Raw genomic sequence first — 66,986 nt, forward strand, 5'->3', positions numbered from 1 at the left:
ATTCACATAGTACAACTAAGTTTTGGCCTTGTTTTCCCCAAAAATTGGATGATATNATTTTTCAAATTGTATGTCAATGTATTCTTTTGTATGATGGATATATCAATTATGTGTGATGTAGTTTGACTTTTCTATATATGTTATATATACAACAGTAATTAACTGTTGTACATTTACTATTTAGTTGTTATTTGTTCTATTTAAATATAGTTATAGTAAGTCAAAAGTTGTTTCGAGAGTGCTGTTACTACCTGAAATGGTAAGTCAAAAGTTGTTCCGAACATGCTGTCCACACCATGAGACTTGTAATAGTTATCAATGGGTAAAATATCATAACCTGTATGGTAATCGATCATTTACCTCTGGGGACAGATGTTTAATTCCAGTTGCTCCAATGCCCTCTAGACAAACCAGTACTTGGTAAGATATAGATTGACATCACCAAACAGCCTAAAATTCAATGTCCATTTTTTCCCCCGTATATTTGCTAATGGAGATTGACAACAACAAAGCCAACAGAAATCATAATCTAAAATGAATTTATCTAGATACAGTAGCCTTAATTTTTATTATCATATATAGTTCATACGCAAGCAAAACCTACAGAAATTATTTTGTTTATTTCTCAAGCCTTGCTTACGCAGGATAGGTGTACTGGTGAAGCTGGACTAATGTGGGATCGTTCCCGTTTTATCTTCAGATTTATAAAATTTCAAATAGCTTAAAATATGGTTAACATTAATCGTTGTTCATTGGTTAATTTTGTGACGTATATATTACCAAAGGCACTGTTGTTTATTGCAGTGAATAACACCTACAAGCAAACATTGCGACCGTCTAAATCATTTAGCATTTGTTAAACACTCAGTTTATAGGAAACGTTTTCTCAAGTTAATAACAACCCACCTCCGTATGTCCTACGTCGACATATTTCCAGAGGGCGCTCTTGAGACTGGAGGTGTATATTTCTGTTTATTACCTTCATTCTCACGTTCAAGATCATCATAAAAACTAGAAAACAACAGCCCACCCACGCTCCCGCTTAACTCTGATCTGATTCTCATCCAGTATCGATTTCAGTTACAACTTAATCGATATTTCGAAGGTTAATTTTCTGATTATTTTTTTGCGCAAAATGAAACGGAATTTTTGAGATTTATATATCATTGGCACGCTACATCATTAACATGGCACCTCACGATCAGTCTCCCCTTGTAATGAAACCAATATAAATTTTATCTTTAGCGTTTAAATTCTAATAAAAATGCACATCATAAACAGCTTCAAAAATAATGTAGCCAATTAAGGTCACAGGAGTGTATTGCTAAGCGGAAATAAGAACTACATCCTTAGTTGAAAACCCAATGTAGGGAGAAGTTTTTCAAGAACGATAACTCTTACATGCAATTACTATGCGTGTATGGTTTTATTATAAAATGTCCTTTTTTAATCGTTTATAGATAATTAATTTTACACAATTTCAGCATTTATGAAATTCATATACATTAATGCAATACTAATCTATGTCAGTATCATTTTTATTGACATTATTTGCAAAATATTGTGTGTTTCATTTCAAAATTCACTCTTTTTTTACATAAATTTCCATTTAAAATCCTTAAAATTCTGATAACCTATATTTTTTGTGGCAGAAAGTTTTCTTTACTTCAAAGCAATATAACTTTAAAATTTGAAGAAATTCTACTGAGAAATGGCGACACAATCCTATTACCTTAAGAGTGCATTTTACACTGTAACCACACAAACAAGTTACATCATGGACAGGTTTGAATTGTAACAGAGAAACAATTGTGTCTTCTCTATTGTGTAAAGACACTAAAATGTGAAATTGTGGACCAAATTCACATGTGTTATTTAGCAAGTTTAGCGTTTTCTTTAGAGTCACCCAACTAACATGCAATATGATAGACAGCGACAACTGTNTTTTACATAAATTTCCATTTAAAATCCTTAAAATTCTGATAACCTATATTTTTTTGTGGCAGAAAGTTTTCTTTACTTCAAAGCAATATAACTTTAAAATTTGAAGAATTTCTACTGAGAAATGGAGACACAATCCAGTACCTTAAGAGTGCATTTTACACTGTAACCACACAAAAAAGTTACATCATGGACAGGTTTGAATTGTAACAGAGAAACAATTGTGTCTTCTCTATTGTGTAAAGACACTAAAATGTGAAATTGTGGACCAAATCCACATGTGTTATTTAGCAAGTTTAGCGTTTTCTTAAGTGTCACCCAACTAACATGCAATATGATAGACAGAGACAACTGTATTTGAGCAAGTTTATGTTATACACAGAGTGTTACCCAATTGAAATGTCAAATCATACACTGTGGCCACTTGTAATAGAACCAAATGAAATGTCGAGCCACGCACATGTAATAGAGCTAATATTAGATTGTGTTCTAGTGTAACAGCACAGAAACGTCACACCTTGAAAATATTACATAACCTGTCAACCAGTTCANTTTCTACTGAGAAATGGAGACACAATCCAGTACCTTAAGAGTGCATTTTACACTGTAACCACACAAAAAAGTTACATCATGGACAGGTTTGAATTGTAACAGAGAAACAATTGTGTCTTCTCTATTGTGTAAAGACACTAAAATGTGAAATTGTGGACCAAATCCACATGTGTTATTTAGCAAGTTTAGCGTTTTCTTAAGTGTCACCCAACTAACATGCAATATGATAGACAGAGACAACTGTATTTGAGCAAGTTTATGTTATACACAGAGTGTTACCCAATTGAAATGTCAAATCATACACTGTGGCCACTTGTAATAGAACCAAATGAAATGTCGAGCCACGCACATGTAATAGAGCTAATATTAGATTGTGTTCTAGTGTAACAGCACAGAAACGTCACACCTTGAAAATATTACATAACCTGTCAACCAGTTCAATATAATTATGAAACAAAAAAATGAATAAATCTGACTTGCTACAAACGGGTCTCTAATACTTGCACACACAAAAAATCGATTTAATTACATGTCATGTACTCTTTTGACATTTTGCAACGTGATTTTCTTAATGTCATTCGTCAAGTGTTTCCGCCCACAGATCACGTGGGTAACAAGAAGTTATACATGTCTCGTGCTCGTGTTATTTGCTTCGGCAAAGGAAGATCCTTACATTTCCCTTATAACAAACCAAGAATTGTTCTGAACATGTGAGTAAAGGTATATTGTATAACAATACCGTCAATGATATACGACCAGTACATAGTCATTAATTAAATAAAAAAATATCATAACACGTATGGTTATTGCTCTTCTAAAGCTAGGGGGTGGGGGTGGGGGACAGAACATCAGTTCTGGTTGCTTTAATGCCCCATACACGGTAACAATGGAATAAACACTAAAACAGTGCAAGGGACAACCACATCACTCACCTAGCTAATAAGATATTCTGGTTGAAATCAACAGGTGCCACAAAACTCACATTATATATAACAAAACCCACATGTAAATCAAACATGATTTTTTTTTAAAACAGTCATCAAAATCCGGATAAAAAGAAAAAACACCTTGGAGTAGGATGACTATAAAATTGAAATTTAGAGAACATGTGAACGGGTATGTCTCCACAGCAATAGTACCCTTGGATAGTTTTTTCCGGGACTATTCAGTAAGAAACAAGGATATGTTCGTCCACACCTAGAACATTCCACATACAAATGGTCACCCATATATTCTAAAGAAATTCCAAACCGTCATAGAAAGTTTTATACGTAGAGCAACAAGATTTTTTCTTTTCCTAAAAGGATCCTCACACAATAAAAGACCGCGGATACCTGACCTACAAATCCTTAAATATAGAATATTAGGAAGCTGTGATATTTCGTAATTGTAAAAAAATGTCCACGACTTTGACATTTGGAGAAAGAAAAGATAACAAAAGTGGCTACATTCACCTCCGCCAGAGGAAACTAAAAAAACAGAAACTGACTAGGCTAAACCTGACCAAGAACTACAGCAGCAGGGTCGTGGACGACAATTGGGACACGCTCTTAACTGTTGTTGCTATAAAACCCGTCCTAACAATCGATGACGTACCAGCGTGTGATTCACAATCGAAGAGCACCAGCGGCTTTTCAACAGGCTTCTCAAAAAGCTGGACCAACACGTCGACACAACAGGATAGCTAACGGGATACTTGGTCTAATGTAGTCTTATTAACTTATTTTTCCGTTAGATGTGTTTGAGTGCAGTTGTACTAATTACATTGTAATATATAAATTTAATAATGGTAAACCCGTCCACATTTCTTTTATATCACGTTTTTGTAAGTGGATAAATTCAGAAACATTATCAACAGAAAATTTAATCTAAAATGCTTTTATAAGATACAGTGACCAATTTTATAACTGGTACACAAGCTAAAATCTTATGCAATTCTTTCGTTTATTTGTCAAATCTTTTCAACGACAAGTGTATTATTGCTTAACGAATATGGTAACGTTTACATTCATCTTCCGATTTCTACAAGGTTCAATTAATTAAAAAAAGAAATTAAAAATCGTTCATAGTTGAAATCGGTCACTCCGGTCAATACTGAAAAACTCGAGTTATTGTCGTGGATGACAGTTTAATTCCCAATGAGGCCGTCTGTTTCGTTTAGAACGTGTCTTTCAGTCTGTTTTAAGAGAACAATTTCAAGTTCATAACAACCCACCTCTCTGTCTCCTACGCAGACAGATTGCCTGAAGGTACAGACACTGATGAAGGTGTATATTTCTATTTATTATCATCATTCTCAAGTCCATAGTCAGCATAAATAGAGGAAGCTTAAGATCACCCACGCTCGTGCCGAAATCTCATGCGATCAGAATTAAATATCGATTTCAGCAACAAGTTAACTCGATATCTATAAGGTTATTTTTCGGATTAATTTTCCACAAAAAAAACCCCGGATTTTTTTGAGATTCATTTATCATTAGCACTTTATAGCGAGACCTCACTGAAAAGTCATATAATTGAGAGTGTCCAACGGTAATTGAAAAATAAAATTGTCTACGTTGTATTTATCACTATATTGTATCGGTACAATCGTATGTGTATGTCTCGCGCTCATCTTTCATGAAACAAGATGGTAGACTCTGCTGGTGGATGTCTTGGTCCTCGATGTTGCCGTAACCATGGTAGTCACAAATATACATTTGTATAGCTCTTTATGGTAATAACACGGTCCATACCTTACACATTTGAATTTCATTCTAATTGAGGAGTTTTAAGTACATCCCCTTCTTTTTCAACAGCAGTTTAGACCGATTTGGATCCACGCACCTGTCAACACACCTCCAACAACCGAGGTGGAATATAAAACGATCTTGGGTGGGTGTTGCGGTATCTGTGCTGTAGCATTTAAGTGAAGTGGCACTATAAATGATGCCGTTGGAAGCAGGTCCCGAGGATATGGTATAGGTGACTCCTCCCCCTTCCCTTTCTGGTCCCTAGCATTACCGACGAATTCTACATGAAGAAGGACGGGTGGCGCAGTGGATAGCGCACTTGCCTTTCACCAAGGGGGCCGGGGTTCGATTCTCCGATCGGAGGTAAAGAGGTTGGGGTCACCTGCCCGATCACGTGGGTTTTCTCCGGGTACTCCGGTTTATTACCACACTAAGATCCCCCACGCAATCCGGGCCAACAAGAGTGATTAATATAAGATGAAATAAATAACTTGTTTCATAATTGTTGTAAAATAAATAAAGATTATATTTGTTTTAACATTTTTTTATGTAGAAGGATGAAACTGTTGTATGGTGCCATGTAATTCATAGTTTGCATGCTTTATCTATTACAATAAGGTATAGGAACAACCATATCTTACGTGAATCCTTAAGACGTTACCTCACTGAAAAGTCACTTCATGGACAATATCAACTTGTAATGGAGACATTTCAAGGTATACCTTATAGCATTGCCTGACTAAACGTCACATCGTAAACGTTGTAATTGAGCAAATTTATAATCTATTTTACGGCGCAAACTCACTGAAATATGACATTGTGGACAGTATAAATATACCATAAGTGATCTTGTCAATTTAGGGCCAACTGTATCGTGTTCTTGTATTGACAAGTTATGGACTTTTATCAAAATGTGATTTAACCAATTAAGAATATCTTTTTCAGTGCAAACTCATTTAAATTCATTTATATGCATATTGAGATACTTATCATCTTACTTAATGGTGATTTGTTGGCCTGTTTTGTTTATCAAGTATTATCCATATGTTGTAAAGCGCTTTAAAGTAATTTTACAAATTATATATATATTTTTTTATTTTATTTTTATTCAAATATGACATTGTGGATACAATATATACAATGATGATCGTGTCAATTAAGAGTCAACTGTAAAGTGTTATCATACTGAAATCTCCAATTATTGACTGTATCAAAATGTAACTAAGCCAATTTGTAATCTATTTTACAGCGCAAACTCGCTTAGATATGACACTGCGGACAGTATATGTAATTATGATCGCGTTTATTTAGGGTTAACTGGAATGTGTCAAGATGTAATTGTACCAATGTACCGTCTACTTTATAGAGTAACTCCACTGAAGTGTGACAGCTTGTACAACGAAGCCAATCTAGAGACCCGTTTATAGAGTATCTTTACTGAAGTATCATACCATGGACAGTATCCACATGTAATGGAGACCAATCTGGAGTCTGGATTACGGTGCAACAGGACTCAGTGTCACACCATGGACACATCACACGACGTGTCATTAAGTTCGTTATCATCCGGAACAGAGAAATATAATAATCTGATCGATATGTGGGTTGAAATTGTAACGATTATAAATCTGGCCTGATACTTCCGTGTCTCTATGCTGTACAAATGATATTCATTGGAGTTAGTCATTGATCCACAATAGATAACCATACATTTGAAATCGATTCCTAAACAAACGGCGTCTACTCTTTTGACATTTTGTTTCCATTTTTGTTACATGATCTTCTAACAATGAGAAATGCCGTTCGTCAAGTCACGTGTTCTCGCCCACATGTGACGTTGGTATCTACGAGTTATACATGTCTCTGTTTACCAACAATTAAACCAATTAATCTACATGCACTAGAGCTCCAAGCATGACGTCATTACGTTCGTCACGAAGGTCGTGGGTGATGCTGTCCGATTTGTAGTTTCCGCATTATTTTCTATATTTACTCAATCACGTTCAAACTTCATATATGGCTTCCTTGTCTCATTTACTGCTTTAATCGTGATTACTTTTTTTTACTTTTAAATGGCAAGGCTCAAGATCACTGGTGCTATTAATAAAAAGTCAGGTCTTAAGGCCAAAGGTCAAAGTGCTATTACTATATACGTCATGTCGTTTTAGAATTGACGTTTGTGACACACGGTTGGCTTTGTAAAACATGTGTTTTCAGAGCTGTCGGAATGGAAATAGACATAATTATGTAAAGCCCATTTATTTGACATTCATATGGTCACGATTTGCAGATGACAAGTGAAACTGATTTTAACAATGATCGCGTTGAACGTGCAGATAACGGTTAAGAAGTGAACGAAAAATAACGCTACCAGTATAAGTACCGTAGCACATATTTATTAAGTACAAAATAATACAATAATCCGTATTTTTTATTTGATTGAAGCCCGAGAATAAAAAGCGCGCTCAGATAATACTACATTGTATTATGACTTGATGTCATTTGCCCTTTAGTCATGCATTGACATTGGTGTTGTTACCCTCAGTTATCACACTGTTCACGCATTCCAATAAATCAATTTGAAAAATCACATACAAGACTAAATTTCGCTCATTACATTTTCCACACAGGCTAAAATATCTATACATGTTCTGTTTCAACTGTAATTTGTAATTGTGCAACCTGCTTTTCGTCAAAATGTATACAGCTGACACACAATACACAATGGCTATTTTGCCCCCATCCTCGATATTCCAGGGGTTAGGCTCACTTACGCTCTCTGTTCCCAGGGGTTAGGCTCACTTACGCTCTCTGTGCCCCCGGAATTGTCATGGCAACATCGAAGGCTCAGTGTGCGTTACCTTGTAGATGAGACCGGAAGACTAGTTTTTTTGCATTTTTTCTATGACATATTCCAGGGGTGTAGAGAGCGAAAGTGAGTGTAACCCCTGGATATCGAGGATGCGTTTCCATAAGCTATGCTTGCATTCTATGGGGACAGTGGCTATTGCTTCCTGCTCCAGATGTTCCATGAACAAATTGGCCACAATGGGAGACACTGGACTTTCTATAGCAGTGCCGAAGTTTTAAAATAAGGAGAAAACATGAGAAGGACAATCAAGGATAGCATCCCGTTTATATACGGTTATATTTGCGCATGTCCTAGCCACCGGACGTGCACTTTTTTTTACACCCAACAATTTTGTTGATTTATATCCTTTTTCGGCCTACCAAGTATTCTTTTACGCGTGAAATTACATGAACATCGCCAGCAACTTCGACGGTTCTCATCAAGCAGCGTTTTCCACCCGAACTCAGTCGTGATCGGCGTGTGAATCCATTTCCTCAATGTGTCGTTCGCGCGAACAATTGCGCCATTTTTGAATGTTGTTTACGTTACCATCCAGTATGTTACGTGTACGGGGCGAGCGAGGCCAGTGTCATACGGATTGCCATGTACACAATAGGCCTTAACTCAACCCTTACTGACATAACATTATAATTATAAAGTGCCCACCAAGTCAACTGACCGTCCGACACCAACATAATTGACGTTGTGTGTAGTTTGTATGTGCCGTCAAACAAGTGAACCTACGAAGTAGGACTCAGAATATGGCTTTTACTAGGTACATATTGATCATATTAGTGTTGTTTCCTATGTACTGGGGAGAGGACCCAACCATCTGCGATCCTAAAATGAATTGCCAGATCGCCGACGTCTCGTTAAGGCTGATAGTAAGCCACCAGTCGGCCCCTATCTCCGTGATAACCCCTAGAACATCAGTACCAGCATGCCTCTCCAATCTAACCCAGAGAGAGCATTTAACATCAATCTACTACTGGCTCAAGGCATAAAACACATGTTAGGGTCGGCCCACATCACAGACTCCCGCAGATATCTACGACTGTTATTGTTGATATGCCGACACATTGGACCAAACCCTGGTCCCTACAAGCCAAAGTACCCATGTCAAGTATGTGATTTATAAGCTGTTAAATGGGGCCAAGAGGACTGGTGTGTGACAATTGTGATCATTGGTATTACTCCTCCTGTATGGAAATGTCTAATAACGAGTATAATGTGTTTGCCAACAAATCAACAGTGTGGTCATGTATTCAGTCAATGAACCACTCAACAGTCTACAGGTCCATCATCACCAACCTAAATGACAACTCATTTAACAGCCTTAATAGTAATAGTGTGCTTAACATGACATCTCCAACATCTAGAAATTTCAATTTTCAATCACCGATAGCTACCCCATCACCAAAGGCTACAAAAAACATTAAGGCCCTCCCAATATAAAAAGTCTTCGTACAATGGTCGTTAATTTCCAGAGTATAAAAAACGAAGAACCGTACGTGCAGGTAATGATTGACAATTGTGATCCCGACATTATCATCGGCACAGAGACTTAAGCTTAGCTCCACAACGAGGTGAGTTCTTCAGAGGTTATACCAAGGACATACTCGACCTCTCAAAGGGACAGAACAACAGACTGTCATGGAGGTGTTCTAACTGCCGTCAAGGAGAATCGCATAAGCTCCCTCGTCTTCACCAGCAAATCATCTGAACTCATAAGTGTTAAAATAACTACATCAAAGAGGCAATCCCTCATTGTCACTTCATATTATAGACCTCCAGATAAAATAACAAAACCACATACCGAGGAAGTGGTCAACGAAGTTAGGTAATTCAGATATCAACACCCTAACAGTCAGTTCTGGCTAGGAGGTGACTTCAACCTACATGACATCAACTGGTCAACCCTCACAGTGCAGGGGAACCAGTACCCAAGGGATATGAACAACATTTACTTGAACATGACTACATGTAACACATGTTCGATAGAGCAAATTGTGAATATTCTAACGCGTAAAGATCTCATCCTGGACCTGTTTTTGACCAGCAATCCATCACTAGTGGTGAAATGTAAGACCATTCCAGGAGTCGGCGATCATGATTTTCCGTCTTTGCGTATTGCAGAGTTATCTTCTCCTGAGAGCAGGTATTGAATGTTACGTCATTTTTTTGTGAGAGTAACGTCATCAATTTTTGAGAAAACGACGTAATTTTCTCACACGAACCAATGACGTAACAATCAATACCTGCTCTCAAGAGAAGATAACTTTGCAATACGCAAAGACGGAATAGTACTGATCGATTCAAAGACCCCCAATTGTCGCATCAAACCACCAAGGCGCACCATTTATTTTTGGGACAAGCAGATACCCAGGGACTACATCATGATGCAGCAGGGTTTGTAGAGACCTTCCTTTTGACCGTTTTCCCTAGTGTCAAGGAGATGTGAACATTCTTCCGCCACGGTTTCGCAACCATCCAGAGGAGTAACATCCCAAACAATCTGTCAGGATCATGCTTCAGGAACCCCTGGAGGAATATAGAGACAAAGAGACTACTGCGTCCAGCCTACAAGAAAATGTCGGCTACGAAACGGGAGAGAGATCAGACCCGATACAAGACCATCAAGGCAGAAGCACAGCGCAAAATCCGCAATGCTTATTACAAGTACATCGCGGACATCATCAGTCCGGCCGGTCAGCAAAATCCCCCAAAACTCTGGGGCTTAATCAAAAGCCGGAGGCTGGTGTCGACAGGAGCGGCTCCACTCCGGAACTCTGATGGACTGCTGTATAGTGATTCCAAGACCAAGGCCGAGATAATAAATGCTCAGTGCCAGTCGGTATTCACAGAGAAGGACACCACCAACCTACCATACTTGAGAGACAGCACCACACCATCCATGCCAGATATACAAATTACCAGCCGAGGAGATGAGAAGCTGCTGAAAGGACTCAAGCCTCACAAAGCTACTGGACCAGACAGTATACCCACGAGACTCCTGGAGGAAATAGCCACTGAACTTGATCCAGCCCTCGGGAGAATCTACCAGTGTTCCCTGGACAGCTCGACTGTGTCGGACGACTAGAAGATGGCCCACGTGGTCCCTATCTTTAGGAAAACGGATTGTTCAAATGCTGCCAATTATAGGCCAGTCTCCCTGACAGCAGTTTGTTCCAAACTGATTAAACACGTCCTCCGTGATTCAGTCATGCAACACCGTACCTTGACCAACTTAACATACTGAGTGATGAACAACACGGTTTTCGGAGGAAGAGATCCTGTGAAACCCAACTCATGCAGACCATACATGAGCTTGCCAAAGGCTTAGATGGAGGAAAATAGATGGACATGGTTTTACTTGATTTCCTCAAAGCGTTTGACAAGGTACCCCCCATCAGAGATTGCTACAGAAGCTACACCATTATGGGATCCGGAACAACACCCTCGGATGGTTCAAAGACTTATTTAACAACAGGAAACAACTCGTTACTATCGAAGTAAACAACTCGTCCGAGGCCGAGGTACGGTCTGGAGTCCCTTAGGGGACGGTGGTTGGGCCGTTCCTATTCCTGCTGTACATTAACGACTTGTTAAACCATGTGAAATCGGAAGTGCAGCTCTTTGCAGATGACTGCATAGTCTATCGCATCATCAACATCATCAAGGACAGCAGGACCTACAGCGGTTACAGCAATGGGAAGATGTGTGGCAGATGACATTCAAACCCGAGAAATGCATCGCCATGCATATTACCAGGAAGAAGAAGCAATTAAAAATCCCATACTTATTCCATGGACACCAGCTGCAGGTTGCAAAATCCACCAAATACCTGGGAGTAAAGCTGAGCAGTGACTTGTCGTGGAGTGAGCACGTTAACACCTGTGTTTCCAAAGCGTTGAGGTCAGTTGTATCCTGCGACGGAATATCCGCTCTTGCCCCGAACAAGTCAATGCAAGTTCATTTACCACGCTTGTACGGCCCACTCTGGAATATACCACCACAGTATGGGACCCTCACCAAAGTCTTGAGGGAGTCCAGATACGCGCGGCGGATTCGGCAGCAGCGAGGTTTGTCAGCGGCGACTACAGATCAAGGGATCCTGGGAGCATGTCCGCCATCCTACAGAAACTGGGCTGGGATACACTGGAGCAGAGGAGAGCGAGAGCGAGACTAGTCATGTTCCACAATATCATCAACAAAAAGGTGGATGTGGACATCGGACAACACCTCAAGCCTACCAACTCCAGAACAAGAGGTACACGTACCAACTATAGGCAGATCCCAGCAAAGCTTGATCTATACCAACAGAGTTTCCTACCAAGATATATTACCCTATGGAATAGCCTACCTAATAACATATACATGTAGGAGGTATAGGAACTCCCGATTTTCAGGTCCCTTATTACCAACATGGATCTGCTGAAAAAAAGCCGTGAGGTCCTGGGCTGCTGATTTATATATTATATATTAAAATTACAAAAATATTAAAGTTTTTAAATGGTGGTTTGGGCATGCTTGCAGCATGTCACTGGAATAACACACTCCACACGGAGTTAATTAAGTCCTAGTTAGGAAGATGATGATGATGATTATAAAAGATATATCCGAAAACTATCCAGAGGATATATCGATCCTCTGGATGGTTTTCGGGTGTACATGGCATAGCAATTCACAGTACACCCTAAGGATAAAACACCTAAAGAAAACGTCGCAGAATTCGTATACAAAATCGGATGCAAAAACTGCGACGCATCGGGAGTTCCAAATTTCCAGGGGAGGGGGGTTCCATGTGGGGAAATTTGAGGGAAATGGTGAAGACACGTGATTTTTAAAGAAAATTCTCAATGTAGGGGGGTTTCTTGAAGCCCAAAAAAAACTCTGGATCCGCCACTGCATACCACACATAAATCATGTGATTGACTGAGACAACTCAATGTACAATGAACTGGACAGAAAGAGCAAATGCGCAGTCTGTTCAAGCAGGGACGTATAGTATATACTGTCCCTGGTTCAAGCGACAGATAAAGGAAGACATCTGGATACGCCGCAGTGGGCCAGTTCTAAATAGAGATGAGGGGGCTCAATTTAAAGACTCTCGCACAAAGCGTAGCTTAATCGAGTCACATCGGTATATATATGACAACTTATTGTACAGACGCTTACAGCGTAGCCGAATCGACATCGCGATTTGTGGACAACTCGTACATATATTTTAACCTTACGTGTATACACTGTACGTACATTGTACACAGGGTCACGTTACAAATGTCTGAAATACACATTATGCTATACTGATACGGGTCACAACACACATAAACATACCCGTATCAGTATAGCATATGTGTATTTCAGACATTTGTAACGTNTTTAACCTTACGTGTATGCGTACATTGTACGTACGCTTCACTGGTCATTTGTCTGATGAATATGACAAAGTACATACCTTAATTAAGTAGACTAGTCATCGAAAGGTCACACATAAACATTTTCTTGGTTGTGCTTCATGAATAGTTTCACAAAATTGATATTTTTAATCAAATTAATCAATATACAATTACTATAATTATGTATATGTACAATTTGTGTATACATTGTACATTGTATCACGGCCACGGACTTAGATAATCTAATTCAGTGGTATCACGTACATAATTAATACAGAAGCCAATATTTTGTTCCTTGTCTTGGTGTTAAATCTGCTGCAGGGTGTGCCTGTCTCAAGTGAAGTAATATATATATATATATATATAATCTATTTTTATATCTCCAAATATAGTATTTCTATAAATAAACATGAGCTACTTTCATTTTTAAACTCTGCGCATGCCTAGATCGAACATCCGTTTGACCTCTTATTATTAAGTCGTAAACGATGGTGAGATATCGATTGCAGGCAGCTTGTCAAAATGATTTGAATCAACTATGAAGAGAATAGTTCTTTTTCGTAATGGATCAGCTTTGGACGGAAAGGTTTGCTTATTTCACATATATGCTGTTTTAGCTATAAACGAACATGCCAAACTCATCAGGCCAGGCGCCGGCCCATATATACATGTACATGCAGTTTTCAATAACGTGGATATTGTCGTGACTGATCAGACTCTTAAATGTCAAAGAATGATGCAGAGTGTCTCAGTTTTGATTTAATAAGATACAAGATGCATGTACACGCTGACATGAGCTGAACATACAAAAAAAAAACATATTGTAAGCTTAGTGATTGCAAATAATGTACAATATACACCATCCATCATGCACACGTGTATATAAACTTGTGTATGTATAAATGTTTTTGTTTGTCCTGCATCTGTATACATGTCAATGAAAAAAGTTTTGCTTCTCAAAACAATTCAGTAATGAACACTTGTCTAATAACATATATACAATGTGTATAAACAAACAGAATTTAGAGGAGATGTTATAGGTTGCCTAACAAGCGTCAGCTGTAGGGAATTTCCCATTAGCTCATGATCATCAGAGGTATCATCGGACTGGAGAGCCAAGGGTCGCAGGTTTGAGCCCCAGTGACAGCTAGCACTATCTTTATCACCATTCCTCGTCCTACTACACATGTACCCTGTAGTGGTTAAATGTCTGTTTAATCCTCGACATGAGCTTGAAGTGTTGTAAGGTTAGACAAAATATGATAGGTTGAAACCCTTGCATGGGGATGATCATGGTTACAATATATGTGATATGGTAATTTGTAACCACTTGCACTCGGCACTTCGGTTCTCACTTTGGGTTGTCAGTACGTATACATGTTTAATGTAAGTTTGATTACAGCAGCAGATACACAACATGTATGGTAACTTAAATGAATGACAATAAACATTGTAAAACAGTACAAAAAAAATGTATTAGTTCATGCAGTACTATATATATATGAGACATTCCGTAGCAAATTGAGATTTTTCACATTTACCAGGCCTGATTTCCACATGCACATGTTCCACGTTTTTGATATCTCTCATTGACTCACTTTATGTGATAGTGCATCTTGTGCAAGAATAGGTCCTCTACATCAGCGTTCCTTGTCCGCGATGCTCTCAGCTTAATTGCTGCCTTCGTCTGTATTCAGCCGAGGGAACTATTGGTTATATAATAGCTATATTTTCAATTATAGTATATCAGTTTTATCTTCTTGTAATATGATGTATATGCACATGTAACTGTTCTGTTTCACTGTGTCTTGAAAAAGGAGCGGAACGTTCCGAAATTTTGACAACCTAAACTTGTCCACACTGTTGGAATTACTTCTTTGCCCTATATATATCATCTGAATACTAAGTTGTGACACTATCAGGTGAATCCCTCTATAGGACGCCAACAACCCAGGTACTCATGTACTGTGGAACTATCATTTACCCAGAGTCGGAATGGTGTCTTCTCAGTGCAGCCTATCTTGCCTTCCGTACTAGTATTTGATATGATGATCAGAATTGAGACCTCATCTGTTTGATTAAGTGGTTTTATGTCCACTTCACCATCAAGTAGATCAGTTATATTGTATATCCAGCAGACAAGGATAGGAAAACGAGTGATCCCTATGAAGGGATAAATATAGCATATATTGAAGGAATTGAAAAAAATAATAGGAGCTGTCCATGCTATTTGAATTCTGTTAAGTTTTTGTGTAATTTTAAGGGACGACTCCAGTGCCTAATGTTACCTTATCCTTACTCTGGTTTGCCTGAAATCACAAGTTGCATATTCATATAGCAGCATGGCATTTGACATGACCAGGGAGAAAAATGAAAAGAAAAACTAACCTTTGAATTGTGAATTGCCACCGGCGTCAATTTGGGATCAACATGGAGTTGTAAGGGCTCACCCTTCATAAGAGGCAATGGTTGATGCTCACAGACATTGAAGGTTGTGGAACCATAATAGTCAAGAAGCCAATCTCTGAGAGCCCCTTTGTTCTCTTCTGTGGCCCGTAGTCCTGGGGGTAGCGTAGTCGGCAGTGTTGGGGGTTCCGTTTGACGCCTGAGGCAAGAATAAGTTTTCTCCTCAGAGTCCTCAACTGAGGCGGTGACATCTGTAGGCACATTAGGGAAGTCTGTGTGAATGACCCCGAGAGATATTCTATCTAAACGTTTAATGAAAAAAGTCTGTACCTAATTATGAAGAAATCCAGTACCTAATTATGAAGAAAGCCTTCACATTTTATGCATATCTGTGTGACTCATGATTGAATTTAGAAATTGGTGGACAATCCTTTGTTGAGTGTACAATACATATATCTGTTAAAACCTGTCAAGATGGAGATTCAAGCATTATGCTGCTTATGAATTAACCCTTTCACCCCTAGGTAGCTTTAGTAGACTTTACCATACATTTATCTGGATAAGTCCATTGTGGTCCACAGTGGTGGAAGGATTAAAAAGAATTTTATTTAAAGCAACTGTTTTTTATTTTCAGCTTGTTGCTGTGACCCACGGTACAACATTGGAGGACATTTTAGTTGAAGCCAGCAAAAAGCTTGGATCTGATGCCAAAGTTATCTACAGTCCTCAAGGAGGAATCCTAGACGATGTACTTTTGATTAGGTTAGTGGTCTTACAGTAGTTATAACTTTGTTGAACATTAAAGTTATCAAAAATAAATGTTTATATTGTGTGGGAAATGTTGGTACCGAAAATGTTTAGAATGGTTATTTCAAATTGAGTTATAAACATAAAAGGGCAATTTTAAATTTCAGTGATCTGTCAATTAGATGTATGTCCCATGCTTTTAATTTTATAAGCTGAGTTGCATAATTCTGTGTCACTGTACCACCTGTCACTCTACAGCTGTCCCTGTGTCACTGTAAAACTGTACCTTTGTCACTGTACAACTGTACCTGTGTCACTGTAAAACTGTACCTTTGTCACTGTACAACTGTACCTGTGTCACTGTACCTGTGTCATTGTAAAACTACCTGTGTCACTGTAAAACTCTACCTGTGTCACTGTACAACTGTCCCTGTGTCACTGTACAACTGTCCCTGTGTCACTGTACAACTGTCCCTGTGTCACTGTACAAATGTACCTGTGTCACTGTACAAATGTCCCTATGTCACTGTACAACTGTACCTGTGTCACTGTACAACTGTACCTGTGTCACTGTACAATTGTCCAAGATGTGCTGTTAGTTGATAGTTAATTGTTGGATTTTTGTATGTTTCTGTTTTATTTTGTTTTGTTGCAATTGACAATAACTTTACACTACATACAGTTGTGGGAATGGCACAACATTACACGATGTGCGGTGTGTGCATGGTGTGTGCATGATATGTGAACGATAAAAAATTGGACTATCATTGCTTGCTCACAAATGTGCGCACGATGGATGCATGTTTTGCGATAAAAATCATGGTTGGTGTAAATTGAGGAATGGTTCAACAATAGATACAGTTTGGTGTTTAAACACATAAACTTGATTTTTAAGTATGTTCCTATATTAAAGCTATATCTATAAACTTATGTTTGTGTCTATACTTTCTTAAATTTAGAAATGGTGTTTCAGTGTTCTTTAAACGACCTTACTTAATCGACCCATTTTAAATTACACACAAGCCCGGATACAGGTTAACATATAGCCACTTTGTACAGGTATCTGGACCGTAGTTTTCCTCACCTGGGGCACTTACGTAACTCGCCGGGGTGTGAAAATCAAATGTGAAGGGGAGCTATTGACCAAACCAAATGCAAAAAACAAATACTAAACATCCAGTTGTGTTTTCATAACGGTACGGTACGGTATCACAAATCAGCTCTATGTGTCAGGCACAGGCCAGGTAAAACTCCAGTCACTCATCAAATTGTTATTTACCTGTTCTATTAAATTGGAGTCAAACCCATTCTTGCCAGTATAACGGTCACTGTAATACTGTGTAACACGCATTGTAATATTGCACATTATCTTAGTTATTGTGGTGAGAAATTACACTGATATATACAGTGTACTTTATCCTGCCGTTTTTTTTTTTCATTCCGTATTATTGATCAACAAATTGTACCAAATCGCTAAGTTGTGTTGAGAAAAGAGCACAACAGGGCGAACGATTGTTAAATCGCCCAGTTGTGCACACCACGTGTAGACGATGTGCAGACAATGTGTGAATGATGTATGCATGATGTGCGCACCCTAGTTTAGGTGCGATGTGCGGTCCCACAACTGTCTAAAGGTGTCACTTTTATTTCCTTTTTGTGGATATCAAACGAATGTTTCTTAAAAGAGAGACTTCTTTTCTTTACATAGGTATGAAATTGTCAACTTAATATGAGCTTTTATATACCTTTTTATGTAATGTTATGCTAAAATATATGTAAAATATTATTTTTTGATCTTTTCTTTAAATGTCAGCTCTTTGAAAGGGAAAAAATCCTTTAATTAATTTATTTTATTTATTTTGCAGAGACGATGACGTGTTTTATGTATCTGCTGGAGAACCTTTCAAGAGTAAGAACTCAGAACCTTTACACCTTCAATGGCTTTTTTAATCAGATTATGTTGTTCATCACCAGTTGAAGTTTTTGCAAAATCAAAATTGTTTGGGTGGATGAATCTTGAAGAAATACATGTGTTTTGGGTGACATTACCAACTGTAGCTTTTGGTTGTTAAACATGCAAATTTTAATGTCAGTACAAGACAAGAAATCATTTCTCTGAATGTCCAATCACATTTTTGTTTTAAATTCTTCTCTTTTTCATTTGTTCTCCTTAAACATGTACTGTACTTCAGTTTGTTTATCATGTCAAGTATTGCTATTCGTTATTATTGTTCTCAATATTAAATTGAATTCAAATGATTTTTTTAACCATATTAGAAGCAAGTACGACACCTGGATCTGAGCCTGCTACAGACAGTACCAAAAAATGTATAAAGGGTCATGAAAGGAACATGTCTTCTGGCACTACCTCTGCTTGTCATTCCTCTGAATGGGTGACACTCAACGTCGGTGGAAAGATATTCACCACCACACGGTAAGATTTTGGTAATCTTTTTTGTTTGTGTACGGAGTAAAACTTTGATAAAAGATGTTTCACTCTGGTAAAATACTAGCCACTTCCTACCGACTTGGTTAAGGAGAATTTCTCTTTAGCTCATTCGGAAGCGTCTAAGCCAAAAGTACCGGTTTTGACTCCTAGCGAAGACATTGAAAAAAACTAACAACCACTGTTAGATTGCCACCCAGGTAGGGACCCAGGAGATATGACAAAATACTTTTGATACTTACGAAATAATCGCTATGACCCCTGGAAAACTCCGAACAAGTTCTTTCCTGGAGGGGGAGTATATGTCACCCTGGTAAAATACCAGTCACTTCCTACTGACTCGGCTAGGGAGAATTTCTCTTTAGTTCATTTGGTAGAGCGTAAGACTAGTAAACCACAGGTTCCGGGTTCGACTCCTAGCGGAGGCATTGATAACCTCTGTTACACATTATTTCCAAACTATTGAATCTTATTGAACTATTATGGTTACTTGTTTTGGCTGATTGGTCTATGCAGTGATGTATTCCTTCAACATGTAAATGTTCCATGATTATTATGTTGGACTATTAAGATCTATGCCTTATGAGTCTCCTGCTGATTGTTGATTTTTTTAATTGTAGAAGTACGCTGACACAGCAGGACTCGACGAGTATGTTAGCACGAATGTTCGGAGACGAAAAAAGTAAGTGGGCATTTGTATCGATTTTTGTGATTTCAACAACAATGCAACTTTGCACACCAGATAGATATTGCGATTATTTTTGTATCCATACAGTGTTTCCTGTGATGGGGCCACATGTCACACTGATATCCATACAGTGTTTCCTGTGATGGGGCCACATGTCGCACTGATATCCATACAGTGTTTCCTGTGATGGGGCCACATGTCACACTGATATCCATACAGTGTTTCCTGTGATGGGGCCACATGTCGCACCGATATCCATACAGTGTTCCCTGTGATGGGGCCACATGTCACACTGATATCCATACAGTGTTCCCTGTGATGGGGCCACATGTCGCACTGTTATCCATACAGTGTTTCCTGTGATGGGGCCACATGTTGCACTGATATCTGTACAGTGTTTCCTGTGATGGGGCCACATGTCACATTGATATCCATAATGTTTCCTGTGATGGGGCCACATGTCGCACTGATATCCATACAGTGTTCCCTGTGATGGGGCCACATGTCGCACGGTTATCCATACAGTGTTTCCTGTGATGGGGCCACCTGTCACATTGATATCCATACAGTGTTCCCTGTGATGGGGCCACATGTCGCACCGATATCCATACAGTGTTTCCTGTGATGGGGCCACAGGTCGCACTGATATCCATACAGTGTTTCCTGTGATGGGGCCAAATGTCAGATGGATAGCCATACAGGGTTGCCTGTGATGGGGCCACATGTCGCACTGATATCCATACAGTGTTTCCTGTGATGGGGCCACATGTCACATTGATAGTATGCATGCTAATTGGTCACAAGTGTGTAGGTTTGATGTGGTGAGATTTGTTTGTATCATTGAGCGAGACATTTTACCCTCAAGTTGCTTGTCTGACATTGCCTGGAGTGTAACTTGGGCTGGGTTAGTTTTCAAGTAGTATGGCACCATAAATGAACCAATGGAAAAACCTACCATAATGAGCAGAACACCTATATATGGGGTGCCACCACCATCACACACACATACACTCACATATATGGAGGTACGGTAAAGCCCCGTTGTAATGCCACTTCTTAAACTGCCAAACCTGCATACCTACATTAATTTCCTCAGAATGGATTTCCCTAACGTTAATGCACCCGTTGCAAGGCCAAAACCACATACCGCCATCTGCCATCATATTCCCAAAACAAATGGTTAAAATCACACTTTGACCTCTTTAACCGACAATTTGAGTCGATTACAGATATATCCCGATATCAGGAATGTTACGTATGTGTGTGCATTGTATTGTTACACGTGACTGCTGACTGACCAGATTATCAGCTGTATGTTTTGCACGCTCAACAATTTGATACATTAAATAACATTTTTTCTTTTTTAAATATAGGTTCAGTTGGTGTGTGAACACGTGTGGGTTAAAAACTGTAAACCCGATATACAGCCAAACTCATTATACCGACAAAATCGCGATATAACGAGGTTTTACTATACTAAATGGGATCAAGAGGTACAATGTACTTCATTAACGCTGCTCCCACTGTCTGCTAACTGTATTGAATATCTGTCTTCCCTTGATTGTTAATCGCTTAATTTCCTGTAGATCATATTAGGAACTCTACAAATGTTGTTTGATATAATTAATGATAAAAAATAGATATTGACTACAACATATCTGGACCCAATGACCAAATATTTACCTGGTACATCTCTGATTGTTCTTGTAGTAATTGACTCTACATCAGTCTTGTTTTTCTGTGTTTAATATGAACAGAAATACAATTGCAAACATGTATCAAAATTTACTCTTTGCTAGCTAGTTGATCAGGCGATAAATTTAGTAGATAGTGTTAATTACAGGGAAATTGGACGTGAATTAGTTTGATGATATGTGTATCAGTGTTTCTCTGGTCACCATTGTAGCATATCTAACAACTCTTTACAGCTGTGACGTGGCACAGTAGTGTTGACGAAAGCGGGGCATACCTTATAGACCGCAGTCCACGCTACTTTGAACCCATACTTAACTACCTCCGACATGGCCAGCTGGTCCTGGACAAGGACATCAATCCACAAGGTAGGTATTGGGAGCTGGTCCTGGACAAGGACATCAATCCACAAGGTAGGTATTGGGACCTGGTCCTGGACAAGGACATCAATCCACAAGGTAGGTATTGGGACCTGGTCCTGGACAAGGACATCAATCTGTATTTGGAGCTGATCCTGGACAAGGACATCAATCCACAAGGTAGGTATTGGGAGCTTGTCCTGGATAAGGACATCAATCCACAAGGTAGGTATTGGGAGCTGGTCCTGGACAAGGACATCAATCCACAAGGTAGGTATTGGGACCTGGTCCTGGACAAGGACATCAATCCACAAGGTAGGTATTGGGGTATTGGGACTTAACCTCTTATACTGTATAGTTGCTATGATATTCCCAAGGGTTTCAATTTTGCTAATTTGGCGAATGCATCAAAATTCATGAAATTTTGAACCTTGTGAAATTTTGGATTGTGGCCAGAACATCCATGTTCACATGCCTGTGATGCCAGCTGATCATGAGTTTAGGCTACTATATATAGGTCTAAAGATAGCATTGAAAAAAGTTTAATAGACATATTATGTGAGAAATCCTTGCCAATTTCCCCCCAAAAAAGTCATCATGTGTCGGTAAATATCGAGATCTTTGCCTACATTCGCGACAGTATGGTGCTGTAAATATATTCAATTTCACATGTACAGTTATTGTTGTAACCCCAAGTTTTCTCGTTTGAAGTCATAGGCGGCTACCCCAGATTGGAATAAACTAAAAAAATAATTTTATATCTTGAAGTTCACAAAGCTCATATATATACAACAACCCAGCAAACGACATACACTTGAATCTATTGAAAACAACTTGACTACCTGGTATATGTACTAGTAGGTGTGGTGACACCCATGATAGCCTCTATCAATGTCGGCTCAGTGGTTGCTGATAATAACTAGCATTCCAAACTATTTGCGAGGTGCTCTGAAATAGATTTACAGAAATTGTGATTCGCAAGTTTAACCGCCACAAATGAGTTACGGAAATAAATCATGAAATTTTACACCAACGAAATTAAACAACTATACAGTAAATATAAGCCCAGGGGACATAATCCTTAGAATTCAGTACTTTTTTGGATTTTATGTCCAAGCAACAGCTAAAATTATATAGAAAATAGCTAAGGTCATTATTGTAACAGCTATAAGGTCATATGAAAACATTTTGAGTTATATGACAACAGCTAAGGTCATTATTGTAACAGCTATAAGGTCATATGAAAACAGTTTGAGTTATATGACAATAGCTATAAGGTCATTATTGTAACAGCTAAGGTCATATGAAAACAGTTTGAGTTATATGACAACAGCTAATTAGGTCATTATGACAAAATAAAATGTCATATGACTGCAATGTCCACAGATTGGGGCAGACCATTGCTGGTAATGAAACATTTGTCAAATCACTTTGAAGTTGTGCTGTGTTTCCTGTATCAGTGTTGGCCACTACTATTTATTGTTGTCACGTTAATTTGTTACAGGAGTCCTAGAGGAGGCTCGGTTCTTTGGTTTACCCACCCTGATGGACACACTAGAAGATATCATAGAGGTAAGATTTCCCATTTTATGATACTACAGTATATGTACACTGCAATATGCATGCCCAGGGGGCCAATGCATAGACTCAACGTAGGGGATGGGCTTCTTATAGAGCAATGGAACAGCATTTGTAAGCATTTCTACTGAACTATATATGATATGGCTGGGCCTAACAGGCATCGGCTTATTGCCGGATAAAAACTGTACTAAATGTTGTACCTGTATGGGGTCCTCACTCAAATTCAATGTTTACCTGTATTCCCTGACCTGGCTACTGTAGTTAATCTAATTTTAAGCTTGATTTCATGCAATCTCAACAGCACAAATCACACAGAAGTCTAAATTTCACAGCTTACTTGTGCAAACTGTAAATAAGATACATCTAAAAAAAATACCTATATACATGTACTGAGCAGAGTTTTTACTTGCTGATTCACCCTACGGAACCAGGATATTTTTTTCTATAGTATATTTAAATCTTTTTTTTTGTCAAGAACATTTTAAAAGTTGCTATAATGTACTCAATATACTTTTGGTTTTTAAGTTATTTTCACTGTCGAGGGAACAGTTATTCTGGAATTATTTCACCAGGCATGCATGTTCTTAATTGATCTGTAGAAAATTAAGCCCACCTTCCAAGATTTTTCTCCCAACTGTTTTCAACATTATTAAGAAACCTTTTGATTTATCTTTAGAAAAACCAGGTGCCTGACGATCGTACACCAATCACACGGAGAGAATTGGTACTCCGTCTCCTAGCAACACCCACCAACAAAGAGCTCCGGTGTCAGGTGAGCTATCAAAACCTTTGATATATATCACAAATATCAACAATTTTCATATTTAGCTTTTTAGGTCACCTGAGCTTTGCTCACGTGACCTATTCTAATCGCTTTTCGTCCGTCGTCCGTCGTGCGTAAACTTTTACATTTTCAACTTCTTCTCAAGAACCAGTGGATGGATTTTTTTCAAACTTGGTCAGAATCATCCTTGGTAGATGAGGCTTCAAAATTGTAAAATTGGGATTCCTACCCCAACCCCTGGGGCCAGGGCGGGGCCCCAAAGGGAAAATTAACCAATATTTCAAAAATCTTCTTCTCCAGACTCAGAGGTACTACAGTGATTTTCTCTACGTGGAAAGAAAGATCATCAGGGGCTTTACTTAAATTGTAAATTTCAGGACCCCCGAGCTATCCGTTCTCCCTTAGGGAGGGGGTAAAGTTTAATATAGTTTATAAGGGGAAATAACACTTTTCGGTATATATTTTATCCATTTTCAGCAGAAAATTACTCAAACTTAGTCAGAATCATCTTGGGTGAATGAGAGTATTACTTTGTAAAATTCGGATTCCTGCCCCATCCCCAGGGGCTAGGGCGGGGCCCCAAAGGGAACATTTACCAATATTTTCAAATTCTTATCCATTGATGACATGACAAGTATTGTATTTCACTTAGTTTACATGCAGATTTCCACATCACATCTTAACAATAAAATAAAGCTACCAGTACCTATGATATAACTCAGGTGACCGCTAAGGCCCTTGGGCCTCTTGTTTGTGATGCTTTTCTGATAGCAGAAATAACCATGACCAGTCAATGACCATGACTATTCCTATATTCACAGCATATGGCTGACACGAGGGGCCCGTATTCATGAAACCATTCTCATGCTCAAGCATGGATTTTGTGCTCAAGCCAAATTTCATGTTTAGTTATTAAAAAAAAGTATTTTGTCAATGATTTGTAAAAACATTGAACAGACTTATAAAGCTGATTTAAACCGGTTACAAGAATGTAGGTTTGAGCACAGAATCTGTGCTTGAGCATGAGAATGGTTTCATGAATACGGGCCCGGTTGAGTTATGCTCCACTGACCTTAAAACGTCAATATTAAGGACTAATAGAATCTTCCCCTACCTTGAGGGCGTGACAGAGAAATCTCCAACCCGAGGGGTGATGTTTTTTTGGTTAGACAACAACAAAAAATCACCCCGAGGGTTGGAGATTTCTCTATTACACCCTCAAGGTAGGGGATGATTTTTTTTCTCCCATCCTATTACTTTAGTAAAAAAACTCCACCGACAGTAGTCTGCCATGTTTGTAAACAAAAACACATGTGGGGTATGCATATTGTCATTCACTTTTGATGACATCCCAATTACCGGTGACACAATTTATGACGTCACTATTGAACACGTGCTAATCGGCACGAGGCTATCTCCCCCTAAGGGTTGACAAGCTGATCTTTCCCGGCTAAAACGGGAGACACACCTGTGAAGGGTGGGAGAATATCAAGTCACCTTAGGATAATTATAATTTTGTTTTAAATTTCGTTTTTCAAAAATACAAAGGCATACATTTTATAACATTATTGTTTCTATACTAAATTCTACTTTTCTTCATTCTTATCCAGTGTAAAAAAATGTGAACTCCTGTGATGTAATAGTTATGTTTATATTATGTTATTGTAATGTAATATTCCTCTTGATGTAATATTCTGTTAATATAATGTTCATGCTAAAGTAACATTCCTGTAAAGAAATTTACCAATATTTAGAGAATATTTCTCTAAATAAAAAAGTTCATCTGCAGTATAAATGATTTTGCAGATAACCTGTTTTAATAATTCCATTGTACTGTGTATTCAAGGGTATGAACTTCACTGGTGCCAACCTCACCAAGCTAGATCTACGATACATCAATTTCAAATATGCTATTCTCAAGAACGCCAATCTTGCTGGAGCCAACCTTTCCTATTGTAACTTTGAGAGGGCTGACCTGCATAAGACTGTACTGGACGTGAGTAGACGAGGTCAAATACAGGCCAGGGCTCTTATCTATGAAACTCTTCTAAATACTCAAACTCAGATTTTGTGCTCAAGCCCAATTTCTTACCCCGGTGATAGATTAATAAAATATTACATTTTGTCAATGATCTGGAAGAAATTTGGAGAGGCTTTTGGCCAAATACCATATTCAATATTTAAACTTGGCTTTTTCTATGCCCGTAAAATTTGACGGAAGCATTATCAGGTATGGGGTTGTCCATCCGTCCGGCGTAAACTTTTTGTGCGGCGATCTCCTCCTACATTTTTTGACCGATCTCTTTGAAACTTGGTATACATTATAATCATGAAATGAAGTTGTGTCTTCCTTAAACAAATTTTGATTCGACAATTTTTCCAAAAGTTATTGCCTTTTGTTCATTTCAGTATTTGATTTTCTGTCCGGAGATCTCCTCCTACATTTTTTGATGGATTTCTTTGAAACTTAGTAGGCTAAATAATCATGAAATGAAGTTGTGTCTTCCTCAAAAGAATTTTGATTGGACAATTTTTCCAAAGTTATTGCCCTTTGTTCATTTCAGTATTTGATTTTATGTCCTGAGATTTTCTTCTATTTTTTTTATAGCATGTCAGCTAACCACTCTTAGAATGATGCAGATCTTATTTCAATGTAAGAAAGTATATAACACTATATTGCATTCGACGGGCGTATATTGTTCCGCCCCACGGTACTTTTGTTAACCATGTGATATGATTTTAAGCCAGTTACAAAAAAGTTGGTTTGAGCACAGAATCCATGCTTGAGCACGAGAACAGTTTATGAATACAGGTCCTAGTTTAAGTCATACCATGGCTGGGGTCTACTATTCTACACGCCCTATACGCCAGGGGCTAGTATAGATTTTATATCAGTGCTAGTGGAAGTTTTCAATGTTTACAATGAAAATGTAGGTGGGCTAGAATTTTTAGGTAACCTGAGCTTTAGCTAAAGTGACCTATTGCTATCCGTCTTCGTCCGTCGTCGTGCGTCATCCGTTAACATTTTACATTTTCAACTTAAGCTGAAATACTTACAAAGGGATTTCATTAATTTTTCATGGGAAGGTTACTAACATCTCCCTGACCAAGTGTTGTTATTTTTCGGGTCGATCAGAAATCCAATATGGCCGCCAATGCCGCCATTTTGAAAAACAACTTCAAACTTAATGTCAAGTTCTACTGGGCTGATTGAACTGAAACTTGGAAGGAATGAGCGACTTTTAGACCTGACAAAGTGTTGTTATTTTTCGGGTCAATAAGAAATCCAATATGGCTGCCACGTCCGCTATTTTGAAAATAACCTCAAACTTAAAAACAAGTTCTAATAGGCTGATTAAACTGAAACTCGGTCTAGGAAAGATCAGCTCATGGTCCTGACAATCTTAAGTTAACGTTATACTTAACTATTTTTTTCTCAAATTGGTACATATTTCAACAACAAAAATAAATACTGTAGGACTCAGGTGACCATTAAGGCCCATGGGCCTCTTGTTTTCAAAACCTGCCCGCAGGCTAGTGTTCTAAATGCTAGGAATTGTACACCCCTGCATAGCTGGAACAAAAGGTTGGCTTTTAAGTTAGAGTCCAAGAACATGATAAGGTAATACAGCCAATTGTTTGTAGGATTCTTCATGATTTTCCTGATGAAAAAAAAACCTTCATGGTATTTTTGTTACACCCCCCTTATCTACATGTACTTACAGTCTGCAAATCTGTTGGGAGTGAAGATGCTGTGTGCCAATATGGAAGGAGCCTCCCTGAGAGGATGCAACTTCGAGGATCCTGCTGGCAGCCGAGCCAATTTAGAAGGTACATTTTATAAAGTTAACGACTTTTTATGAGGCAAATATACAATAACATATCGGAGTAGTGTAATATTTTCACTGACCCTATTATTAAAGATTATTGTAAGCATTAATTCAGTAAAAGTTTTATTATGTGACAATATTTTCTAAAAAGAATAAACAAACAAATAGATAAAGACTGAAATTCTTGGTAATAAAACCAAATGACCGAAGGAATTGACATTTCGATTGGACATTGCTAGTGACAGAAAAGGAAAAATCCAGTATGTTCTATGTATGGAAACACCTGGACCTATCACAGGTGTACGATGTAAAAATAATGAAAATGTCTGCTTAGCAGATGAGCAGTTAACCGATAAGAGACATATGTATATTTCTGTTATTATCCTGTGCTATTTGTTTGAGGAAAATGAGATATTAAGTGGAATGTGTTATTAACAGAAATCTTTTTTTTCCCTGAAAATAAAGCTTGCTTAGAATAAAATTGAAGCATAAATACATGTTGGAAATCCTATTTTGAATACTCCATGTTAATGCACTCTTTTCATTACATGATAAATCTGGGTAAGTGAAGACACCTCTTTTACTAATAGCTGTTAGTGTTATATATAGCGGTAAAAACTTCCGCCCTTTTCTGATAAAATCCATGTTCTCCCTGCAGTGTTAATTTCGTCCTGCTCATGTTATTTCTATATATCGCATGTTGTGTACTAACATTCACTGTCATGATAAACTCTCCCTTATTGGGGATGGCGAAAAAATGCGAATGTTAAACTGCGACGAAAATGTTCCCGTATACAGTGCATTGCCTTTCACTCCACTTCAGTGTGAAAATGGACCCAAAGTGCAATTAGAAGAAAACACCTCCCTCACTAGTTTTATAGGTTTCAGCCTTTTACTACCTGGTACCAAAATGAATATCACACAAAATATATTTTATTTAGAACATATTTCCTACTTTCATTATCTGAAATTAACCCTTTCACCCCTATGTAACTTTAGTAGACTCTACCATGCACTGATCTGGATGAGTCCATTATGGTCTACAGTGGTGAAAGGTTTAGCTTTTAAATGAACAATTGTTATTTTTGCAACGCTGATGTTATTGCACATTTTTTCCAGGGGCATTAATGAAGAATGTGAATTTGGAAGGAAGTCAGTTAGCTGGAGTGAATCTGAGAGTGGCAAATCTGAAGAACGCCAACCTTCAGAATTGTGATCTACGCGGGGCCGTGCTCGCCGGAGCTGACCTTGAAGTAAGGGACATTTTATTAGCTCAAATGACGCAGTGCCTCATCCTAGAAATTGAGGTCAAAGGTTTTCAGTTGAGGCTTGAGAGATAATAATCAGTGTCATTGATCATAGTTTTGATATCAGGAATATTGTTTTATTAAGAGATGAACCAGCTTGTATTTGTGGTTTCAAGATTATAATAGCTGTAATATTCCTTGAATGGGAATGATGACAGTCGGAATAAAAAGATTTCGGACTTGCCCGGAAATTAGGAAAACAACTCTGCCTGGACATGTAAATACTGTGAAATCACTGATTTTCATGGGTTATTCTTTTACATTAATTTCCTTGGTAATCTTCATCCATGAATTAATTGGTTTAAGATATAATTACAAGTTTGATAAAAAGCAACTCTCTATTTGAGTGGGTACTCGTAATCCACGACTTTATGTACCGGTACCCAAGAAATGATAAAAAATATTTGATTTCACAGTAGTTCGCAGTATACCCTTGGTATGTAGGTTTAGATTAAATGATGAAATCGGAGTTGAATGGGTCAGTAACTTGTGCTATAAAGATGTGTTGGGTTTGACGTGCACCAAGTCATGATCAGGCTCATGGTTTTCGAGGCACATGTAGTTGTACGAAACAGGTTTTGTCTCAATAAAATATTGATAGAGATTTTTTTTAACCCTTTCACCACTGTAGACCATAAAGGACTCATCCAGATTAATGCATGGAAGAGATTAACCCTTTCACCCCTATGGAACTTTAGTAGACTCTACCATGCATTGATCTGGATGATTCCATTATGGTCTACAGTGATGAAAGGGTTAATAAAGTTACATAGGGGTGAAAGGTTTAACTTGTAGCAGTCCTTGATGAATTAGTGTTGCATAATTAGTTAATTGTTGATAATCCACTGTCATATGTTTGAATGGGAAATAATATAATAAAGTTGAATAGACTCCTTCTTAGCTTTGCAACACCACTATCCTTTAAACTCTAGTAAGTCATAAATTCTGATGTTTGTCTTTCAGAACTGTGATTTGTCTGGCTGTGACCTGCAGGAGGCTAATTTAAGGGGAGCTAACCTAAAGGGTGCGGCCTTCGAACTGATGTTAAACCCTCTCCACATGGCCCAAGCAGTTAGATAGGAGATATCTATGGACTCTGTCTCAGACTGTCAAATTAAGGAAATCATTCCGTCTCGCTCTGTTGAGTATAGGGTTTAATTCCAACTACCTGTTGAATTCAGACTCGGGTAGTATGTGGATTCAGACTGCAGTCTAGTGGATTTTGACTGGAATAGAATGTGGACTCTGAGGGCCTGATGGATTCTGACTTAAACAGAACTTTAATTCTGACTGCCTTTCAGACTCTGACTCAGATAGTATTTGGATTTTGACTTGTATAGAATTTGAAATTTGACTGCATCGTGGATTCTCGACTCGGTTAGAATGTGGATTCTAACTCGGACAGAATGTAGATTCCAGCCCAGCCCATCAGATGCTTTCCTTTCATTACAGATTTTCAAATGCAGAAAGAAATATAAGGAATTTACCAAAAGCTTTCCAGTAGAATGTAAAAGTCGTTGGTTAAAGGCAATGGTTACTATTTATAGTTAATTATTCTTTGTGAATATTTGAACTTTTGTTTTTGATTGTTTTCTTTCTACTTTTGTTCAAGTTCTAATTTATTCAAACTCTTAACATTATTTGATTTTCTGTATACGTGCCTGTAAAGGCCACCTTCCAATAGGTGGATGTTGTGAAAAGTGAAAAAGTTTGCTGTATTTTGCTATTATTTGCAAAGGAGTATTATATGTGGGTTAATCTGCTTATACCTGGTACATGTAGTATGTGAAACTTGTCACATCTGCAAAAAGTGTGCTAGTCAAGAAAATACTACATGTACATTCATGTATGTGAAGACTTTGAAATGATGTGATTCATTTTAACGGGAATGATGCCAGTAGGAAATTGTATGCTTGTCATTACTTAAAACTCCTTAAGCATTCAAGTTTTGGCACAAGTTCCAAGACTGGTGTAATGCAGTTGTGTCCAAGACACCCGGACCTCAATTGATCTGAGTGGACATTCAAAAATATTATGTGTGGTCCCACTTTACAAATTTGTGAATTAAAATGATGTACTTAACAGTACAATGTTCGAAAGATTTTGTGGCTGCAGTTTGAGGTGCCAATTTGAAATTATTTTTGTGACAACAATTTCCTAAGGACCCATTTAAAACAAATAGTAGGATTAGTAGGAATAAAGTGTTGTTAACTATTAAAGGGGCTGAGGTGGCCAAGCGGTTAAGGCATCTGACATTCTGCTACCACTAGCCCTCCACCACTGGGTCGCGGGGTCATGGGTTTGAGACCTCTGGCCGCAGGTTGGTGGGTTTTTCCCGGGAACTTCGACTTTCTTCCACCACCAAAACCTGGCATGTCCTTAAATTACCATAGATGTTAATAGGATGTAAAACATAAACAAAAACAAAAAAATAACTATGAAAGGGACTTTGATGTAAAATTTAAATCTGTAATCAAAACAGGTAATGTACATAGGCTTCAGAATGCTCACATACATTGTCTAGTCTCACTGATTTGGAGTTCAGCTCCAGGTCTTTATTCTTAACCTTTCACCCCTATGTAACTTTAGTAGACTTTAAATTACCATGCATTTATCTGGATGAGTCCATTATGGTCTACAGTAAGTGGTGAAAGGGTTAATTTTTGATATTTGAACTTGATCTGTAGAATTCCCTCCATCTTGCTCTGTATTCGAATTCTTTGTTTAGAACAGATTAAATGAGTGTATTAACACGACTGTTTTGTCATATATTTGTTATTACAAATACAGAATGTACTTTGCAGAAAATGCTGCCTCTATGTAGCATAGTTTGTAAAAATAATTACCTACCAACCTTATTGTTTTGAGCTGAAAGTAGGAAACCAACAATATATTTTCAGCCCTAGTACTTAAGTACTGATAGTCCCAATAATTATTTAAATATGTACTCGTTACAAAATGATATTTAATTGAAGGCGAAATCATGCTGATTTCTTTTGTAGTATGTGGAATATTGTAGGCAAAATAATGCTCAGTCTTTATACATGTAGTATGTGGAATAATGTACAGGAAATTGTGCTCAGTATATCCAATAGTATGTGAAATAAGTAAGCAATATCATGCTGTCTTTTATAGTACGTGGAATAATGAACATGTGTATAGATCATTTGTAATTTGCAAGTTACGTATGTTGTGGTACTTGATGTTGCATTTATAGATTTCTCATAAATATTTATTGCGAATCGTTTAGAGAAGGGATATATAACGGTTGTGTTGTTATTCCTCATTTAAACAAGGAATAAGTAACATTTGTTTTAATTCCTTGCCTGAATTAAAATCTTTGTGACTGATTACTATTTGTAGCATTATATAAAGACGCAAAAATAAAATTCTCAAAAACTGCATCAAATTGTTCTTTCAATTTCTTTCTCAAACAACAGTAGGAGTTTCTCAGGTATCTCTTTCAGGATCTCTGTCCCACGTACACAGAGACCTCCCCTTAATTTCGTTTTAGATGTCCCACGTTTACAGTTACCTCCCCTTAATTTCGTTTTAGATGTCCCACGTTTACAGTTACCTCCCCTTAATTTCGTTTTAGATGTAACTGTAGCACAATTTAGCCAGGGGACTTCCGTTGGTCAGGTAGCTCAGTCGATTAGCGCGATAGTACAACAATCTGAAATCTAGGGTTGGAAACCCGGTCTAGTATCGCTGATTTTTTTAAAATCAATCTCTTCAGGAGAGGAAATGTAGAAATGAAGTGTACATGTCATATATTTCCTTAAGGATGAACAATAACACAGTTGAATATCACACTATTTATTTCCATACAGCATCACTCTGTGATACTGTAATATATTTACCATCACATTCTCAACATCTATTTCCTTGAGTTACCCTGAGTTCCCAGAATTACTCAACAAAGTAATTAAATTACTATATGATTGGTTGAATCTTTCGGTCAATTTCCCTACCATAAACAACAGTGTCCCTCTCTTGTTAATTGTAAAATCTCATAAGGCCTTTGGCTTAATGTATGTATTTAATACTGGCAGTTGGTAAGATTTATGATTTTGTGGGGTTTTCTGCAGGGTGACAGGTAAAATCCAACCAATTGCAAGGCAAATTCTAACCTTATGTGCGAGATGTTTCAAATGTACCAAATCAGGGTTTTGGCATTTTTTTTTTTTAGATTTTCTGTCACTAAAACGCACAATCTAGGGGTGATTGACACAATAATTAGATACCCCTATCCAACCTCAAAAACAATAAAGGGTGGTTGGGTTAAAAAAACCTAGATCAAGATGCAAATATCAATAATAAGATTCAGCAAAACATCAAATAACAATGAGTGAAGATTAACACCAGAGGCAATATGATCTAGCTGGGTAGTATTCAAGTGTTATAGCACTATTAATGAGCCACTGAAATACTGACTCAAAACAAGCAGCACACCTATACAACCTCCAGCATAATTATACATGTACCCTCGAACATTCAGAGGTACTTGTACATGTATTTTTAATGGGATCATGAGGAATGAATCACTTAAATAAGGCTGCCCCCACGCCTTCTGTTTGAAGCGGTTTATTCATCTGTCATCCCTTGAACATTAAGCAATAAACTAGAGATTACATAAATGTATGTATACTGTACTAGCTAGGTTCCTCCAATGGTGAATGTTATATATATATATATATATATACACCTGGTACTGGAAAGTATGCAGAGCAGTTGAGATAAATGTCTTACATTAATATTTGGTTATAGAATAATCACATTTGGCAAAAAAGGAAGTGCTTTTGTAATTAATTTGTAGTTGTTATAGTTTTTATAAAATTTACTACATTTGCTATTAATGTCATAAATAGGTACATTTTTGTAGCAATAAAAGGCAGACAAACATTTAGCACTTTACATTTATAAATATTAATATTGATCCATGATCATCCTTGTCATGAATTCAGCAGATCAGTTTTCAGATGGATCGCATTCATGTACAATGTACTTTGCAACTGAAAATGACATATATATCTTCACTAAAATTCTCAGAACATATGTCATATTAAGATAAAATGAAAATTCAGTAATGACTGATCACTGCTTATTTCTGACTCAGCAACTGTAGAAATTCCACGATAGTCCTTGTTGGACGACCTGCAACAAAGAAACAGACATTAATATTGTTGAAGCCTTCATACTTTCTTCTTGGTTGTAAATGTCCTTTTCATACCTATTAAACTATTCCCTAATTCAATAATGAGATGTTAATGTAGTGTGAAATTGAGACTTACAAACACTTTTTTTTCATATCGGCAGGAAAATTGAATTTTCATGAAGAGTTTTTATTGAAGTACTCCTATTAATACATTCTTGATGGGTTTTTTTTAAATTTTGTACACATAATCAATACCATTAGACGTTGTGTGCTTGTGATTTATTTTGATAGGAGTAATCCCCCTTTCTGACTTCTGTTTATAAATATGCCAAAATATTGCTGCAATCATCACTGCTTTTTTTTTTTACTAAAATTGTTACACATGTTCTCTAGTTTCATATTTTATAGAAACTATTTGTAGGAGTTATTTCCCCTTGCGATTTTTCATTTGGGAACAGGGGATTTGATTTAGCCTATGCATTACAGTTCTATTTGATTTAGGTAAGATGATGTATTATTACCTGCCATGCCCTTGTTGAGGTAGGGTATTTCTGACTTGTTCATCATCACCCCGGCAATGTCTAAGTGCATCCACTGTTTGTTGGTGACAAACTCCTGAAATCACGATGGGAAAATATTTCTCTAATCAATCATCATGTGCTCATGACTTTGTTGTTACAATGGTTCAAAATCACATGTAAACAAATTAGGGCTACTCCAGTAAAACTCTACCTGTCCGACTCCTGGACTCAAATATAAATCACTTCTATCCATGTTTTACTTCTACTTAAATATTTATTAAATTCTGTAAGTGGTACCCTTAATAAAACCAGGAGTCCTGTGGTCCTGGATTTAGATCAATGTCTTACTAGAATATAACCTTCATTAATTATAATATGCCAGATAGCATCACAAGAACAAAAGAACAGCAAAATGGCACAATTCTTGCCAAAAGCTCACATACAAAAAATTTGAACAGAAGTTTTTACCTCGAGAAACACTTGGATAGACCCAGTTTATTTGCCAGAGAAAGACAAGATAATGCTTGGGAATGTTTATATTGTCAAACCAAACAGAGGCATATTGCTGATAGGAAAACTGTAATCTTTAGGAAATCTTTAGGAACACCAATGGAAGAATGGGAAAGTTTTTACCCGGAGAAATGCAGCTGCTGTACAGGAACCTCCAGATCGACCACCAGTCCCGATGTTGTTAATGTCAGCCAGGTCTGACATGGTCACTTGCTTGGTGTAGTGGTTAAATAAGGGCATTCGCCACACCCTGTCACCAGTCAAAGTCCCAGCCTGCAAACCCAACACAATATATTAGATGTTGATGATACCCACAAACACAAGAATCTTATTGTGTGAGGTTAATAATCTCCCATCAGGGTAATGGTTAAACTTTTATTTTACTCAATATTATTTATTAGAATATGATGTACATCTACTTTAAAGCAAGAAAAATTCTCCCTTGCGTTTCATGTGAGAATTCATAGATTGGTGTGAATTATATAATCTTTCCCCACCTTGTGGGCAAGACAGAAAAATCTTACCCTTAGGGTTCAGACTTTTTCTGCCTTAATCCTGAACTGGGGATTGACAATATTTCTCCCACATCAAATTCAAGTGGTAACTTCATGAAACGCAAACATTTATTTCATAATTTCCAGCAAATCGGAGTTATCTTCCGTGATTGCTATTCTGCTATTGTTGATGTGACGTAATGCATTGTTGATGTGAGATCATGCAACTGTTATCTGATGACAGGGGAATCCCCCATCTTTACTTTAGGGTAAGTTTACTGACCGGAAGTGTGGCTATGTCTGTGTAATGGGGAGAAGTGTCAGTCCTACCTTGTGTAGATGTTCCCACATTTTAAGAGAGTTTGTGTACACTCCAGTAGCACCAGCTCCTAACGCCACATCTATTGCTCCTGTAAAATGTGAACAGAAACATCACAAGTCTGTGGCATCAAGCTTAATGATAACGGCAAGGTTGGTAAAAACAAAACTAAAAAATACTAAATAGTTCATTTGTTTCTTTCTTGACTAATCACCAGCCAGCCCTCTTGTCTGGCCTATTCTAACACTTTGGGCCTATTTTAAATAAGCACATAATACATGTCAACCTCTGAAACCTCTAACCAGACAGATCTTCATCTGAAAAAATCTCCAGAGAAGGACATTTCACATGAAATATTTTCACCGCATTTAAGAAAAAAATCTTAGATGTTTCATCAGTGATCGTTTGCGGGGGATATAATGATTAAGTGATAGTAGGGACTATTAACAGAAACTATACCTGTGAGTGTTGCCATGTCCAGTATTAGCTCTGGATTGAAGGTTTCTGCGTAACAAAGAGCGTCGGCCAGAATCAGCCTCCCCTCAGCATCGGTATTGTCTACCTGTCGGCAAATGGGAAGTTATCATTGATCATTGATATTGTTCATATCACATATCCTTGTGATCATCAACTGTCTAAAATATCAACAGATCATATACCCTATCTTTTGAAAGGTGAAGTGTTAACAGTTTATTAATTTGTTAACATGTTTTAAATTACACATGCATGAAATAACTGATTTAAGCATTTCATTTCTCATTAAGACCATCATATGTTGCTGGAATGTTCTGGGGCCCATATCCATGAAACCATTCTCATGCTCAAGCTCAGATTCTGTCCTCAAACAAACTTGAATCATGAGACACAACCAAAGGATCAGTATCAATTGTAAATATTGAAAATGGCATTTGGCTTTTAGTTTCACCAAATTCTTCCAAATCATTGAAACAAGAGGCCCATGGGCCTAAACGGTCACCTGAGTCCTACAGTATTTATTTTTGTTGTTGAAATATGTACCAATTTGAGTGCAAAATAGTTAAGTATAACGTTAAATTAGTTTGTCAGGACCATGAGCTGATCATTCCTAGACCAAGTTTCAGTNATTAAGTTTGTCAGGACAATGAGCTGATCATTCCTAGACCAAGTTTCAGTTAAATCGGCCTATTAGAACTTGTTTTTAAGTTTGAAATAGTTTTTTCAAAATGGCGGCTGTGGCGGCCATATTGAATTTCTGATTGACCCAAAAAATAACAACATTTTGTCAGGACCATGAGTGGAACATTCCTACAAAATTTCAGTTCAATCGGCACAGCAAAACTTGACTTTAAGTTTGAAATAGTTTTTCAAGATGGCGGCCGTGGCGGCCATATTGGATTTCTGATCGACCCGAAAAATAACAACACTTGGTCGGGGAGATGTCAGTAACCTTCCCATGAAATATTAATGAAATCCCTTTGCCAGTATTTCAGCTTAAGTTGAAAATGTAAAATGTTAATGGACGACGGACGAAGACAAATAGCAATAGGTCACTTGAGCTACGCTCAGGTGACCTAAAAATGTTGAATTTCTTATAAATTTATTACCAGACCAAGATATTGGGCTTGATCACAAAATCTGAGCTTGAGCATGAGAATGGTTCATGAATAGAAGCCCAGATCATATCATCTCAGGTTTACCATGGCCTGTGCCTGCATCCCAATTGAAAGACACAGGCTCCATTTGAAATTACACGCACAACTTAGGCACTGTACATGGCAAATTGTAACCTACTTGTATTGTTTTTCCATTCATGGCTGTGACAACGTCTCCAGGTTTAGTTGAACGGCCATCTGCCATGTTCTCACAGAGGGGTATAAATGCTGTAAAGACAAGCAGAGGAACATGATGTACTATAACATTAGACATAAAAAAGATTATATGTCCATGTGAAGTACGTAAGAACATGTATAGAAAAACTAAGATCTAACAACCCACTAGAATACTAACTACTTTCACCCTTCATAGTGCTCTTCAGGTTTATTTCAAAAGGACAATATTGTGAAGTAACAATAACATGTCAACAAACTACAATATGTAGTAATGTGACGTCACAATGTTCACAAGCTAAGATTGGTGGACAAACTATTTACTGTGGCCTGTTGAGACTTGGTTTTAATATTTTGATTAAATGATCTTCTTTCTTTTCTCTTTGAATAATGTCAAATTAACATAACTGATATAAAGGTCATACATTAAATTTATCTCCGGCACATTCATGTTTATTATTAACATATCTATGTCAGTCAATGGAGATTTTTAGATGAGATACACAAGACCATTTTATTTCACCTCCTATTTAATTGGAGACAGGATATCCCTACAGCTGACATCTGGTAAGGAAGAGATACAAGCAGACATCTAATGCTAGAGAAGCCCTAATGAACTTGAAGCCAAATTTAAAAGGTCTTGAAAAATTTATGTTTAGGCAGAAGTAACTTCTACGACCTGCAGAAACAAATAATTTTATTGGAATCATTTTCAAGAACTCTCATCATACATGTAGCTTGACTTCTGTTTTTGTGAAAAGTTAATCCATGATCTTGTTAAAAATTTGGCTGAGTGAACATTTGCCCACCAATAAGAGGTGATATATGAGATTCAATACCCACCTTTGACATGAACAGGAACGTTAAGGTTACCGAGAGCAAGTAATGTTCCCGCTACACATGCCGCCCCACCCATGTCTGCTCGCATCTTGTCCATATCAGCAGGCGGCTTGAGTGATATCCCACCACTAAATTGAACATAAACCAAACAAAATTGTAGTCCGTATTTCTACTTTAAATTTCATTATCTGATTTTTCCTGTGACCTTTCATACTTTTTTTTAACATGCACTTTAATATGGTATACGAACAAAGATAAGAATGTTTGCAACCACAACCTGGCAATCAAGGCTCCTTAATGGATAAACACTGTACATGCATTTGAAAGCAATCTATCATTATGACTGATAGGATAAAATAATCGATTTTGTAGCAATTAATTCACAGAATGGTAAATGACCAAGTTTCGAAATCCTATTGTAGATATTACATATAGGGAATTTGAAAACTTCCCATACACACATCAGAAAGAAAACTTGGCAAGCTAAACATATAACATTTTTGAACACCACCTTTTAAGACTATGGTCATTTTATATCTGGTAAAACCATTAACTTATATTTATCTTTTTATCTTATTTTACGATATAACTTGTTCAATACATACGTGTCAAAAGTTATTCCTTTCCCAACCAGGGCTAGTGGGTTTTGGTTGGATGGGTTGTCTCCCTTGTAATCCACTTCAAGTAGAAATGGCTCTTTTACTGATCCTTCAGCCACAGACAAAAATGATCCCATCTTTTGAGATTCGATCCACTTCCTGTCTCTGTAAGGAATCAAAACAAAAGACAATATTTAACAAGGCAAGGTATTGTGAACAATCCATAGTCCCCCACCTCTGGACAATCTTTGAAATCAAAAATAAACATTGGACAATTACAACAGTAAGCCAGAGGATAATGAATACTACCCACTCCCATATAAAAGATCAGAAAATAATTCCTATAGCTTAAATAAAAGATAGATTTCAATTGTGAAATGACACAACACACAAGACAAAGTTTCATTAATATATTTGTAGCTGCACCTGGTACAGCGAAGGACACAGCAGGTCGCCTGGTCGCCAAAGGCGACCAAAACCTTTATTGGGCGACTAGAAATTGTCAAAAGATGGATAGTTACTGGCCCAAAAATAAATCATTGGGCGAGAATTGACACAGACAGTCAACATGGCGGATACAAACAAGGGCTGGGGATTTAAGTAAGTTAACTATGTATTTATATAAGTCGTAAGTTTTCTTCGCTGTAAGTTACTATTTTATGTTGTTTGGTCTGCCGTATCATACACTAGTACTGCTGGCTGACCAATTCTCGCCAAAGCATGTGTATTGTGCAATGTCACGCGGATTATCGTGTTTTTTTCACACATAATCCAAAGAAGCTGTATTTTTAACCATATAGGCAAAATTTTAAGATTTATCTGTCCTATACGCCGGAGATATCAGGTAATGAACCCTATGTCGCCCCAAAATCGCCAGCTGATCGTCAGAGGGGTCACGTGATTATTTTTATCTAAATATAACAAAGTCGTCTGCAGTTGTAAATTCCTACCAGGTGAATTCAGTGACAATGAAGACTATGGAAATGAGGGGAGGGTTTTTAGGGTTATGTGTCGGGAGGGTTTGATTGAAGAATAAAGACATCTATTTATATTGCTTTATTGGCATTTTTTATTGCTCAACACTGAAAAAAATTTGGTAAGTAAAATAATTGGGCTACCAATATTCATTTTGGGCCTGTGAAATAATTTTGTTCATGCCCAAAAAAATGTTTTTGGGCCAGCCTTTGGCTGGCATGGCCCGACTGTTCTACACTGCTGGTATGTGAGATATAATTGGAAAATGAATAGAGATTAGAGGCGGATTGATGAGTTAGAAAATAGAACAGGAAGATATTGGAGAAGAGACAGCAAAAAAAGTGAAACAAAGGTGAATATCTCGATAAAGTAATAACAAGGGGGAGAAATGGGGAAGGGGAAGAGAATGAAGAGGGAGAAATGGGTCGGAGGAGAGGAAAAAGAGGTAGAGAGGGGGTGGAGCAGAGGATAAATGGGAAAAGGGGGAGAGGAAAAAGAGGGGGTCATGGGGTGGAGTAGAATAAAAAAGGGGAGGGGGAGAGGAAACATGGGGTAGGGGATAGGAAAAAGAGGGAGATATGGGATAGAGGAAAGGAGAAAAGGGGAGGGGAGAGGAAACATGGGGGTTAGTGAGAGGAAAATAAGGGAGAAGTGTGCCGTTTTTGTTTCGTGTTCGTTTATGTATTAAGGGGGAACCCAGTAATCTGATGCTGCTTTCAGGCGTGCCTTGACAAAGCCTTGCAAGGCCTGCATAAACATTTGCAGGTCTGCCAGGATTTAAACCAAAAATGTTACATTTAATAACGGACGTACCAGTTGTTCTGCATAAACGAACAGGCCCCTGGAGTGGAGGATAGAAGAAAAGGAGGTCTTACATATGTAGTGGATGGAGTAGGATATGGGGAGAGAGAAAAAAAAAGTGAGAGATGGAAAGAAGAAAGAATGGGGGCAGGAACACAGAGACCCGGCCTAGCTGGGCCATATTGAACATAGCTCACCTGACAGTGACAGAACATCTCTTGGTGTTGGTCAGTCTGGCACTGACAAGATCCACAAAGTGACCTGGGGTGAGTTTATTTGATGGCATCTCCATAAGGTGCCGAGCAAAGTTTTGAGCTTCTGCCAGTACTCTACCTCTTGACCACTTTGTCAAGACGTTGTCTCTATTCAAAACAACAGGTCATAATAACATAAAAAAACACAAAATAACAGGTCACCCTTCATACTTCATCTTATCATAAAACAACATAAACAACAGGTCACCCTTCATACTATCATCTGATCACAAAACAACACAAAACAACAGGTCACCCTTCATACTTCATCTTATCATAAAACAACATAAACAACAGGTCACCCTTCATACTTACATCTTATCACAAAACAACATAAATCATAGATACCCAATAGCTTTTTACAAATTCCAAAATTATCCTGATTTACACTAAAACATTATAAACTGAGGTTCACATGTACAGAACTTTAACCAGAAGATATATATATACAGAACATCAACAGATAATCTACAATTTACCCATTTGAGCTAGAGTCCGTAAAACAGTCTAGATTGACCTGCGCCTTGCGTGATTTCTCTGCCTTCAGTTCCTGGTAAACGAACAGGGCAAGATGGCCACCCTCAGCAGCAGCTGTACAATACAAGAAGATGAGGAAGCAGTGTGAATTAATATAACATGCATTAGGCAATGAACCTGGCTGTTTATTATGCAAAGCTTAAGTAATTTTAACACAATTTTTCATGTAGGACATTCTTAAATAATATTGGACAAGAAACCTAAGAATATATCAAGGGCATGAAATTGGATTACATAATTTCCTTAAGTCAAAGTCTTAAGACAAATAAAAATCAGCTTTTAAATGCATGGTTCTGAAATTTGGAATACTGCATTTTTTTAAAATTCTCCCACATACATGTATCAAAAACACAGAATTCCAAGTGTCAGCTTTTTTGTTCATATATTCAGCCCATCTTAACACTATTCCACTCATAATAAAGGTATTTATTTTATTCTGCAGGATTGTACGACTTTTCATGCCCATGCAGGGGTGTAGGATAGGGAAATTCCACCCTAGGGGTTTTCAAATTGGATGAAACCCCAAAGCTTGCCAACCAATTTAAAAATCCTGATGGCTGAAATTTCCCTATCCTACGTAACACCCCTGGGCATGAACTAGTATTTTTCTCTAAATGCAATAATTAGAATAGGCGTAGAAACCACAAACAGTGTCAGTTTCCTCACTGCAGTATTGGAATGTTCACAATTTTGTGGCTTCACATATAACATTGTTGTCCTATTGTTGTCTCTTTATACTCAGTTGTCCAGCTGGTGAACTGTCATATGGTGTATAATACCTCGCCATGATTGTAAACCTTTGCAGATAACTTCTTCTGACATAACATTCAGACATTAATGATAGATTTTACCAAACATATATATGTTAAAAACCCACAATTTGCTGAGAATTTCCATGGTAGAATATACAAAACAAAATGTAGGAAATCCCTCCAAACTTTGTACCATACCTTCAGCATCCCCACACGGGTCCACGGCCACTTCAGTTTCTCCAATACCTTGTAACTCTTGAACTCCCTCTGATCACATAAATACAATGTCAGTTTCAAACAAAAATCCTTAATAGGATAAACATAGAAGAGGACGTTTTTGTTCAACAGTGATTTTGTTAAAAAATTAAAATAAGGCCAAACTACAAAATAAGTGTATTTCCTGAAAAAACATTTGAAAAATTCAGGATATGTAGGTAGCAGGGGAATCATTTTATCTTTAAAAATAATTATGTGTGGTTTATATAAGAGAGTGATCTTGACTTTAACAGTGTATCTTTGAAAATTGCCTAAAAGTGTTTAAGGTAAGGCACAATAAATTTGAGTAGGTAGGGTTACCGGAAACACAAAATAGTTTTTCTTCAGCCTAAACTACAATTTCCGGCTTATCAAACCCAGTCATGTAACATTTATAAACAGATACAGACACCTGCAAGTTTAACAGTATTATAACCATTGTCACCATTGTGAAATAGTTGACAATTTTTCCCCATCACAAAGAATATTCTTTCAAATAAAGTCAATCGTTCCCTCATTTCCACCTATCAATTGAAATACTTTCACTCTTTGATCCAGATTCTTCTCATCCTTCTTTCCCTGACCAATAAACCCACCCCAAATATATAGAGGATCTTACATGAGTGTAAGATTAATAAACAACTTGTTTAATCAATTCAATATGATATGGACACAAATGTAAGATTCTATTTATCACATAACGTCATTCATATTTTGAAAAAAACTTCAAATACAATGATGTGTTCATCCACGGACTTAGATATCTAATTCCATGGTTCTTCAAAGAAGTTCCAGATTTTTTTCTTTTTGTTTTTAAGAAATGAAATTCTTTGAATGCACAGAAAATAATGAATAACTAAAATGTATCATGTGGTAAAGTAAATAAAAGTAATACCTTAAGGCTTTAGTGGCGTAGGAATATATTCCCGAGGTTTTGACCGATCACAGCACCTTAAGGTTTTATGACACGTGTGTAATACCTTAATTATGACAAGGCCGTACGACATAGTAAATGAGTCAGTTATGCGATAGATAATCCTCCATACTTACTAGCTACAGCCGCTCTGATCTGGTCCCGTCCCATGTCCATTCCCTCGACCTCATCGTAAGCAGCACTTCTCTTACCGACACAAGTGACGGCCACACTCGAGTATTCAGGGTCAAGGTCATAAAATATCCTCACCTGACCCTTCTTTATATTTTTCTTCAAACTGCAAATATTTAAAAAAAAAAAAAAAAAAAAAAAAAAAAAAACATATACCAGGTTATACAATGTATAAACCAAAAATAACAGCTAATCAGCAAAATGGTTTAGCTATTAATTCCAAAACTGCTGACCAGTACACTGTGCATGTATGTGATGATATTAAGAAACATGTGATGTACAATGTACCAAACTTTTGCACATGTATACAATGTATGATCCAGAGATGATTCCAATTGAGCAATTTTGAAATGGGGCCTTTAGAGACAGATCTTTTGCAAATTTTCATTACAGGGTACCTTTTCTTAAAACTAAAGCAACAACTTTTTTTCATTTCCAATAATTAAAATTAGGAATAGGAATTTTCATTGCCAATCCGAAATATTTAGGAATAGGAATTTGCATTGCTAATTCTTATAATTTGAAATAGGAATTTACATTGTATATTCTTAAAATTAGGAATAGGAATTCTTATGGCCAATTCTTGAAATAAGCAATAGGATTTTTATTGCCAATTTTTAAAATTACGAAACAAATATCACTGCCAATTTTTAAAATTATGAATAGGAATTTTTATTGCCAATTTTTAAAACTAGAAATAAGAATTTTCATGGCTAATTCTTAAAGCTTGGAACATGATTTTTCATTGCCAATTCTTAAAAGTAGGACTTTTCATTGCACTGATTGTCATTTTTTTTTAAAGTATGTACAGTAACTGTTATGCAAACAGATTTTTTGGTGTAAATTTGAATATTTTAATTTCAAAAGCGGTTGCAAAATGATTATTGAGGGCATATATTTGAGTAAACTTTTCAGCACTTCATCCCAGGTATCTACTGGCCAATTATATCTGGACTCTGGATCTTGCAGTTTTCAAAAAGAAACACTGAAGGCTGGATGAAGGATGCTGCACAAATAAAGGTCTTTATCTTCACCTACCAACCCTCTTTTCTGCTTCTGCGCATATCAGAACATCCGTGATACTCCAGGGGTTACGTTCACTTAGAGCGGAAGTGAGCGTAACCCTTGGAGTATTGCTCTCTTTGTCAGCCTATTCCGTCTTTTCGTATTGCAGAGTTATCTGCTCTTGTTAGCAGGTATTGATTGTTACGCCATTTGTTTGTGAGTGTAACGTCATCAATTTTTGATAAAACAACGCAATTTTCTCACACAAACCGATGACGTAACAATCAATACCTGCTCACAAGAGAAGATAACTCTGCAATACGCAAAGACGGAATATATCTTTAAATATAACAAGTTATAGCTTGATAAAGGAATTAGTCGATCTTGAAACTTAAATTGTTTGTGTATTTAAACTTTGATATTAAAAGTAATTGATAAACATTATACACACAGTTGTAGGTGATGCGTGACTTTTTGTTTTGTTCTGTCATCAAACTTTTGAGTTGCCTTAGTGAAGGACTGTGGTCCATTTTCTTCCTCAGACTCGAACAGACCCAAGACAAGGCCTTTATTCTGAAAACAAATTGAAAATATAAAGTTTGCTGACTATATTAACTAAATTTATAATCTTGTTGTTCATTTTTCTTAACATTTCAAAGTGGCATGGGTGCATGTCGTTTTACCGCTGTTTTCTACTTGTTTTCTCCTTTTAACTTTATGTATTTTTCACTAGACGTAAGAAAAGGTTCTCATTTTTTTTATGTCTTAAAGTGTAAAAAGCTGAACATTGAGGCCTACATTAAATTATTGTTTGTTTCCCCTTCACCAACCCAAATCATAAAATCATGGGTCTATTCCGTCTTTGCGTATTGCAGAGTTATCTTCTCTTGAGAGCAGATATTGATTGTTACGTCATTGGTTTGTGTGAGAAAATTACGTCGTTTTCTCAAAAATTGATGACGTTACTCTCACAAATAAGTGACGTAGCAATCAATACCTGCTCCCAAGAGAAGATAACTCTGCAATACGCAAAGACAGAATAAAGAGATCACGGAAATTATTTATGATTCATTTTTGTTTTTATTTATACTGTGAGTAGTAACTTAAAAATTCAAACAGAATACCAGTAGTACAAGAACAATTCTTTTTAGTCTTAAACAATTAACAAAAAAGAAAAAGAAAAAGAAATCTTTCTGGAAAATGTCAATAAAACAAGAGGACCAGAGGGCCTGTATCGCTCACCTGGATATCTAAGCAATCATGGCAAAATATTCTCCAAATGAGATCCAAGGGAATGAGCCAAATCCCCTAGGCCAATCCTTGTAGTATAATTGTATTTTTTCATGCCCAGCAATTTTATGTATGGTTATGGGGTCAGGATCTCAATTGTTTCCATGCTGTGACTCAGAAACTAGGTCCCTAGGGTTGTTGCAAGACCCCAGGATTAATTCTAATATCATGACTGTATTTGTCTCTTTATGACCAGCATTTGTATATATAGTTTTAGGGTGGGGATCTCAATTGTTCCAAAGTTTTGACCCAGGGGTTAAGTCTGTAAGGGTGGGACAGATCATGACTGCATTTATCTCTTTATGCCCACCAATTGTATATATAGTTTTGGGGTGGGGATCTCAACCGTTTCGAAGTTATGACCCAGGGGTTCAGTCTCTAAGGGTGGGGCAGACACAGGGGCCATCCTTGAAGCATATGTACATTCATCTCTTTATACTCTGCAATTGTATATATGGTTATAGGGTGGGGATCTTAACTGTTTCTAAGCTGTGACTCAGAAACCTGGTCCCTAGGGGTTTGGTCAGACCCCAGGGTCTATTCTAATATCATGACTGAGTTTGTCTGTTTATGCCCAGCATTCGTATATTTAGTTTTGGAGTGGGGATCTCAACTGTTTCAAAATTATGACCCAGGGGTTAAGTCTGCAAGGATGGGGCAGACCCCGGAGGCAATTCTAATATCATGACTGCATTTGTTTCTTTATGCCAAACAATTGTATATATAGTTTAGGGGTGGGGATCTCAACCGTTTCAAAGTTATGACCAAGGGACTATGTCGCCAAGGGTGGGGCCATACTCCAGGGCTATCCTGGAAGCTTATGTGCAATCTTTTCTTTATACTCAGAAATTGTATTTATGGTTATAGGGTTGGGATCTCAACCATTTCCAAGTAATAAACTATTTTGGCCCTAACCCCTTAGCCTGGGGGGTCAGCCCCACTATTTGTACAATTTTGAATCCCTGCCTCTCATGAATGCTTCCGACCAAATATGATTGATAGTGATATCTAGTTCTACAGAAGAAGTCGTTTATAGCAATTAATATTGCCAAATTACCCCCTTTTGGCCCCACCCCTCTTAATTCCATAGTTCCAGAGAAAAAGTAGTTAAAAGCAATAAAGTCAAATTGCCCACTTGCCCCCTGGCCATGGGGGTCAGCCCCACATTTTGTACAATTTTGAATCCCCACCACCAAGGGATACTTCCAGTCAAATTTAGTTAAATTCTAATCAGTGGTTAAGAAGAAGAAGTCGTTTGAAGAAATTGTTGACAGACGGACGACGGACGCCACGGTATGGCATATAAGCTCACCTTGGTCCTTCGGACCCGATGAGCTAATAATAATTTGGGTAGGGGATATTTTGGTGGGTAGGTAGGTAAAGGGGAAACAAACAATATTATACTTTAGGTCTAATTACTTTATAACAAAACTACTACAAAAACCTGGTTGGAAAAAATAAATAAAAAAATCATGAAATCAAAATACATTTTGTGTAACATTTTTTTTTTTTTCATATTTTAATTTTTCTGTAATTGTAACCAAAAAAATGGGCCTTAACTTACTCTGTTCTGAAAATCCCCACCCCATCCAAAGGAAGAAATATTCACTTTAAAAAATACATGATAAGGTATTATCTCTGGACTCCTAAATTCCAGGGTTTCTACCATGGCCAGGGACCGTATAACTATACCTGTATATCGATTAGAGCGTCTGTCTGGAGTTCAATGGTCACAGGCTTAAATCTCGTTTAAGTGCTATATAACAGTACCGATATGCCAGGTGTCAGTCTCGATCTTTGAAGGACTTTTTAGTCGTTTAACACCCGAAAAATTGATTAGATTCGGAAATATGTATTTCTCCAAGCTAATTAAAGTTTATGATGTTGATAATGACATGACCTGAAGCCAATGTCCATTGTGGTCTGTTTTATCATTTGGGAAATAAAAGCCTGTGATCAATAGAGATACAACCGAAAAAGTGAAATATCTTTGCTTTTCAGTGAGAACTTGTGAAGTTCGCACCACGCAGTCGACCGACAACACAGTGTCAGTGAGTCTGATTTCACACATCACGTGCTTGTCGCTAGGAATTTACACAAAACAAGAATTATAAGTACATGTATCATATTAATGTACAAATCTAATGAAATATTTCACTGTACGTTTTGTTCGTCACTATTCAGACTTCCCATACCAAATATTGGATTCCTACGTGCAAGCATCTTTAAAGTTGGAAAAGTTATCTCCCCTTGCTACTTGATGAACACTCCACCAGATATCCTGAATATATATTTTCACTTCTCTCCAGTTACACATTAAACATTTTTATGTCATTAGTAGTGAGGCTCGGTGAATATCTATAGAAACTAAATAGATAACTTAGCTGAAGTAGCTTAAATCTAATTTAACAGAGATCTATAAAGTCAAACTGTTGTCTGCTATTACAATTACGGGGTTGCCATCCGGTCGTTACAGATAGGAAACGAATATCGGGGTGAATTGAATTACGTTTGATAGTTTACCCTTGAAGCACTGGTACTGAAGCATGCAGCGTTACAGTCTCGTAGTCCTCTCCATAACTGTAAAAGTCCACGCTTACTCCCACGAGTGTGCCGCAAGGACGCCGCCATGTTTGATTGAAAACAAATTAAGGAATCTTGGGCCGGTATTCATAAAACCACTCTCGTGCTCATTCTCGGAATATGTGCTCATATACACACACACACACAAATTCCGTCTCTGAGGTTATCACCACCACTCGATTATTATCAATATAAGTGCAAAAACGAATTTTGCTGGGTTTAATTGTTTTTCTATGTTGTCTTTATATTTTACTTTTGTTTTTTGATGATTAATCCTTAAATTGTGTTTATCTTCAATGTTTTTTCTTATATATATCTTAATGGAATATTTCGGTAATGTATCTATCCTGTCATATATAAACGTTCTGTAGCTAGTCTATCTATATGTTATACTCAACTGAGACCAAAACGGCGGATTATTAATTCATAATGCAGCTTAAAATTACACTGAACTGACAAAAATTAAACAACATCTGCCAGATTTTATTTGATATTTGCGACTTACATGTATGCTAATCATGCAATTCTCAAATGACTTAACTAACAAGAAAACGCAGCAAAGCTGCAGGACACCAAATATGTTGATGAAAATCACAAACTTACAGATGCCAACAGATATCAAGACTGTCCAACGGATTCTATATAGTTGTATTTATTCACAGAATATGTTTGTTAAAAGCATTAATTCTATCGTTCAGAATATTTTAATCACGCTCAATACCTTCAAATATTGCGCAGGTGTAACAGGACTGGCTCTGCCGCTTCCCAAGTCCTGTCAACCCAGGTTCAATTTGGTTGGCCTTGGGTTCCTATGTTTAATGGCACATGTACAGGTACGTATATACTAGCCTCGTCTGTCAATACACATATAATATAATCTTAAAGTGTATTGACAGACGAGGCTAGTACCTGTGAATACACTAGACTTCTACTCGTCCTCTATATACTCATCATATGTAATAAACAACAAACTCCTTATATGCAGATAGCTGCTCTGCCTTTAGGAACGGCAAAGTCGGCGTTATATATTTTCAAAATTTCACAAAGACATATTCCTACAAGCCGACTCACTCATCAATCTCCCCCTCTCAAACCGTGTTTATCTGAATAAAAACCAAGCGAGCCACCCAAACTGAAAACCCGGAGGTGACAGGAGGTGCACCAGCCCAAAGCTTAAGGTTCATCTTGCTGGGATTTCTGAACAAACAATCTAAACACGGCATATATCCATTCAAACTTATCCCTACCTTCCTATCGATATATCACATATCTTCAACACCTAACAAAGAACTAATCCTTAGAAAAACTCGATAATATATAAATAAACACACATACAAAACTTATTAGCAAAACTTTTCTCGTATATATACATACACGCTATTTAAATTCAGTGGTCCGTTCCTAAGCTGACCAAAGCGCTAGAATGCCTAAACCTCATTACCTTATTACGTCATCACTTACCAAGCAATCTCATTGGCTAACCATAAGAGCTCGTGCTCCCCGACCTATACGAGTACTCCGTACCTATAGGACAAATACTTCCCGCTATTCTACGAAACGCGGGAAATTTAAATTATCACAACTCTTAAAATACAACAAGAACATTCAATGTAAAACAGTCAACCCTTAAAATATTCCCTTAAGTCAACTGTAGAACAAAACGAGAACGAGTAATAATAAACAACTCAATGTTTTCGTTACTCAGGGTCAAAGCTAGACGTATTCACTACATTCTAAAATGCATATTCAATAAATGATGCATTGGTAATTTGCATAACGTATACGTACAATGAGAAGTGATCGATTTATCTTATTCTTCATTGTCTTTTATATCACAGTATTCTATACATTTATTTCATTATAGGAATAACATTCTACAAAACACCCAATCTAGATATAGTTATGTTTCGTCGCACTAATTACAAAATAATTATGATACACATCATTTACAGGTAACAGGGGGAAATAACTCTGAATCATCCCTGTTACACTCCTCCCCTCTTTGAAAAAAGAGGCAAATTACATAAATTTGGCTCTAATAAAATAGAGTAAAAGCTCGATTATGAGAGAATGACTAAAACGCAGAAAAGACAATGTATCCAGGTGTGCGAATCAAAGGAAAAGACTAAAGTTTATCACTATAAATAAAAGCACTCTTTTCGCTGCAACAGTCTTTTCCCAGTGAGACATCACGTATATAGCACATCAGTGGTATCTCCACCATGCACACTATCTTCACAACGGTCCACCATAAGGAATACGGTTTGACATACAGCATCCGGTCCACCATAAGGAATACGGTTTGACATACAGCATCTGGTCCACCATAAGGAATACGGTTTGACATACAGCATCCTGTCCACCATAAGGAATACCGTTTGACATACAGCATCCGGTCCACCATAAGGAATACGGTTTGACATACAGCATCCGGTCCACCATAAGGAATACGATTCACCAGGTGTACAATTTAAAATTAACCACGTAACCATCAATCCAGATAGAACTGTGGGACCACACTTCCCTCAATCTGATATAACTGATAATAAAAGTACACATAGAACACAGGCCTACAAAGTGAACACACAGCATACTACTGCTCACAAAGAACACCATGACCACACAGATCAATACAAAGTTCACAGAGAACTGAAATATGTGTGCCCACACAAATCAAAGTTCACAAAGAACCAAAGATATGAATGCCCACATAGAACACCACTACAAACTAAAAACTCAACACATACTCAGTCTTGGACCCAGATATTATTAGTACATCTTCCGTTCTAAGACTAATAAAATCTCACTAAAACAATACAACTCCACCAGTAACACCATTTGGACACTGACTAGCCATGTGACCTTCAACTCTACAACTACAGCATAGCCGTTTTCTGTGAGGATGTTTCCTATTTCCAGGACACAATATGTTCTTGGCCAATGCCTCTACCTTGGAAATCAAAATATTGACAACACCTTTCAGATTTGAACGTTTTCTCAAAACCTTCATACTGGTTACCCAGTCGTATTGCTTCATCTATCGATGTTGGTTGGTGCAAACAAACATGTTTTCTCATTTCATAGTCTTCTAGGCCCGCCAACCATACTCTGATAAGGTTTCACTTGCAAGATAGCTCACGTGCTTGAAATCGTTCCTGTAAACTGTTTCTAAACTCGAAGGTTCAAACTGGTGAAATAAAGCATCTCTGATATGAGCAAAACTATGAGCGTCCTCATAAGTCAAACCATACAGAATACCTCAAGCACTACCATCTTAAGACATGGCTAACTGGGAAGCTTTCTCTAAATCACTCCATCGGTTCAATCTAGAGACCTGCTCAAATGAGCCAGGAAATCTTCAACTGACTATAAGGACCATCATATAACGTTGACATTCCTTCTCTTTCCTTACACAGATACTGCCAGTACTGCATGAAATGCTAGGCACACTTGGGATATATTCAAAACCTGTGCTAACAACATAACACGAACTCGTCACAGCACTGCTGATACTAACGGACTGAGTTGTAACACTGGTAGATGACACATATAAACCTTCCAAGATACTTTGAAAAAGAGTGATATCATGTATACACACTTACACAAAAGGTTATCAGCGCCACTTTCCAAGTGCAACTGTCAACCCAGAGTTCCTCTCTTTAATACACTACTCTTATCACAACTCTTAACAAGATCATTCAATGTAAAACGGTCAACTCCTCCTTAATTATCATAAGACCCCATAACGGATTCCCTATTAAGTCAATTGAACAGTTCAATGCTTTTGTTACTCAGGATCAAAGCTAGAATTTTGTCCAACTTTGATGTACAAACGTACTCACTATATTCTAAAATGCATATTCAATAAATGGTGCATTGTTAATTTGCATAACGTACAATGAGAAGTGATCGATTGATCTTATTCTTCATTCCATTTTATATTACTGCATTCTATACATTTATTTCATTACTGGAACAATATTCTACAAAACACCCAATCTACATATAGTTATGTTTCATCACACTATTTACAAAATATTCATGATACACATCATTTACAAGTAACAGGGGAAATAACTCTGAGTCATTCCTGTTACACATGTACCACTGCCACTCAATATTTGTCACAAGGCACAAAAATTGTCCATTTTTAGCTGCACGCTTAAGGTAAAGGGTCCCAGGAAGTTAAACTTAATATCGCCATTTTAACCATTGTTTCAGCTCTTTTCAAAAGACGTGTTCCATAAAAATCAAAACATATTACTATCTCTCGAATCTGTTACGAAGGCACACTTCGCCATAACGCTGGTTTACTGGTTTCTATACAAGTTCTATTTATGGCACTCCCCTTCAGTAGGAGGAGTATCCGATTGCATCACGTTTAAAAATATCGAAACCGGTTCCGACCGGATCAACGTGTTTTTTCTAGAACCTTCTAAGCTCCTTTTATATGTCAAAACGACAACAAATAGACGGATATGGGTCCAACATTTTATTTCCTTGTCATTATGAAATGACCGTAGATCGGAGAGCCACCCCACATCAATTCTTACAATGAAAAACCTACTCTAGCGTGGAAAGTAGCCTATCAATATTTACATCTACATGAGAGTCGCCTACCACCAATGCTATAGTACTAGAGTGATCTGGCTTTGGTTATATGTTCTTTCTCATACATTTTGTACGACGCAGGGTCCTGATATTAGACTTTTCTAGAATAGTTCACTCTACTACAAATCGATTTGTACAGCAGTGTTTCATCAGATGCGCATTTGCACGAGTTTAATATCTTTAGCTAATGAAGCTATTTTACATAGCGTTGCTTGTTACGGTCTTTTCCTCTTGTCATCTTCCCTTACGTCAACTTTCTGTAGGAAGTACCTTTAATTTCGTCCCCATCGCAATCCTTACCTCAGCATGTAAACAATGGTACATTGTAAGTATTTCTCCTTCCAGTTCTTGTCGTATTCCCGCGTGAATGGCTTCCCGAGATGTGACAATCGGACCTTAATTGTCTATCACCGTAAACTTGAACGGTTTACAGACTTTTTATTTTTTGTATGACTGCCGGTCATGATTTTTGTCTTTGGCCAGAACATCTGTCACTAGATGTCGATCAGGTTTTCATAGTTCCTAAAATCTAGATCTGTTCGTGATATATCAATATCTTCTTGACTAAATGGTCTTAATGACACGCTAGGCCACGGCAGCTTTGGTTTCGTTTTTGGGCATAAAGAAGTCTGATGTGATATTCATTCAAGAGTGTGGTAACTTCCTTGGATCTGAATCTTGTTTCTTATTGATCGGTTATGTAACTAAAGAATGTATTGGATAATGGACCCGTAGTTCTCCTCGAATTGTTTCATGTCTTCAACAGTCATTTTCTCCCCTGTTTTCTCTTGTGCTTCTTCTTCAGACATTCCTTCATTGACGTATTTGTCATACTTTTGATTCCATTCTGCCTCGTTAACAGACTCTACTTTGTCCATTATCATATTACAAGCGCTTCATGCTCTTCCGATTCGTCACTTAGCTCCAAATCATGAAAATAGACCCAATTCTTTCACAGGTTTATCCTCACTCGCTTACTTTAGTTTTCTTTTTGGAGAGTCATTTTCTGGACATCATTTTCCCACTTCACTGGAAGCGGAATACCTGATCAGACTGCCAACGTTTGTAGAGCCATACGATCCTCTGTGGAAGAGGACATATCATGGTCAAAATGTTCTGGAGCAGAGTCTGACCAAGATATCATCTCCTCCACACAGGATCGTATGACTCTACACACGTTATCAGCCCCTCCGTGACATCATCAGAACAACGACCAAGCCTGCAGTCGAAACTCCTTAACTCCTTCAGAGTATCCAATTGGTCTTGGATCAGGATAGTTTCATAAATCATTATAGTAAAAACCTTATAGTAATTGACGATCACCTGTCTACTGCTTCTGGACACATCCCGAATCCGTCAATCACAAAATGTGACACAGTAGCCGTAAACACGCGTAATAGTTGGCAACAGCCATCGTTTATTCATAGATTTAAATCACAGTCACATGTCATGTACATGTACAGGTGATAACAACATCTCATCTACGTACAGTAATTTGAACTCATAACTTCTTCGCGTTGTGTCTCAAATCTTCCAGTCAATGTCTCAAATCTTCCAGCTAAGGAAGGTAAGCTGTATCAAACCCATGGCCATATCCCATAGGACTCATCAGTGTTTCTACGGTCTAAAGAATGTAAATTCATGTTACGTGTTACTGTCTAATCAAAGCTTCCTATCACATATTACAATTTGTTTCCTCATCAACATTACTCATATTTTATATTATTAATTGCTAAGTCAACACATTTTCAAGTTCAGTATAATTTATTGCCAAATCAACACTAATCATATTCACTGTATTTTTTTTTATAAAATTAATACTATTTACATTCAACATATTTTATTCGATTGTTTTTAATATTTTCTTGAATAAGTATTCAGAATTGCGAAACATTGAGTCACATTAGAATGAAGAAAAACATGATATAGTCTATCTCTTATTTTAACACAAAAGAGTCAAAATAAAATAACATTAATTCTGTTTACTACTTTGTACTAATCATTCATTCTTTAAATGAGAATTATGCCAACATTCGTCCTCGATCTAAGCCTTAGAGCTGAGCACTTCAGGGAGTGAATGGTCCCTGATGAAAGGTTATACCCGAAAGCTTAGATCGAGAGTGACTGTGATATTTACATGTATTTGAGTACGTGCCCTGTAGGACCTTTGTGATAGACAATAAGTTCTACATATTGATGCTAAAATATTATCATTCACGTGTATCCATTCAAAGAAAACAAAAAATACCATAATATAACACAGAAATGCAAGGTGCCCTGTGTGTATTATGGAAGCATGAATTTCTAATACACGTATAAGAGTTTTCCCATGGATCATCGGGCATATATTTTAAAATCACATTCCATGCAGTTCGATAGAATGGTTGGAAACACAGTATTTTCTTAATCAGTCAACACGGAGAATACGAACTGTTTGTAGTAACACGGATACTCCTATGACAGTGAGTACAATGTTGCTTTTGGGGACTGTAGTTGCGGTGTTTGTACAAATATTGCTTGGTTGAACTGCTTCAGTCTCCATTCCCAGGTCGTAATCACCACAGAAACCGTTCAGGATTGGTTCAGCAGGGATGCCTCGCCTAAACATTACCACAAATAAATTAAAATAAAAACAAAACATACCACACCATTAACTAAAGGGAAAAAATAACTTCAGTATTCCATTATAAAGAAGACTATAAAAAGAACATTGGAAAGACATCATTTAACACCTCCCCTGTCCACCCCTTACCGGGCCCCACCCCTATTTTATTGTTTTTGTTAATTTTTATCAACCTCATTAAGCCGGTTCGTGGTCAGCAAGACATACAGCCATACAAAGTGAACACATCTGTAGTTCAAAGAAACGTAAATGACAGCAGACCGTTTGAAAATCGGCAAAAACGAGCTTAATAACTAAATATCATTATACAAAATATTTTCCGTATTTACATAAGTTTTTATCTACAAAATGTTCTTAAACGAACTTTGAGCTGAATAAATAAAATACACCTTAACAAGTATACATTTTACAACAACGGTCATCAAAAGCGTTGATAACTTACAAACTATTCGTTTTGTAAATGCATAACGACATAACAGTTTCCTAGTAATAGTTAACCACCCCTCGCTTTTCCGAGGATGATAATATATTTTTTTTATTCATTTATTACATTCTTAATGATCTATCATCACAATCTACGCAACTTTTCTAAAGCTCATTCCCTATTTACATACATACCTAGCTTTGATAAATCTACATTATGAGTCCCGAGTCCAATACTCATAGAATTTTGATGGGACTCATCTTGAAATGCTTTCATTTAACATTGTGGGACCCATGTTAATAGCAATACAGTTGATAAGGATCCACAAAAAATAAATTGTAGATTGATCCAAGTTAATGGTTGGACCATTGCTGTATCCCTTGATTACCATTATTTTCCCATGAGAACACTAGAAAACCGAATTATAACAAGCTATTTTAAGTGCGAAATGAAATGAACAGAAATAACCTCCCTTGGAGATGCGATCTGCTTTCTATTTCAATAAGATTCCAACGTATCCCGGAACTGTTTTATCATTCTTGTAACAGTCAAAGTGTACGGAGGCGAAGTGAAACATTACGTTAGTAACCTAGGTTTTATCTTTAAAAAACGATACCAGGTTACATTATGTGACCCTGGTGTCGACATCTAATGTATGCACTATGTAAGTTCTACCCTTTCTCCTCACCACACATATCTTACCTGAACAAAGCTTAAGTACACACGTATATTACCTGACCATCTTATTCACATTTCGTACATGATCACCCTATAAACGTAAACTTCCCGTCCATCCTATACATCTATCTCTTTCTGACCATCCTATACAAATGTACCTTCTGGCCATCCTAAACAAGTGTACTTTCTGCCCATCCTATACAAATGTACCTTCTGGCCATCCTAAACAAGTGTACTTTCTGGCCATTCTAAACAATTGTACTTTCTGACCATCCTATACACGTGTAATACTTGATTACCTTATTTACATTTCCTTCCTGACAATTCTATTTATACAGATCTCCAGAGCATCCTAAACACTTTTCCTATCTGGACATCCTATACACGTGTACTTTCTGACCATCCTATTCAAGTGAACTTTCTGACCATCCTATACAAGTCCTATACAAGTGTACTGTCTGGCCATCCCATACACATGTACTTTCTGACCATCCTATACACTTGTACTTTCTTGACATCCTATACAAATGTACTTTCTGGCCATCCTAAACAAGTGTACTTTCTGCCCATCCTATACACATGTTCTTTCTTGCCATACTATACAAGTGTACTTTCTGTCCATCCTATACAAGTGTACTTTCTGGCCATCCAAAACAGGTGTACTTTCTGGCCATCCTAAACAAGTGTTCTTTCTGTCCATCCTAAACAAGTGTACTTTCTGGCCATTCTAAACAATTGTACTTTCTGACCATCCTATACAAATGTACCTTCTGGCCATCCTAAACAAGTGTACTTTCTGACCATACTATACAGATGTACTCTCTGGCCATCCTATACAAGTGTACTATCTGGCCATCCTATACAAATGTACTTCCTAGCCATCCTATACACGTGTACTTTCTGGCCATCCTATACACCTGTACTTTCTGACCATCCTATACAAGTGAACTTTCTGCCCATCCTACACAAGTGCACTTTTTGGTCATCCTAGACATATGGACTTTCTGGCCATCCTATACACATGTTTTTTCTGACCATCCTATGCAAATGTAGTTTATGGCCATCCAATACACATGTTCTTTCTGACTATCCTTTACAAATGTACTTTTTTGCTATCCAATACAAATGTACTTCCTGGCCATCATATCCAAGTGTACTTTCTAGCCGTCCTATACACATGTTCTTTCTTGCCATACTATACAAGTGTACTTTCTGTCCATCCTATACAAGTGTACTTTCTGGCCATCCTATACACGTGTACTTTCTGACCATCCTATACAAGTGAACTTTCTGACCATCCTATACAAGTGCACTTTTTGGTCATCCTATACAAATGTACTTTCTGGCCATCCTATACACATGTACTTTCTGACCATCCTATACAAGTGTACTTTCTAGCAATCCTATACAAATGTACTCTCTGGCCATCCTATACAAGGGTACTTTCTGACCATCCTATACAAGGGTACTTTCTGACCATCCTATACAAATGTTCTTTCTGGCCATCCTATACAAAGGTTCTTTCTGGCAATCCTATACAAATGTACTCTCTGGTCATCCTATACAAATGTACTTTCTAGCCATCCTATACACGTGTACTTTCTGACCATCCTATACACGTGTAATACTTGATTACCTTATTAACATTTCCTTCCTGACAATTCTATTTATACAGATCTCCAGAGCATCCTAAACACTTTTCCTATCTGGACATCCTATACACGTGTACTTTCTGGCCATCCTATACACGTATAGGATTGCCATCCTATACAAGTGTACTTTTTGAGCATCCTATACAAGTGTACTTTCTAGCAATCCTATACAAATGTACTTTCTGTCCATCCTATACACATGTACTTTCCGACCATCCTATACACTTGTACTTTCTTGACATCCTATACAAATGCACTTTCTGGCCATCCTAAACAAGTGTTCTTTCTGTCCATCCTAAACAAGTGTACTTTCTGGCCATCCTATACGCATGTACTTTCTGACCATCCTATACACTTGTACTTTCTGACCATCCTATACAATTGTACTTTCTGGCCATCCTATACACATCTACTTTCTGACCATCTTATGCAAGTGTACTTTCTGGCAATCCTATACAAATGTACTCTCTGGTCATCCTATACAAATGTACTTTTTGGCCATCCTATACAAATGTACTTTTTGGCCATCCTATACAAATGTACTTTTTGGCCATCCTATACAAATGTACTTTCTTTTCATCCTATACAAGTTTACTTTCTGGCCATCCTATACAAATCTACTTTTTGGCCATCCTATACAAATGTACTTTTTGGCCATCCTATACACATGTACTTCCTGACCATCCTATGCAAGTGTACTTTCTGGCAATCCTATACAAATGTACTTTCTGCCCATCCTATACAAGTGTACTTTCTGAACATCCTATACAAGTGTACTTTCTTACCATCCTATACAAGTGTACTTTTTGAGCATCCTATACAAGTGTACTTTCTAGCCATCCTATACACATGTACTTTATGACCATCCTATGCAAGTGTACTTCTTGGCCATCCTATACAAGTGTACTTTCTAGCCATCCTATACACGTGTACTTTCTGACCATCCTATACAAATGTTCTTTCTGGCCATCCTATACAAAGGTTCTTTCTGGCAATCCTATACAAATGTACTCTCTGGCCATCCTATTCAAATGTACTTTCTGGCCATCCTATCCACATGTACTTTCTGACCATCCTATACACTTGTACTTTCTTGACATCCTATACAAATGTACTTTCTAGCCATCCTATACACATGTACTTTATGACCATCCTATGCAAGTGTACTTCTTGGCCATCCTATACAAGTGTACTTTCTGGCAATCCTATACAAATGTACTTTCTGGCGATCCTATACACATGTACTTTCTGTCCATCCTATGCAAGTGTACTTTCTGGCAATCCTATACAAATGTACTCTCTGGCCATCCTATTCAAATGTACTTTCTGGCCATCCTATGCACATGTACTTTCTGACCATCCTATACAAGGGTACTTTCTGACCATCCTATACACATCTTCTTTCTTGCCATCTTATACAAAAGTACTCTCTGGCCATCCTATACAATTGTACTTTCTGGCCATCCTATACACTTGCACTTTCCGACCATCCTATACACGTGTAATACTTGATTATCTTATTTACATTTCCTTCCCGACAATTCTATTTATACACATCCAGAGCATCCTAAACACCTTTCTTATCTGGACATCCTGTACACGTGTACTTTCTGGCCATCCTATACGCATGTACTTTCTGACCATCCTATACAACTGTACTTTCTGACCATCCTATACACATGTACTTTCCGACCATCCTATGCAAGTGTACTTTTTGGCCATCCTATACACATGTACTTCCTGACCATCCTATGCAAGTGTACTTTCTGGCAATCCTATACAAATGTACTTTCTGCCCATCCTATACAAATGTTCTTTCTGGCCATCCTATACAAGTGTACTTTCTGAACATCCTATACAAGTGTACTTTCTGAGCATCCAATACAAGTGTACTTTCTGACCATCCTAAACAAGTGTTCTTTCTGTCCATCCTAAACAAGTGTACTTTCTGGCCATTCTATACACATGTACTTTCTGACCATCCTATACAAATGTTCTTTCTGGCCATCCTATACACTTGCACTTTCCGACCATCCTATACACGTGTAATACTTGATTATCTTATTTACATTTCCTTCCCGACAATTCTATTTATACACATCCAGAGCATCCTAAACACCTTTCTTATCTGGACATCCTATACACGTGTATTTTCTGACCATCCTATATGAGTGTACTTTCTGACCATCCTATGCAAGTGTAGTTTTTGGCCATCCTATACAAGTGTACTTTTTGAGCATCCTATACAAGTGTACTTTCTTACCATCCTATACAAGTGTACTTTCTGACCATCCTATGCAAGTGTACTTTTTGGCCATCCTATACAAGTGTACTTTCTGGCAATCCTATACAAATGTACTCTCTGGCCATCCTATACAAATGTACTTTCTGACCATCCTATACACATGTACTTTCTGACCATCCCATGCAAGTGTACTTTCTGGCAATCCTATACAAATGTACTCTCTGGCCATCCTATACAAATGTACTTTCTGACCATCCTATACAAATGTACTTTCTGGCCATCCTATGCACATGTACTTTCTGACCATCCTATGCAAGTGTACTTTTTGGCCATCCTATACAAGTGTACTTTCTGGCAATCCTATACAAATGTACTTTCTGGCCATCCTATAAACATGTACTTTCTGACCATCCTATGCAAGTGTACTTTTTGGCCATCCTATACAAGTGTACTTTCTGGCAATCCTATACAAATGTACTCTCTGGCCATCCTATACAAATGTACTTTCTGACCATCCTATACAAATGTACTTTCTGGCCATCCTATACAAGTGTACTTTCTGGCCATCCTATACAAGTGTACTTTCTGGCCATCCTATGCAAGTGTACTTTCTGGCCATCCTATACAAATGTACTTTTTGGCCATCCTATACAAATGTACTTTCTGGCCATCCTATACGCATGTACTTTCTGACCATCCTATGCAAGTGTACTTTTTGGCCATCCTATACAAGTGTACTTTCTGACCATCCTATACAACTGTACTTTCTGACCATCCTATACAAGTGTACTTTCTGACCATCCTATACAACTGTACTTTCTGACCATCCTATACAAGTGTACTTTCTGACCATCCTATACAAGTGTACTTTCTGACCATCCTATACAAGTGTAATTTTTGGTCATCCTATACAAATGTACTTTCTGACCATCCTATACACGTGTACTTTCTGACCATTTTGTACACCTGTTTTATCTGACCATGCTATATGCGTGTAGTTTCTGAACATTTTATACGCGTGCCTTACCTGACCATCCGACACCTCTGCTGGTCTAGTCGGAAAGATGCGTCGTCTGTATTGTTGATGTGGCCCGGACTCCACAATCTCTCGGCTACGGCGGACGCGCGAGGCCTGCATTTGTAAATGTAAAATTATTCTAATTTGTTTTCAACAAATTTTAATTACATTGTTATTTGATATTTATTTACATAAAAAGAAATTGTTTTTTTAGCGATTTCCTACGAAACTGTTTCATATGTTATACTCAGTCGTAATACTAGTGTCGTCATAGTTGCGTGGTTCATTTTGATATTTTAATCATTATATTTTCTTAAAAACTTCACTTCGCTCCCTTTTTTTAGAGTAAAACAATACAGTCTCATAGTAAACGGAAAGTTATCGCAAAACCCTGTCTTGTGGGAAAGACACGCTTCGCTTTCTTTTCAAGAAAATCTTATTCAAACAAAGCTCCCGTTTCTGAAAATGTTACGTTATCATATTTAAGTAAATAAAAAGTCTATTAGTACTGAATAATATTAAAAGAAAGTTGAGGAGTCGTCAAAACAAAACAAAAGACATCCTAATTTTTTTTATCCGGAAACGTAACTGCGTGTGTATCAGGATCCCTGTATCACTGCCTAAACTGGAAAAACAGAATTGCAAACTTGTTTTTGTTTGCATGACAATAGCTTTGATAAATCATTTTTGAAAAAAAAGCGATGCGGAAATTTTACCAAAAGTAATGAAGACGAAATAAAATCCTCAACAGTGTTCCCAGATAAATAATACCATTGGGCCAGAATGAGATTCGAACACTGGAGTTCCCATCACAATGCGGTCGTTCTAACCAAATCAGCTATAAGATCTGCAATAGTTTCTTCGCCTATTTACTCTACAGTTACATCAACATTGAAATTCAACGAAAGATACCGCATGTTTGAAATTTACAATGGTATTTTACCTGCATTTGGATAGTTATTCTTAAGTTAAGATTAGTAAGTTTGTTTACGTGATAATAAAGGGAACTACCAAAGTCTGGAGAGAAGTTTGTTTACGTGATAATAAAGGGAATTACCAAAGCCTGGAGAGAAGGTTGTTTACGTGTTAATAAAGGGAAGTACCAAAGCTTCGAGAGAAGTTTGTTTACGTGATAATAAAGGGAATTACCAAAGCCTGGAGAGAAGGTTGTTTACGTGATAATAAAGGGAATTACCAAAGCCTGGAGAGAAGGTTGTTTACGTGATAATAAAGGGAACTACCAAAGTCTGGAGAGAAGTTTGTTTACGTGATAATAAAGGGAACTACCAAAGTCTGGAGAGAAGTTTGTTTACGTGATAATAAAGGGAACTACCAAAGCCTGGAGAGAAGGTTGGTTGCGTCAATGTATTCTGACCACACACACGCCTCTCCTCCTACAACGCGTGCTTTTTCCTGTGTCGTTCCTGTAACATGTGGTCAGTATATAATTGAAGGCTACATAATGGCTTAGCTCACAATGAAATTCTGTTACTCTAGGACAACAGTATATTTGTTTCTAAGAGTGCGCAATGTATTGATTCCAACATTTTTTTTATGGATTTGCAATAGCTAAGGTTGTCCACAAAGGGGACCATAACTGTGCAGACCACCATTTTAAAATAAAACAAAACGTAAAAGAGAAGACAAAAACAAAAGAGTCTAGTTCATAAAGGTAAAGAAATGTGTGCATTTATCCATCAATATTCAATAAGGTGAGGAAACTTTCAGATATCCATATAACATAAGTATACGCGAAAATTAATCTGTACCATTGAAGTGGTGTGGATCACAGCTATAGTATTGTCGCCAGTCCTGACCGTAGCTAATGTAGTTAAGATACCAACATGAGGAAAGGATGGCCGAATACCCTCTCTGGATTACTTCCTCCATGTTGTTGGTCCAATTCTGTTCGTTTCTCCACACCTCCACCAAAACATCCTTGTCTGCCTTTTACATGTAACGATTACAAACGTAAAGCCGATCTACACTGATGACACCTCGGGGACCAAAGCTACCACAGTATCAGCACACAAGCAGAGAAACAACACACTATTAGCACACAAGGAGAGAAACAACCCAGTATCAGCACTAAAGGAGAGAAACAACACACTATCAGCACACAAGGAGAGAAACAACACAGTATCAGAACACAAGGAGAGAAACAACACAGTATCAGCACACAAGGAGAGAATCAACCCATTATCAGCACAAAAGGAGAGAATCAACCCAGTATCAACGCACAAGGAGAGAAACAACACAGTATCAGCACACAAGGAGAGAAACAACACAGTATCCGAACACAAGGAGAGAAACAACACACTATCAGCACACAAGGAGAGAATCAACACACTATCAGCTGACAAGGAGAGAAACAACACTGTATCAGAACACAAGGAGAGAAACATCACAGTATCAGCGAACAAGGAGAGAAACAACACTGTATCAGAACACAAGAAGAGAAACAACACAGTATCATCACACAAGGAGAGAAACAACCCAGTATCAGCTGACAAGGAGAGAAACAACACAGTATCAGCACACAAGGAGAGAAACAACACAGTATCAGCGAACAAGGAGAGAAACAACACACTATCAGCACACAAGGAGAGAATCAACACACTATCAGCACACAAGGAGAGAAACAACACAGTATCAGCACACAAGGAGAGAAACAACACACTATCAGCACACAAGGAGAGANCCAACCCAGTTTCATCACACAAGGAGAGAAACAACACACTATCAGCACACAAGGAGAGAAACAACACACTATCAGCACACAAGGAGAGAAACAACACAGTATCAGAACACAAGGAGAGAAACAACACAATATCAGCACACAAGGAGAGAAACAACACATTATCAGCACCCAAGGAGAGAAACAACACACTATCAGCACACAAGGAGAGAATCAACCCAGTATCAGCACACAAGGAGAGAAACAACCCATTATCAGCACACAAGGAGAGAAACAACACAATATCAGCACACAAGGAGAGAACCAACCCAGTTTCATCACACAAGGAGAGAAACAACACACTATCAGCACACAACGAGAGAAACAACCCAGTATCAGCACACAAGGAGAGAAACAACACTGTATCAGAACACAAGGAGAGAAACAACACAGTATCAGCACACAAGGAGAGAAACAACACAGTATCAGAACACAAGGAGAGAATTAACACACTATCAGCACACAAGGAGAGAAACAACACATTATCAGCACACAAGGAGAGAAACAACACACTATCAGCACACAAGGAGAGAAACAACACATGTAATCTATTATATAAATATATGTCTAGATACTATAAATTCTGTTATAAAAACTGTGTTTTTCGAGGTATCATTTTCGCGTTATTAAAATATTTAGAAGATAAAACTCTTATATTTTCCGGACAAATTAAACAAGCGAACTTTTAAATTATGTGATTTTAAAGCCGTTTAATTGTAAAAAAATGTAAAAATACTGTCGGGCTGAAGTCTGGTGCGATGGTAACTTTCCTAAACAACCATCGTCGCGGTAACTGGTGGTTTAACAAATAGACTGATTATGGAAAAGACTCCCAACCTTCACGAGGTCATTTGAATAGTTAAATCATCTGAAAACCAACCTCTTTAAACCATTTGTAACTGGGATACCCCCAAATGTAACTTGGATACCCCTAAATGAACTTCAAACATTTAATTATGTACTGTTTTAGGATTAACTTATTTGAATCCGTTTGTCATATTTTTCATCTCAAAGCCATAGATGTAAAGCGCTTTAGATTGATAGTCAGTAAGTTTTGTATATGATCATTAAATTTGTATCAAAGTAATCAGTACTCACAAAATCCTCTTAATTGCTTACCTTCAGCCCCTTTTCTATAGGGTCCTCCCATATGATGGTTTTCTTGTGAGTCTTGGACACAATGTCGAGGACCCGTCGGATATAGTACTGCTCTAAGCCAGAAAAGTCGGAGGCATTTAAACCTAAGACGTTGGTCAGAAAAGCTCGGACATCGGGGTTAGACGCCCTGTTAAACAGATGTTTATTAACCGAATCCATAAAGAGGTCATCGAATGCCGGATTTTGACGCATGGCAAATTATAACACTGAATGGTACGTTCAGTGTTATTAATTGGTAAGGAAGTGTTTCATTCATTTTTTCATTCAAGCCTATTTAATTGACATTAAACAGTCATAGGGACTGGGCACAAGTTCTTACAACTTACTAGGACCTCTCTCCATGAGGAAGTGTTTAGAGAGGGGATTTTAAGACTTATAAATGAAAATGTTCAACAAACGTGATGAGAAAAAGTCTAATATCGGTGCTATAGGCCGTGTTACAGATAATAAAAGAATATATAATTTAAGCAACTTGGCAAAGAAACCTTCTATGTCGGTGTTGGACTCCCTGTAGCATACTAGAAATAAATCCTAGAATTAAACAGATACAAGGGATACAGCTACCAATATACTCCAAAACAGATACAAGGGATACAGCTACCGATATACTCCAAAACATATACAAGGGATACAGCTACCGATATACTCCAAAACAGATACAAGGGATACCGCTACTGATATACTCCAAAACAGATACAAGGGATACAGCTACCGATATACTC

At 37.5% G+C, this 66,986-nt stretch overlaps 3 protein-coding genes across 5 annotated transcripts in view; 1 reads left to right on the forward strand and 2 right to left on the reverse strand.

Moving 5' to 3' along the window:
* The first annotated feature begins 13,930 nt into the window (after window positions 1-13,930).
* LOC110462340 (BTB/POZ domain-containing protein KCTD9-like) lies at window positions 13,931-32,686 on the forward strand. The gene is made up of 12 exons (XM_021516276.1): window positions 13,931-14,061; window positions 16,516-16,643; window positions 18,494-18,537; window positions 18,906-19,062; window positions 19,695-19,756; window positions 21,691-21,822; window positions 23,318-23,385; window positions 24,071-24,166; window positions 26,025-26,174; window positions 27,904-28,009; window positions 29,128-29,261; window positions 30,279-32,686. Exons 1-12 carry the CDS (start codon window positions 14,014-14,016, stop codon window positions 30,393-30,395), a joined length of 1,242 nt encoding a protein of 413 aa, XP_021371951.1. The 5' UTR covers window positions 13,931-14,013; the 3' UTR covers window positions 30,396-32,686.
* A 1,502-nt stretch (window positions 32,687-34,188) lies between these two features.
* On the reverse strand, window positions 34,189-49,177 carry LOC110462343 (cytosol aminopeptidase-like). Its single transcript, XM_021516280.1, has 14 exons — window positions 49,059-49,177; window positions 45,697-45,818; window positions 44,186-44,346; window positions 43,079-43,147; window positions 42,071-42,182; window positions 41,535-41,699; window positions 39,568-39,726; window positions 38,966-39,090; window positions 38,088-38,176; window positions 36,777-36,879; window positions 36,329-36,408; window positions 35,628-35,777; window positions 34,995-35,088; window positions 34,189-34,472 (listed from the first exon to the last, which is right to left on the reverse strand). Exons 1-14 carry the CDS (start codon window positions 49,164-49,166, stop codon window positions 34,420-34,422), a joined length of 1,590 nt encoding a protein of 529 aa, XP_021371955.1. The 5' UTR covers window positions 49,167-49,177; the 3' UTR covers window positions 34,189-34,419.
* A 6,507-nt stretch (window positions 49,178-55,684) lies between these two features.
* LOC110462277 (beta-hexosaminidase subunit beta-like) overlaps window positions 55,685-66,986 on the reverse strand; it is a 20,404-nt gene continuing 9,102 nt past the window's right edge. Inside the window, exons 9-13 of one of the 3 annotated variants that reach the window (XM_021516181.1) lie at window positions 66,226-66,391; window positions 64,139-64,316; window positions 63,703-63,793; window positions 62,379-62,483; window positions 55,685-56,329 (exon numbers count right to left, since the gene is read on the reverse strand). In XM_021516181.1, coding sequence (XP_021371856.1) covers window positions 56,137-56,329; window positions 62,379-62,483; window positions 63,703-63,793; window positions 64,139-64,316; window positions 66,226-66,391 — 733 coding nt within the window. In that variant the 3' untranslated portion in view covers window positions 55,685-56,136. Of the gene's footprint in view, window positions 56,330-62,378; window positions 62,484-63,702; window positions 63,794-64,138; window positions 64,317-66,225; window positions 66,392-66,986 lie in introns of those variants that run through there. The other 2 variants (XM_021516183.1, XM_021516182.1) reach the window with 2 other exon arrangements.

The sequence above is a fragment of the Mizuhopecten yessoensis genome, unplaced genomic scaffold, assembly GCF_002113885.1.
Source record: "Mizuhopecten yessoensis strain PY_sf001 unplaced genomic scaffold, ASM211388v2 scaffold10771, whole genome shotgun sequence".
Taxonomy (NCBI): Eukaryota; Metazoa; Mollusca; class Bivalvia; order Pectinida; family Pectinidae; genus Mizuhopecten; species Mizuhopecten yessoensis.

Bases quoted from the DNA above. Each gene is read 5' to 3' on its own strand.
- LOC110462340 (XM_021516276.1), top strand. From the start codon at position 14,014: ATGAAGAGAATAGTTCTTTTTCGTAATGGATCAGCTTTGGACGGAAAG. The intron at 21,823-23,317 runs GTAGGTATTGGG...AATTTGTTACAG, and splicing joins CAAGGACATCAATCCACAAG to GAGTCCTAGAGGAGGCTCGG. The intron at 29,262-30,278 runs GTAAGGGACATT...TTTGTCTTTCAG, and splicing joins TCGCCGGAGCTGACCTTGAA to AACTGTGATTTGTCTGGCTG.
- LOC110462343 (XM_021516280.1), bottom strand. From the start codon at position 49,166: ATGGCGGCGTCCTTGCGGCACACTCGTGGGAGTAAGCGTGGACTTTTA. The intron at 44,347-45,696 runs GTGTGTATAATG...AAATATTTGCAG, and splicing joins GTCACGCATCACCTACAACT to TTTGAAGAAAAATATAAAGA. The intron at 39,727-41,534 runs GTGAGCTATGTT...GATTCCTTACAG, and splicing joins AGATGTTCTGTCACTGTCAG to AGACAGGAAGTGGATCGAAT.